Source organism: Oryctolagus cuniculus, chromosome 9 (assembly GCF_051225735.1).
Source record: "Oryctolagus cuniculus isolate XC-2025 breed Fujian yellow rabbit chromosome 9, ASM5122573v1, whole genome shotgun sequence".
NCBI classification, from domain to species: Eukaryota; Metazoa; Chordata; class Mammalia; order Lagomorpha; family Leporidae; genus Oryctolagus; species Oryctolagus cuniculus.
Window position 1 is genome coordinate 77,401,179 of NC_142875.1, and position 72,089 is coordinate 77,473,267.

Sequence of the window (72,089 nt, forward strand, 5' to 3'; positions counted from 1 at the left end):
TTCACAACACACACTTTCAAACATTATACCAATTAAAGAATGTCTCTGCATCTGCATCATTTGTTTTCTCAAATATTTATTTATATCTACTCTTCACCAGACACTGCACTGGGAACTATGGGTGGAAAAATTGAAAAGATGGAATTCTCACTCCACGGAGTTTACAGAAACCATTGGTCTGCTTTATGTCACTATAGTGTAGCTTACATTTCTTAAAGTCAAATAAATATAATCATACAGTGGATCCATTTCTGCTGCCATTATTTGACTTCTTCTATGATTTGGTGATTTTCATATTATTTGATACATTCATAGTTAATTTATTATTTTGCAGTTAGCAGTCTATTGCACAGATTGAACACAATTAATCAATTTAAGGGTATTTGGGTTATTTCCAGGTTTTTGACAATTATGAGCAAAGCCTCTATAAACATGTATACAGGTATGTGTGCTAATGTATACTTGGATTTCACTTGGATAATAACTAGGAGTAGGTTTGCTAGGTCATTTATTAGGGTGTGTTTAACACTATAAGAAGCTGCTAAACTGGCTCACAAAGAAGTTGTACCACTTTTCACTCCCAAGAAAAGTGTCTGAGGGTTCCAGTTGCTCCACATCCTAGCCATCACTTATTATGGTGAATATTTTAATTTTAGTCATTTCAGTATGTATTTGGTAGAGGATTGTGGGTTTTATTTATATTTACAAATTATTGATGATACCCAGCATCTTTTCCTGTGTTTATTTACCATCTGCTTTTTGGTGATGTGTCTATTCAAAACTTTTACTGATTTTTAAATTGGGTCATTTTCCTTTTTTTTAAAGATTTATTTTATTTATTTGAAAGAGTTACAGAGAGAGGTAGAGAAAGAGAGAGAGGTCTTCCATTTGCTGGTTCACTCTCCAGATGGCCACAACCGCCAGAACTGCGCCAATCCAAAGCCAGGAGCCAGGAGCTTCCTCCAGGTCTCACACGTGGGTGCAGGGGCCCAAGGACTTAGGCCATCTTCTATTGCTTTCCCAGGCCATAGCAGAGAGCTGGATCAGAAGAGGAGCTGCCTGGACTAGAACCAGCGCCCACATGGGATGTCGGTGCCTCAGGCCAGGGCTTCACCTGCTGCGCCACAGCATCGGCCCCTGGGTCATTTCCTTAATATTTCTTCTTTTCATCTCTTATTTTCTTATTATTTAAAAGTCAAAGATACATAGAGAGGAGAGATAGAGAGATCTTTTATCCACTGGTTCACTTCCCAAATGCCTGCAATGGCCCCGGCTAGGCCAGGCTGACACCAGGAACCAGGAACTCCATCCAGGTCTCCCATATGAACAAAAGGAGCCCAAACACTTGGGCCATTTTCTTCTGCTTCCCAGGCCACTAGCAGTGAGCTGGATCAGAAGCAAAGCAGCTGAGACATGAACTGGTGCCCATATGGGATGCTGATGCTGCAGGTAGTGGCTTTACAGACTACAACTCAACACGGGCCCTTGAATATAAATCCTTTTAAGGTTAGATGCTTTTGAAGCCATTTGTTCCATGGTGTGGCTTACCATTTCATTCTCTTAACGTATGTCTTGATGAACAGAAGCTTCAATGTTGGTAAAGCTGCATTTGTTGATTTTTAAAATTGTATGTATTATAATTTTGGTATCATTTTTGAAGAACCCCTATCTAATCTAGAAATTTTAATTTGAGAGTATTACATTTAGATTTCCGATCCATGTTCAGTTATTTTTTGTATGTGATGTGAGATATATCACAATTTACTTTTTTCAGGATATGCAGCTACATTTGTTGAAAGATATTCTTTCTTATAGTCTCTTCAACAAAAGGTGTTGGGAAACATGAATAGCCAAGTGCAAAAGAATAAAACTTAACACTTATATCACATCACATAAAGCAGTCCACTCAAAATGGATTAAAGACTTAGCATAAATTTGAATCTCTAAAATTTACCTCATGAAAACATAGAGTAAAACCTCTGTGACATTGGGTACAGATTTTTTGGATTTCCCCAAAAAGCATAGTCAACAAAAAGAAAAATAAATAAATGTAAGATATCATGAAAAATATTTTCTGTACAGCAAAGGAAACAATAGAGAAAACTCATGTTGAGAGAATATATTTGCAAACCATCCATCTCATAAGAGGTTACTATCCAAACTATAAAAGGAATTCAATAGCATGAAAACAAATAATTTAACTTAAAAAATTGGGCAAATATCTGAAAAGGTGCTTCTTGAAAGAAGACATACAAATGGCCTCAGATATCTGAAAAATATCCAACATCATTTATCAAGAGAGGAATGCAAATTAAAACAACGTGATATCACCTGACTCCCGTTAGAATTACTATGATCAACAAGACAATATCAACAATAGTTGGTAGGGATGTGGAGAAAAGGGAACCTGTACTCTGTGATGACAATGTAGTGGTACAGTTATTACGGAAAAGAGTTTAAACTAAAAATACAATTACCATATGATCAAACAACTTACAAACATAGATCCAAAGGAGTCAAAATGAGCATGTGGAGGAAATATCTGCACTCCATGCTCATTGCAAGAAATTGAAGCTAAGTGTCAGCAGTGGTGTATATACACAAGGGAATACTACATAGTTTTAAAAAGGAAGAAAATCCTGCAATTTGCAACAATATGAATGAACTTGGAGGATACAATGCTCTATGATATAAACCACGCACAAAAAGACAAATACTGAATTATTTCATTTTCATTGGAATCTAAAAACATCAAACAAAAATAAAGAGTAGAATGGTGGTTACTAGAGGCTGGAGGAGGGAATAGTGACCAGTGAAGGACAGATGCTGAACAGGTACAAAGTTCAATAGAGAAGACGAACAAGCTTGAATGATCTTTTCCACAGAATGGTGGCCATAATTAATAATAGTGCATGACATATTAAAATTAAAGAATAGATTTCTAAAGAACAGATGTTCTGTTCACCAAAAATGATAATTAAATAAGGTGGTAAATATTTTAGTTTATTTAATCACCCTACAATGTAAGCATATACCAAAATATCCCATTGTGTACCATAAATGTATGAAATTATTATTTATCCATTAAAAACAAAATAAAAATTTTAAAGAAAACTCTTCTTTCTCCATTGAGCTAACTTTGCACCTTTGCTGAAACCCAGTTATGCAAATATATACGCGCATTTATGAACTGTGTATCTAGTTCCTTTGACTTTTTTATGTAGATTTAGGCCTAACCCTGCTGTCTTAATTATTGTTGCTTTAACATGAGTCTTTAAATTAAGTTTTCTTTTTTTTAAACCTTCCTTGGAAACTCTAGTTTTTTGGCCCTTCATATGAATTCTAGAAACTGATTTTAAATTTTTATTTAAAAAGCCTCCAGAGCTTTGATGAGGCTTGCATTAAATCTAAAGGTGGGTTTTGGGAGAATTAACATTTTAATATTATTAAGTCTTTTGATCCAGAAGAAAACATGGTTATTTATTTAGATCTTCATTAGTTTCTCTCTGATATTTTGTGTTTTTCAGTTTATAGATCATTCACATCTTCTCCCCCAGATTTGCACTTAGTATTTTAAATGGACTGATGCTATTGTGAATGGTAGCTTTTGTTTCCATTTCCAATAGTTTATTACTAGTTTATGGAAATACAAATGATTTTTATACATTGCTAACCTCCTTTGCAACATTGCTGACCTCTTTTACTAGTTTACCAGGCAGCTTTTTGTTAATTCCATTGGCTTTTTGTATAGTTTATCAATTTGTCTCCAAATAGACAGCTTTGTGTTTTTTCCCCATTAAGATGCCTTTCATTCTATTTTTATTCTCCCCTTATTGTCCTGCTGAAACATCCCGCATAATTTTGAAAGGGTGGCAATTCTTTTTTTGTTCCTGAGCTTAAAGGAATGTTCCATCTTTTACCATTAAGTATGATATTACTTGTATATTTTCAGTTCAGTCCCTTTATAAAGGCCAGAAAGTTTATTTCTGTTTCAAGTTTGCTAAGAGAAATGGATGTTGGGTTTTTTCAAATGCTTTATCTGTGTCTATTGAGACAGCTATACTGTTTCCCTTTAGTTTAATGTGGTGAATTGTCATTGTTTTTGGATTAAGTCAACCTTGCATGCCTGGAATAAAATCTATTTGATTATAGAGTCTACTTATTTTTGCAGTCTTCTTGGATTTGACTTGTTAAAAATTTTGCAGAATGTTGAATCTATGTTCATAAGGGATATTGGTCTTTTTTTGTTATTCAATAATATCTTTATGTGGTTTTGGTATTAGAGTAGTGCTGACTTCATAGAATGTATTGGAAATTATTTCATTCTTTTCAATTTATTTTGAAGATATTCAATTCATATCATTTCTTCTTTAAATATTTGGTGAAACTTATCAGTTATCATGTGGGTCTGCAGCAGTTTTTTGTGTAGGTTAAGTGTCAACTAAAACTCTCTTCTAAGTTTTCAAATTCATTGACATAAATTTGTATATCAAATTCCCTTATTATGCTCTTAATATCTATAGAATATATAGTGATGTCATACCCTTTATGGCTGAGATTTGTAATTTGTGTCTTCTCTCTCTCTTTTTCCTGATTACTCTGAATATAGAGTAACCAATTTTATTGAGCCTTTAAAGCAATCAGCACTTACTTCCATTGATTTTTCTCTATGGTTTTTCTGTTTTTCATTCCATTGATTTTCTCCCCCTCCCCCACAATACTTATTATTTCCTTCCCTCTCCTTCTTTTCTTCTCATTTGTTCTTACTCTTTTTGTTCTTTAATAGGCAAAGTGAGGCCAGTAATCTGAGGCATTCATTCTTTTTCAATATACATATTCATACTAAGATTTCCTCATAAGTTCTGCTTTTGTAACACTCCAGAAAATCTGATATGTGTATTATGTTCAGTCAGTTAAAAATAGATTTTTTTATTTCTTCTTTGACCCATGGGATGTTTTGAAGAGCACTCTTTAATTTCTGAATATTTGAGGATTTCCAGGATTTTTTCTGTTTTGATTCTAACTTCATTCCACTATTGTTAAGATGTGTACTTTGTATTGCCTGAATTATATTAAATTTATTAACTTGTTTTCTGGACTAGCATGTGATTTACTTGGTAAATGTTGTGCATGTGCCTGAAGTTGAAAAAATATATATTCTGCTGTTATTATGTCAAGTGTTCAAAAATTAGATCAAATTGATTGATAATTCTGTTTAATTCTTCTCTGTCTTTGCTCACTTCCTGACTTATTCAATAATGGCTTTCTTCTCAATGTGTTATTATTTGTTAATGCTGTCCAGCACATTCTTTATTTCAGACATTATAGTTTATATTTGTAGACATCTTCTGTGGGTCTTTTTCTATATCTTCTGTATTGTTTAATTTCATTTTTAAACATATGGAATACTGTTAGAATAATTGTTTCATGTTTGCCTGGAGAAGGTAAAGACAACTTCCCTGAGACGTAAAATCTGCATAGGCATTGGTCATGTGAAGAAAGGGGGAGGGAAGGTAATGTACAGCTAAATAAATAAATAAATAAGTAGTCTCTAGGCAGAATGCACAGAATACGTAAAGGCCCTCAAGCTGAACCGGGCTGGAGTTTTCTAAATCACAGACATTAGAATGGGTGGAGCAAGAAGTGAGGAAAGCTGGCGCCACTGCTCACTAGGCTAATCCTCCGCCTGCGGCACCGGCACACCAGGTTCTAGTCCCGGTCGGGGTGCCGGATTCTGTCCCAGTTGCCCCTCTTCCAGGCCAGCTCTCTGCTGTGGCCCGGGAGTGCAGTGGAGGATGGCCCAAGTCCTTGGGCCCTGCACCCCATGGGAGACCAGGAGAAGTACCTGGCTCCTGCTATCAGATCAGCGCAGCGTGCCAGCCACGGCAGCCATTGGAGGGTGAACCAACGGCAAAGGAAGACCTTTCTCTCTGTCTCTCTCTCTCACTGTCCACTCTGCCTGTCAAAAAAAAAAAAAAAAGGTGAGGAAAGGAAGGAAAATGGAAGAGGCTCTGGCAAGGAGAGCAGCAGATAATGCAAAACTTCCCTGGCCACATGCCTTGGTCAGCACAGGCTGCTTTGTGGTACAAAAGTAAAATGATCCCCAAACCTTAATGTTTCACAACAAATGCTTCCTGCTCTTGTCACACATTCATGGGAGGACACCTGGGACTTTGTGCTGCATCTTCACTCAGGGACCAGGACTAAATGAACAACTCCTAACAGTAGCACAGCAGAGTTGATAGAAAAACCATGTAGCTTTCAAAACACTTCCTAGGAAGCCGCCTGTATCTCACATCCACTCACATTTCACTGAACAAAATAAGTTGCATGACTGAGCTTAATGTCACCAGGATGGAGAAGGACAGTGAATATTTAATAACAATAATACAATCTGCCACCTAGTGCTCAGGATTTTAACCTTTATCTGAAGAACAACAGGAAGCCAGCTTCAGAGGAATGTGAAAAAGGAGAGTGCCATCATGTTGCTTGATTCTTAAGATCAGGCTTTATTTTTAGAGAAGATAAAAAATCTACTAGAGTCAAAGTTGGAGAAAAAGATGGAAGATTGCATTAAATAGGATTCTTTAAGTAAAAACGTGTTAAATTTTTGATTAATGCAGTAAGTCAGATTTTTGTGAAATCTATGTCTAGCTATGTTTTCATCAGATTAATGCTAGTAATTGTCTGACATAATTATTTTAAAAGGGGTGGCAGGGGTCGACATTGTGGCGTAGTGGGTAAAGTCACTGCTTGTGACACTGGCACCCTATGTAGGCACCGGTTCAAGTCCCAGTTGCTCCATTTCTGATCCAGCTCCCTGCTAATTGCCTGAGAAAAGCAGTGGAAGGTGGCCCAAGTACTTGGGTCCCTGCACCCATGCAGGAGACTCTGAAGAAGGTCCTGATCCTGGCTTTGGTCTGGCCCAGCCCTAGCTATCGCAGCCATTTGGGGAGTAAACTAGCAGATGGAAAGTTTCTCTCTCTCTCTCTCTCCCTCTCTCTCTCTCTCTCTCTCTCATTCTTTCTCTTCCTCTCTCTATTACTCTGACTTTCAAATAAATAAAACAAATCTTCAAAAAAAAAGAGTGGTAATTATTTGTCTATCTAGCTTCTGATTCTTTAAAATTCTTTTTTAAGAATCTCATTATTTTGATAGTATCTTGAATACTATGTTCTGATCACTACCTTTAGAGACTCAGAGAATGATATAAAACTGAATTTTACACTGCAAATGCACTGCACAATATTTAATTTTTCATTGCAATATCGACAATGGTGAGTTTGAGAATATGAGTGTTTTTGTTCCTTTTACCTCAAGAGAAGAAACATATAAGCACCTGGAAAACATAAACCAACCCTGGAACACAGCTGGAGAGAATCCTTTGAAGCCAGAATTCTACCTTTTTCTAGGGTTTGAATGAACACCAGGCCTCAGGACAGGAGAATGCTACTAATAATGGGCCCAGGGTCTGTGGCAGTCAGACAAAAAGGAAATCCAAATCAGACACATACTTCCCTTCAAGGAAACAAGTCTTGCCTTCCAGAGAACATCTGTACGCCAGGTGCAGTCTGTATTCCAGCAGAGGAAATTGCCTTGGAAGTGGGAAGCATCCCACAAGCACCAGCTATGTCCAGTGTCATAGCATTCTGTTTATACCTCCACTGAAGTACCTGCCAGATGATTTAAATTATCTATGAGTGTGACTTGCTTCCTCAGAAATGATAAATTCCATAAGGACAAAGCAGTGTCCAATCTACCTCATACTCACCACCTACAACAGTGACTGGCAGATGCTCAACCAAACAGATGTAGAAAAAAGGGCCATTGATGCAGCCATCTAGTGTTCTGAATGGGCGTGGCAATGGCTCCAAAGGATTGAGTGCCTTTGAGTCCTTTCTGGGAACAACCAGAAAGAGCTCCAGACAGCTGCTTCATGGTGTGAAGGAGGCAGGGGGCCAAGGGGATGCTGGCAGGAGGCCTTGTCCAAACACCCACCTGAGACAAGCTCCTGCCAGAGAAATGGGCAGGGAATCCACAGGAGACACGCAGGGACAACAGCAATGGGGCATGCACCCAAACTGAGGGAAGTTGTGAACTTGAAAGAAAGGTATCATACTCTCCTTGCTTCTTGCTTGGTAGATGTTTCTTTCATAATTTGTGACTATTTTGCAAGAGCCCTGAGGTCTCCAGAAAGCTGAATTCCCTAGGTTTTTAGGTAGAAATTAGAACCACAAAAACTATGACTCTTTCTCAACTTCTCTCCAAATGATCCTGTGCACATTGGACTCAGGTCCTCACTGGCTGGCTCTGTACACTGGATCTTCAAAAAGGTCATGAAAGATACGTATTTGAAAAAACAATGCATGGATTAAAAATTGCATCAAGATAAATTTCACTTTTAATTTCATTTTCCACAAATATTTTGAAGTTCCCTCATCCGTATCAACTTTGATCCTTGTCCTGTGTGAGAGGTGACTATGAGTAAGATATGTGGGTTCTTCAAACAAGTTTGCAGGGAAAAATGCAATCAAAGGATGTTTATTCTGATGCGAAAAGTCTCTTGAAATTGATGAATAATTTTTTCATGGTACTTATTTTCCATGAGCTTTATGAAGATCTCTCATATGTCCACATATACGTATGGAGTGTCCCTTAGAATTAGGACAGATTTGGGGCTGGCGCTGTAGTGCAGTGGATTAAAGCCCCAGCCTGCAGCACCGGTATCCCATATGGGCACTGGTTCATGTCCTGGCTGCTCCTCTTCTGATCCAGCTCTCTGCTATGGCCTGGGAAAGCAGTAGAAGATGGCCCAAGTCCTTGGACCCCTGCACCTGCATGGGAGACCTAGAAGAAGCTCTTGGCTCCTGGCTTCAGATCAGCTCAGCTCTGGCTGTTTCGCTCATTTGGGGAGTGAACCAGGGGAATGGAAGACCTCTCTCTCTCTGGCTCTACCTGTCTCTGTAACTCTGTCTTTCAAATAAATAAAATAATTCTTAAAGAAAAAGAATAAGGACAGATTCATCCTCAATTTTTTATACCTTGTAAAATAATAAGACTGTATCCTGATTAATTCATATGCACAAATAATCAATATTAGCTTTATAGAAAAGTTATATTTTGTCTCTGTTTCATGAAAGCAAAAGAAGCTAATTAGTTATTTGTATCCTGGAAAAGGGAGACTTTGCTGGATTTTAGAATCTGACGAATGTGAACCTTTGAGAGCTTCACTTTCCCTGCAAATCTCCCAGGGGTTGTAACCACCCAGGACTCCTCCTTCCGATCTGCAGAATTCATTGACTTGAAGCCTATTCTGGACTCTGACTCAGTTCATCAGGCAAGTAATTATTTATATTAATAGGCTTTAGGTAAGCTGATTCTACAGGCAAATAAAAATGGTAAACCTGGGTCAAGCAGAGCTAAACAATCATTACATGGGCTCCTTAGAACCTTTAACATGCTAGTATGCAGGGCCAGCGCTGTGGTACAGTGGGTTAACACCCTGGCCTGGGGTGCTGGTATCCCATGTTGGCACTGGTTCAAGACCCAGCTGTTCCATTTCCAATCTAGCTCTGGCCCAAGGCCTTTGGCCCCTGAACTTGTGTGGGAGACCCAGAAGAAGCTCCTGGCTCTTAGCATCAGACAGCGCAGCTCTGGCCGTTGCGGCCAATTGTGGAGTGAACCATCAGATGGAAGACCTCTCTCTCTCTCTGGCTCTCCTCTGTGTAATTCTAACTTTCAAATAAAGAAATAAATCTTTTTAAAAACCATGCTAATATGCCCTGAAAAGTGGGTATAAAACACTTCATAACTTACGTGACCACAGGACCCTTTCCTTGCAGATAACTAACAGAAATAATGACCTCCCTGGGCCATTTTGGTATTTCCTGGAAAGCAGGAGTCAGGAACTCTGGGTCAGTCCAACTCTGACACTGGAAATGACCCAAGTTACTTAGAGCAGTGTCCAAGGAGACCTTAGGTCATCACTGTGAGTGACTTCATGTGAATCACTATTTCTCTCTGGCTCCCATGTTTTCTTTCTGAAACATGAAGAAGACACCCCTGGACAACATCTGAAGTCCTATCTGCTGTAGTTCCATGATACTCCATCATGTCCTTTGGCAGGAAGACATTCTCAAAACAGTTGTTTTTATTTTGTATTTTGAGTCAACAGACTAGAAAAGCAGGCTTCTGTTTTGTTAAGTGATTCTTCACTCCTTGCCTTTCCTCTCCAGGAAGTCAACATGGTGATTTGCTCCATGATGCTGATTGAATAAAAGTGCAAATCTGGGTCCTCACGGTTGGCTCTGTCCTATTATACCGACCTTCTTTCCAACCCTTTACTCCTTCTGCCCTCTCCCTATGCTATAGAAAACTGTCCATCCTTCTCTTTCTGAAATTCCTTTCCCTTCTCTTCTGCCTCTAGAAACTACCTCCTTATCCTTTCAAATGTTACATCATCTATGGATGTTACCCTAATCTTTCATGGTCTACACAAAGTGCACAGCACTTATCATTATCCCTGCCTGGAAAACGGCAGCAGTCAGCAGGCCTTTGATCAGTGTTTGCTGAATTGAGTTGAACACATATGTGGGTTTCTGGTTGCCTAGTTTGATGAGCAAAAGTCATCTTAATCCCAGAGGCTGGTTTTAATAACTGCTTTATAACTTAAGAGTAGTCCTTGGACAGCTATAGTTGAGTGCCTTGTGGTAATGAAGGGACAGCTACAAGGAGAATTTGTCACATTCTGGTCAGAAATTTGAATGCTGAACCAATTGGAAAAGAGTTGGAAGACAGCAGGAGTGAATTCATGAATTGCACAATAGTCTGAACACACTGGTGGCAGCGCCAGATCAATATCTGTTTTCATGGTGGTACTCATGGCTTTCGGAAACCGCTGGAGCCACCTTATTTCCTGCCTGTTTCCAAATGTTATGCTCTATTCTCATGGAGGCTATGAACTCCTGATAAACATGTGCCAAATCAGAGCCTGCAGCCACCCAAAGAATCCTAAAGCAAGGGAAAGGAGGAAATCAGATGGGGACTTTGCAATTGGAAAGAAAAGTGTCCCGGTTTGCACACGAAACTGGGGCCTCAGTCTCATCCCTGAGAGAGGGAATGAGTCCTATTTTCTCCAATGCAGAGAGAACCCATTTTGGTTGATAAATTTTGTTATCTTGTACTTTTTTTCCATCGAATATGTAGAAGTCAAATTGTGATTTTCTGGAAGGTTGTAAACATTTTACTATCAAAAAGAATCTTTACCTTGAGTCAGTTGAAGAAACCAAAGCATAATCCATAAAAGAAAAAAAGCAATAAATTGGGCTTTATGAAAACTAAAACCTCTTTTTCTGTAAAGGACAAATTTAATAGATAAAAAAGGCAAACTACACACCAGGAAGAAAATATTTTCTAATCACATATCTGACAATAAACATATCTAAAATATGGAAAGAACCCTCAAAACTCAATAAAAAGAAAGCAAACAAGCCAAAAAATGTAAAAATATTTGAACAGTTTTTCACTGAAGAAAATATATAGAATAAGTACATGGAAAGATGCTCAACATCAAGAGTCACCAGAGAAAAGCAAACTAAATCCACAGTGAAACTCCACTGCACTCTTAGTCAAATGGCTAAAGCAAAAAGGACTACAATGTCAAGTGCTAGTGAGGATATAGAGCAACTAGAACTCAGATATATTTTAGAAAGAATGCAAAATGTACAGCTATGTTGAAAAATAATGTGTCACAGCAGACTTATAGAATAACAGATGTCCTGAACAACACTCTGGCCTCAGAATCAGCCCTTAAGGCATTTGGATCCAGCTAATAAGCCCATGAGAGTATTTCAGGCATGGAAAGCCAAGACACTCTGGCAAACAAAACAAAACAAACAAACAAACAAAAAAAAACACAAGAAACCTATATGAAAGATCTCTGTGAGTGAGATCCCAGCGGAAAGAACGGGCCATCAAAGGAGGTACCTTTCTCTGAAGGGAAGAGGGAACTTCCACTTTGACTAGGACCCTGTCCAAATATGATTGGAGTTGGCGAACTCAAAAGGCTTCCATAGCCTTGGCAACTCATGACTAGAGCCTAGGGTGATTACTGATGCCATAAACAAGAGTGTCAATTGCTAAATCAACAACAGGAGTCACTGTGCACTTACTCCCCATGTAGGATCTCTGTCCTTAATATGTTGTACTATGTGAATTAAAGGTATAACTAGTACTCAAACTGTACTTTATACTTTGTGTTTCTGTGTGGGTGCAAACTGTTGAAATATTTATTTAGTATATAGTAAGTTGATCTTCTGTATATAAAGATAATTGAAAATGAATCTTGATGTGAATGGAATGGGAGAGGGAACGGGAGATGGGATGGTTGTGGGTGGGAGGGAGGTTATGGGGAGAAAAAGCTGCTATAATCCAAAAGTTGTACTTTGGAAATTTATATTTATTAAATAAAAGTTTAAAAAGTGTCAGTTTTTAATACATATACATGTACCAAATGATCCAGAAATCCATATAATAAAGAAAATAAAAACTTATGTTTACATAAATGGCAGAATGTGAATGTTTACAATCAGCTTATTCTCAGTTGTCAAGAACTAAAACCAACCCAAATTTCCAACTACAGGAAGGGGAATATTATATATAGAGAGATACTTCTGAGAAGTGATAATACACAAAATATTACACATGTACAACATAGGTGATTCTCACATGTATTTTGTTCAGTGAAGGAGTACGGATTCCAAAATGCTGCAAACTATATGATTCCCTTTGTGCCACATTCTGAAAAGGCAAGCCTACAGGGACAGAGACCAGATCACTTGTTGCCAGGACCTGGGAGGATAGTAAGTGAGGAGGGGATGATGACTAAGGGGCAGCAAAGGGAATTTTTAAAGATGATAAAACTATCATGATGGGTATGTGCTATATTCTATAATGGTATATCATAAAGGCTAAATTTTACTGTATGAAATTTTATAAAAATAAAATTTTAAACAATTTACTTATTTTTGTTTTATTTCAAAGGGAGAGAGAAAGAGATTTTTTATCTTTTGGTTCACTCCCAAATGACCTCAACATCTGAGTCTTAGCCAGGCCAGAGCCAGGAGTACAGAAATCAATCCAAGTCTCCCACATGTGTGGCAAGGACCCAAGTTATTTAAGCCATCATTTGCTGTTTCCCAGGGTGCACATTAGCAGGAATTTTAATTGGAAGTGCAGAAGCTGGGACTGGAACCTGGCAATCTGATGAGGGATGTTAGGAGTCCTACTGGTGTCTTAGCTGCTGAGCCAAATTTAAAAATATATTTTTAAAACACAAATACTTGTTTATTAAGCCTATGGAATTTTTGGAGGGTGATGAAGACTAATGCTTATTCAAATGAGTAAAAATTAAGAGAAATTTAAGAAATTAAGAAAATTAGGTTACATTAATTTGATGTAACTATAAGTGAAAATACACAACACAAAACTCAAAAAAACCTAGAAATTTTTTCATACTGTAATTAAAATAAACTCCATCACTTTTTACAGGTTTCCCATTATTTTTAATCCTAAAAGAACACACGATTTGCTGAGTATCATTTTCAATGGTTGATCAAAAAAGCCCTGTTTTCTTCCCTATGGGTTACAAGCACAATCCTCTCTTTAACCAGAATTCAAGATAAAATGTTTGAAGCTCTGTTTACTTGATCTTTTCACTGGATTTCCTTTCCTTGTGAAGATTTTTCAAATCAAAGAACAAGTCTAAAGTTTGTATCGTTTGAAAGGGCTGTTTTATTGGAATTTCACTGAAGTGCAGCTGTTGTACTTTCTTTGGAAGGAAAGTATTTCTTCACAGTAAAAGCTTATTGATCAGAGCCCCACATCTGCAACGATTTTATGAGAGGCAAACTCTTCTTGCTTTAAAACAAGTTTAAAATCAATTTATTCAAAGGGGGATCTACCTCTGAGCATTGAGGATAAATTAAAACCTTGACTTATTTTTCATTAGTGTCAGAATGTAATCAATGGAACGGAAATCCCTTCTTTAAAGCAACATGTCTTTCCCTGGTGAAATTTTCAGGATGAAACCGAAGCCATGGACAGGGAAGTTTTCTGATTAGCGAGCAATTCTGCTAATGGGCACACGCATCAGGAAAGCAATGCTTGCTCAGCGTCACCCACGACACCAAAGCTTTCCCAAAGTATTTCATCTCAGGCCTTGGGCACGTCCACTGAGCCAGCGTGATGTATATTCTCTGCTGTCTTAGGCCCCACTGGAGTTAGAACAGCATTTGCTTGTTAGCAAATATAACTTTCCTTCTAAGTACATCCATTGCTGTTCAGAGAGAAGCATTACTGCTCAGTCTAAGCAATGAATCAAATTATTCTATCAGGTAGGCTCACACATTTTAGAAAAACAGTTATCTTCTTCGGCCAGATTTCCATTTTTGTAGGTAGAACAAAGTAGAGAGTTTTGAGAGTAGTATTGATTTTTTTTTTTCAAATCACTTGGATACTTTTTGACTTTGGGCATTTAAAGTGGTTTCCAAAAGTCCTAATTTTCTTTTCATCTGTCTCATTGATATGATGTCCCTGGATAAGAGGTTAGGGTAGGAGGGCAAAAGGGGACAGTAATAGAGAGGTTTTCTCATACCTGGGAACTCCTGAAAGGACTTTCAGGATGTAGATGATTAAGTCACACTTCAAACAATGACCTGAACCAGCAACCCCAGATGGCAAACACTTCACCTACAGTTCTGCACATCACAATTGCATGTGTTTAATGAGCACTTATTGGCATGAGGCTCTGTAATACATTTCCTGCATATTTTTTAAGGATTTATTTATTTATTTGAAAGGCAGAGTCACAGAGAGACAGAGGCAGAGAGAGAGAGAGAGAGAGAGAGAGAGCTCTTCCATCTGCTGGTTCACTCTCCAAATGGTTGCAACAGCCAGAGCTGGGTTTGATCTGAAGCCAGGAGCCAGGATCTTCTTCCAGGTCTCCTATGGGTGCAGGAGCCCAAGAACTTGGGCCATCTTCCACTGCTTTCCCAGGCCATAGCAGGGAGCTGGATTAGAAGTGAAGCAGCTGGGACTCAAACTGGTGCCCATATGGGATGCCAGCACTGCAAACAGCAGCTTTACCCACTATGCCACAGCACCAGCCCTCCTGCATCTTCTGTACTTTTACAGATAATCTTAACAGCACACTTGTATTACATGTTTATTCTGGGGTAGGTACCCATAGTGATTTCTAGGTATTTTCTCATTTCATTCCCCCAACAACATGAGAAGTGGATGCTATGGTTATTCCTATTTACAAATGAGAAAAGTATGTTCTGCAAGATAGAATGATGTGCCCAGGGCCAAATATTAGTTTGTGCTGGTGATTGACAGTATGAGAATCCCAGAAGGCCAGAGCTGAGACTGAGAGCCACCATGCTACATTGTGTAAGGTGAACAACCTGAATAGAAAAAGGCTTAGACAGAAAGAGGAAGAGGAGGAGAAGGAAATATGGATTTTAATAAAGGCAAAAATATAAAGATGCCAAGTATAAAAACTGAAACACGACAAAGTCTTTTCTCATGTCCTGCTGAAACTTGGTTTCAGAAGACTGCGAGGATAACCATTACTCAGTCACCTTCTGTCAGCAGAAGTTTTTTCATCATTCTCTGAGCCCACCACATGCATGCATTAGGGATGATAGACACCCCCCCCTAGGCCACAGTGAGCAAGGCCAAGGAAATGTTCCACAGCCAACCCAAAAAAAAAAAAAAAAAAAAAAAACAATGGTTCCTTGACCTGGAGTTACTTACTTGGCAACTTCTAGTTGCTGTGGGGCTGCTCAGTGGTTACCTGTGGAAACCTCTCCAGCATACTCACAGCTGCACCATCAGGAGACAAACCTTGATGTGAAGGGAGGGTCCCTGTTCATTATCCCCAACCGGCAGTAGCTTTGAGACCTCTGAGTTCCACATCCTTCCCTTGGAGCTTCCCAGCAACCACATTTGGTGAGATCCTGCCCTGGAATCAGGAGGTGTAGACTCTTTAGCCTCATGGTATGCAGTGATTGAAGATAGAGCATGCATGCCAGCTCCAGATCCTCTTTGAGGGTAAATGCTAGCGAAAGCCAGCTGAGGCATGGACGTGCACACACATGAAGAGAGACGTGAGGAGCCTTGATGAGAGCCTAAGCGGTGGGGGCAAGGTACTCCCTTCCTGTAGCCACGTCACTGCAGTACAGGCTCATGGGCTGTTTTCTCCACACAAGCTATTCCCAGACTTTTAATCTCAGAGATTGGCAAACGGGCCAAATACATGTTGAGAGCTAATCTGGTATCAACTATTTATTTTGCCTAGTAGATACATTAAAACAATCTAATTCCTATCTATTACTTGCCTTATTATAATAAAAAGGATGTTTTAATATCAAAAAAGGACCTCTTACTACCAAATGTCACTAAGTAAAGGACACTCAGTGTAAGAGACAGTCATTCTCCTGTGTATGTAAACAATGTGTTTGTTTATTCTACTGTTGTCACAAATCAGTGCCACAACCCCAGCTTTAGCTTTATCCCACTACTCTAAACCACTCAATATTTCTAGTCTTTCAGGATCTGGGAGATTAAAGAGATTCCAATTGGACATCTCTATGGATAAACACAGGGTCCATTTCAAATGGAATAGGAACGTTGTGCAGTGTCCCAGTTCTCTGTAGCCCAAGAGCCTAAGAGAACTCAGAGTCCCTGTGCCCCAGATATCCTACATGCTGTGTGAACTTAGGATAATTTCCTCATCTGTAAAATAGAGTGAGTGACACTTACTTCAGAAGTAAGTGAGTTTAATGGAAGCATCTCACCGAGGTCTTGTTCCCTCTGAGCCTCCTCTCCTCTGCTCTAGGGGGTGAACCTGCCGGTGGGGACACATCTTCCTCTGGAGTCTCAAGACTGAAACCTGCTGGCTCTTCCTTGGTATCTGTGGCATGGACATAAAAGTGGACTGAGGAATAGAGGGCAGGGAGAAGCCAGTGGTGGGAACAAACATTTGGCAGCAGCTGGCTGTCTGGGTCAAACTGTGGGCCATCCTCCTGTTCCTGGCAGGTGGCCCTATGTCTGCACTGCTCTTAGCTGCAGTATTTAACTAGAATTTTCCACTTCAGCCTCCAAGGAGTGCATCCTCTAGGCACTTATGCATCCTTCCAGCTTTCCACTCACTCCCTCTACTAGCAGGCTCATCTCCAGAGTTCTTTCACCCACATATGGACCCTGCTGTTCCTCACCCCCTTATTTTTTCCTCTCCTCCCACCTGGTGAAGATTCCCTGGGGCCCTCATTAGAGTGGTTCTTGGCACTGCTCTCACCCTGTCCTTGCCTTTCTCTCCCATGTGGCCCTTTTTTCAGCAAAATCCTGAACAGCTTTAAAACCAACTCTGAGACAACTTTGAACCTTCCTCTGCACAATGAATGCATTTAGAAAGAAATGCCAAGCCTTGCTGATGGTCTTACTTGAAATCCACGGCCCCTAACCTCCATAGCCTTAGGACTTCTTAGAGACACCATTGCCGGACCCTGCTCCATCTCCTCCGTGAGTCTTAGACAAGCATCTCAGCATCTCACTCCCTCTCTGCAGGCATGCAAGCCTCCTACTCCCACCGTTTTCCCATCCTGACTCTCAGGTGAGGACCTCCCTTTCCGGGTCGTGAAGAGAGCAGAGGAAACCAGAAGGAGAAAACACACATCTCCACCACCTCATTTGCTTTTGTGAGCCAGTGGCCAGACACCTTGTCATCCCCCTGCTGAGCAAGAATTGCCCTTCAGCCAGTAGACAAGACTTAGGGAAACAATGAAAAGTTATAGGGGGCCAGTGCTGTGGCGAAGAGGGTTAATCCTCTGCCTGTGGCACTGGCATCCCGTATGGGCACTGGTTCTAGTCCCAGCTGCCCCTCTTCCAGTCCAGCTCTCTACTATGGCCTGGGAAAGCAGTAGAAGATGACCCAAGTCCTTGGGCCTCTGCACCCACGTGGGAGACCTGGAAGAAGCTCCTGGCTCCTGGCTTCGAATCGGCGCAGCTCCAGCCGTTGCAGCCATTTGGGGAGTGAACCAGCAGATGGAAGACCTTTCTCTCTGTCTCTCCCTCTCACTGTCTGTATCTCTAACTCTCAAATAAAATAAAGAAAATCTTCAAAAAAAGAAGTCATGGTTTCTGATTCCGTGGAGCTTATGAGCTGATGGGGTAACAGGCAAACCAATAAATAAGGTAGATATCGCCCATGCTTTCGGAGGAACAAGTCTCAAGTGCAGACAGAGCCCAAAGGAAGGTGCATCTGCTATGCCTGATGGAGGAGCAGGGCAGCCTCTGTGTTTGTGTTGACCTGGGGGTGAAGCAGCCATGCTGGAGAGAGGGATTACTGGGTGAGGAAAAGCAGAGGGGGGAAAGCTCTCCAACAGGAAAGCCTGATTATTACAATCACACAGCCCTAGACATTGGACCCATTAGCCATCAAGTGGCCAAAAACTTGTACCCCACCCCCAGAGAGTGCTAATCTGGAGAAAATGAAACTCAGTTGACTGCAAATATCACCTCATGGGATGTCCTTGCTTTCAAGTTGTTTATGATCAACGCAGATCCTGGCAATGGGCAGAGAATATTCCTGCAGATGGCAAACAATACCCAAGATATCAGAAGGAAGTGTAGACCACAAATGAGACTTGAATTTCAGTCTCTGCTCTGCCATTCACCTCCTGAAGCTCTGCATGGGTCATCTGCTCTCTGGACTTCAGCTGCCTTGTGCAAAGCAAGGGATTTGCATGATATTATGTCTAATGTCCTTGTGAACCCTAATGCTCTGGATGACCACCAAATCCATCAGATTCCTTTTAATGATGAAAATAGGAGGAGAACACTTAGAACTTTACACCAGGAGGTAGAGATTTGGGCTTTTAACCTGAGCAGTAGCTGGCTGTCCTGGATGGTGTGCAGTTCTGCTGGGTGTCCTGGCAATGTGTTTGAAATCCTTATCCTAAGGTGCGCCTCCTTTTCAGAAACACTTCGGATGTACTCTTTGAAAGTCTTACAAGACCTTTTAATTGAAGGCAGGCAGATTTATACACTTTCCATTTATGAGGAGATTATAGAAAAGAGTGTGTGTTATGTGGATGGTTTCTGGTACCCTCATCAATGTTTGGCTTCAAGGCTGAGTCAATACCACTTTGTCTCCCCCATGACTGCTTTGAAACTCTCATTGCCAGGAACAATAGCCCATCTTTAGTAATTACCCTTTATTCCCTTTGAAAAATGCCTTGGGTCACATTTAGGATGAAAACTCAGTCAGTGCTACCCTTGATGCCAATTTCTAGTCTTCCCATTACACTTGCTCATGTTAATGACTTTCTGTTGGTGCTCTTGGGCTATTCACCTGTTCTGAGGACTGTGGCCTTACACTCACAAATGTATTTCTTGCTTGACTGTCAGAAAACTGGACCTGATTGGGTTTGTTTCTACATAAAATGTAGCAACTGGGATTTTGCTCCAATTCTCAGCAAAAATCTGTATCCTCAAGATTTTGTAGGGGATAAACTTAACTATAGCTGAGACTGAGAATGGTTTGTCTTTTCCCTCCTGAAGTCACCACACTGCAGAGTTAAAAGCTCATCATCCTTAATGAATGACCCACTAGACCAAGAAAGAATCCATAGCAATAACTTGTATAATTGTGTATTAATTGTGTGCCAGATATATTGTTTATATATAATAACCCATTTAGCTCTTATAAATATAAAATAAATATTATTTTTGTCACTCTATTTTACAAATGAGGCTCAACCAGATTAAGTATACATATGTACTTCAAACAGTCCATGGGATAATGTAATATGGTGCAAAATATTTTGAAATCCATGCATAATTTTTATAATATGCATTTTTCATGAACTTTTGAAGGATCTTCATATAGTTGGTAAATGGCAGGGCTGATAGTTCCAGAGCTCACGCTGAAGAAAAAAACAGGCTCTTCTGTCTATCAGGTTACTTCTGGGTGTGTGATTTTCTATATTTGCCTTTTACAATGCTCAACACACTTTCATTATTCATTCAATTTCTATATTCTACTAGAATGAGGACAGCACCCAGGTACTTCTTTTACTACTGTAGCCTTATAACTAGCACCATGCCTCGCATAGACTAAGTGTTCTGTAAGTATTTGTTGATTGGAACTGAAAATGATTTCTTTGCCAAATTCTCAGGACTGAGCAAATACATGAAAAATAGCTGCTAGGTTCAGAGTTGAACAACTGAATTGGGCTGTGCCAGGAATTCTCTCAAAGTGGCTGCTTGGTGGTTAGTATGGCTGTGTTCTTCTCCATTATACTCAGAAACTACTTAAAAATTCCCAGAGGCCTGATAATTTCCCCCTATCATTCCCCACTTTCATTTCTTTGCACTTTGAAAACCATGAAAATTCTCCTACAATACACAGCCTCCACAGGGGACTCAGAGGCACTGGTGGAAATAGGGATGGTTACCTTTGCCCTCCCACTGTACCAGCTTCCTCCTCCCACCAGGGTCAGCACCACCTCAAGGGTCAGATTTAATTAGTCCTCCAACTTTATTGTCAAACTGCCACGGTGCAGACACACATTCCTGAGGGACCAGAAAAGCAAAGAAGCAGAATTCCTGGGAGTCAACTTGACTCTCTAGGTGTCTGAGGACAGTAAGCAAGTAGCCACCCAGGTGTCACAACCCCACTGCTAAGATACACCCTCTTCTTGGAATTAGCTGACCCCATTTCTACTGCAACCTGAACAGGGTTTAAGTGACATTGAAGCTAGACAGTATTGTGGTTATGAATGTGTATGCACACATACACACACAATGTGTGTGTATTTATAGGGGGCAAAAATATATTGAAAGAAATGAGAAAGGATTCTGTCCACTAAACCAAATTTACTGTCTCACAACTAAAATCCATTGGTAACCTCAAAGGCCAACTGTGAGCTAAATATTGCCTCAGAAAATTGCCAACAGAGCCATCTCAGTATGGTATCATTATCTTCATGACAGCAACAATAGCTAAGAATCAAGTTTAGAGTGGTAAGAACATCTTCCAAGATCAAAGTATAGCTCCCATTACTCGGACACCTGCTATGTGCCAGTCTTAATGCTAAGCACCTTAAAAATATTGTTTTATTTTAACAGGTAGTTTTTATACATGGCTTTTTTTTTACAGATGAGAAAACTGAGGTTCAGAGTAGGTAGCTAAGTTGTCCTGAGCTGCACAGCTAGTGAGAGGTTTTGGTGCTATTTCCTCCAACAACCAAAATCACAACCTATAGGTCATGGCTTCCTCACTTATCAAAGAGAAGAATAACATCAGCCTTGTTTATTTCAACAGCACCAAAGGAGACAAGTTATGTGAAAATGCATTGAATGGGACCAGTACTATGGCATAGCCAGTTAAGCCACAGCCTGTAACTCTGGTATTCCATAGGGGTTTGAGACGCAGCTGCTCCACTTCTGGTCCAGCTCCCTGCTGATATGCCTGGAAATGGAGCGGAGGATGGCTCAAGTGCTTGGGGCCCTGCACCCATGTGGAAGACCCAGAAGAAACTCCTGGCTCCTGGCTTTGGTTTGGCCCAGCTCCAACCATTACAGCCATTTGGGAAAAAAAAACAACAGATGGAAGATACCTCTCTCTCTCTCTCTGTTTCTCCCTCTCTCTCTGTAACTCTGCCTTTCAAATAAAATAAATAACTCTTTAAAAAATGCACTGAAAAGCACCAACTGGATGATTTTAAGATGATATACTAGGGAAATGTTTGGGAGAAATGTCTCACATTGATTGCCTATGCCCTGAGAGGTAATACATAAAAAGCACTTAATATGCATTGGATGAATGAATAAATATGTCATACTAAATGAACTTTTAGATGTGGTCATGAGGTGCCCCTTCCCAGAATAAAATCAAACTGCCTTAAAATTGCTTTTCCTTAAGCCCCTGGGAAATGTGGTGTCTCTACCTAGCCCATGAGAAAACCTCACCACCCACAGATGAAAATTTAAGATGCTATCTTTCTGGTTCCCTGGGAAGAGGTGGGTGCTTGCTCAAGTGGAAATATGCAAAGGTAAGAAGATCAAATATTTCATGTGCCAGGAACCAAAATAGAATAACACCACTAACAGTTTTTAAAATGAAGCTTTAATTGTGGCTTATAGTTTCACTTTTGATTGGAACGTGTTTGTGACTCACGCATACACTTTTCCATATATGAGGGCACTTCAAAAAGTTTGTGAAAAACAGAATGAAAAAATAAGTTTATTTTGATGCTGAAAAATTGAAATCCTTGCATAGGGAGGGGTCTTCAGAGAATTCATAGAAAATACATATTATGAAAACAGTATGCATGGATTTCAAAAATTTTTGCACCAAAATTAACATAATTTTTCAGTCTATTTTCCAAGAGCTTTTTGAAGCTCCCCCATTTATTCTCATAGATGGATAGATAAATAAAATGACAGATGATAATAATAAGCATTTGCATGTATAGTTTTAAATATCAGTCAGGACAACTGTGGATTTTAAGATTTAAGGAATCTTACAAACTAGATACATGAGGGACTATGGGAGCAGTGAGTCAAAGTGGCTGAGTGTTGTGTTCCTTGAGGGGCCACCTGCTCTCTGACTGGCTGGAGTCTGGCAGGGAGGGAGCACTGCAGGTGGCCACAGCTGGAGCAGCCTCTGGGATGTACCACTGCTGTCAGCCAAGAGTGATGGGAACTCGGCCCTTGCTGGCAGCCAATTCAATCCACACCAACATTTAGCAAGTGAAGCCAGGAGTGGAAATCTGCCAGATTAAATGAAGTGGTGCTCTGTGTGTGCTGTTCCCTTTGAATGCCAGTACAATAATCACAGTTTCACATCTTTTACTGCCTTGTCATTAATCTGGTTTGACAGCAGTGCGAGGAGAAATATGCAGTCAACTCCCTATGAAGGAAGCATTTCTGTGGGTAACTGAAACCTGAAGATAATTTTCCAGACTGCTTTGGGGTTGAGGCATAGAGCTGGGAAAAGATCCACACTTCCTTGACCTCAAGGGAGACCCAACAGTTAGATGTGAAAGAAGAATTCTCTAATCCATGTGTGGACAATTGGTAGTTAACTGTACCCATGCTTTGCCAAGGGGCTTATGTTATCATCTATGACCAAAAGCTGTGATAGTTTATAAACATCCATGAAGAACAAGAAGAAAACCCTTCAGTGGGGTTCTGTGTGTGCTTCCCTTATAAAAGCAAATGAATGATATGTCAAAGTGAGGTCTTATGAATCATTTACAAGCTTTTGCAAGTGTCAATGCTGTTACAGCCCTATGGAGGACAAGTGTCAGTATTTGGAAGTAATTGAGGATATTTTTATGCTTGTAACCCTTGCTGTTCCCAATTGTGTTCACAATTAACAGTTTACATCAAAACAGATGAATACATAAAACAACTGGGAGGTGATTAGTTTAGAAGCATGACGTAGAAGCAGCCTCAGATTCATGCACACACTAATTGCTTTCCACTGGTGCCACACAGAAAAAGGACCTGCAGTTTGGAACAATTATTACTGGAGTGCCTGGTACTATTATATACAAGAACTTATATACTATAAAGTAATACACAAATGTAAGTGGTTATTTTTAGTAATAATAGACTCTATCCCAAACATTCCTGCCCTCCTGGGTCTCTCTCCTCTCTCTTTGATTGCATAGCCATTATCTTGCAGCAAGAATGCCTCTACACGGGTACCCCAAGATAATATGAACGGAGCTGTTCTGCCCACCACTTTTCTCACTCTGGCTTTTAACCATTCAGTAGGATTCACTGCTCTCCATAGGTACATAGGATACAGAAGCTTTTCTATGATAGCTCAGAAATCCTCCTGCCCCACAGTGGGCCCTCCCAAACCTCCCATCTCCTCAGTTCTGCTCAACGGACATCTTAATTGTGATGGCTTTTAGGAAGTGGACCCTTAGTTCACCACATCCTTACTCACAGGAGCGAAGACTGTAGGCACAGCAAAGACCTTGCATTCTTCTGCACATTTGACCTGTAGCAGAGTTCAGTTGCTTGTTCTGATGCACTTAGAATGGAACAAAAGTGACAAGACAATGGCTCCTGCCAGGTGTTAGACAAAGGTTCTTGACTTGACTTTACTGCTTGTGTGTGAGGCTAAGTTGTCACCTGACCCTAGTCCCTAACTTTTCATCCAGCATTGTGGTTCCCTGGTGGTTGACATTGGGCAAGTTACTTGCTCTTTCAGAATCTCCTAATTTTGTAATATGAAAATGATGAACAGTACTTGGCTTGAAGATCTTTTTAAATGATCAGACAGCACCTGACATCTACTAAGTACTCAACAAATACCAACAGTGATAGCCCTACCTGTGGCTATCTCAGATGTGCATGTGTCCATTTTCCTGGACTGCTGAGCTGGGGGCTCTAAGAGTATTCTAGGACCAGATGGATGCAAGTTGGATAAAGAAGTTTACTAACTTTAGCTTTTGGTGTTTAAGTAAAACTCAAATTCCCTTGAATCAATACTGAGTTGCCACCTTTAAGAAAAATGAAGAGCACAGTTATAACAGTTTCCATGTGTGCATGTGTAAAAGCTTTCATTCTGAGGCATCAAGGAAACATGTCAGTGTCTCTTTCAATGGACTAGGAATGTTTGTGAAAGCCCTGAGTGAGTGCCCCTTCCCATCTTCCACTGTCATTCCCAAAGTCATCCCTAGACTTTCAGAGAGCCTCTTTCCCAGATAAATTCAGCCAGAGGCCTCTTCTGAGCAAAACCAATTGACAGCCTGATGATTACAAGCGTTTGTCTAACTTGGCAAAGCATCCCAAGCTATTTATAGTACCACTTATTTTTGACTAAATATAATTTCTCATTTTTATATCCTTGAAGAGATGAGGATAAGCCTTATTACAAATAAATAAGTGAAACATAGAGGAAACGTGAAAAGTAAAGAAAGAAAAGCAAATCATTCTCAAGTACTAGAATCTGGCAAAGGGAAAGAAGGTCTAAATACATCCCAAAGGTGGTGGCATTTTTTTTTGCATTTTTTCTGGCTATTTTCCCCCTATTTCCCAGATGCTTTAGTAGAGGTCTGATGCAGCATTTATTCCAAGCCGCTACCCAACAGTTAGCAAGAACACTTAAAAAAATTAATATAAAGAGAGTATGCCACCAGAGAAAAGTTGTGGGGTTCTTGTCTTCCCACAAGAAAGAATTCAGGCATGAGACAGAAGGCAAAGTAACAAGGTTTTATTGGGGACAAGGCATCCGTCAGAATGGAAGGGAAAGAGAGAGAGTGCCCAGTTACTCAGATTGGGGGAAAGCGGCCGGCGCCGCGGCTCACTAGGCTAATCCTCCGCCTAGCGGCGCCGGCACACCGGGTTCTAGTCCCGGTCGGGGCGCCGGATTCTGTCCCGGTTGCCCCTCTTCCAGGCCAGCCCTCTGCTGTGGCCCGGGAGTGCGGTGGAGGATGGCCCGGGTGCTTGGGCCCTGCACCCCATGGGAGACCAGGAAAAGCACCTGGCTCCTGGCTCCTGCCATCGGATCAGCACGGTGCGCCGGCCGCAGCGCGCCGGCCGCAGCGGCCATTGGAGGGTGAACCAACGGCAAAGGAAGACCTTTCTCTCTGTCTCTCTCTCTCACTGTCCACTCTGCCTGTCAAAAAATTAAAAAAAATAAATAAATAAATAAAAAAAAAGATTGGGGGAAAGCAAGATTACACAGTTGAATGGAGAGAATACACCTGGTGTGCCAGGCAGGCGGCTCAGCCGAGAGCAGGGAGCTGAGCATGAAGTCTTTCTTTAAACTCCCAATTTTTACGGGAGTCTCTCTTTACCCCCTCCCCCTTCTCCTCCAGGACAAAGCCTTTGCTGAGTATAATAAGAAAAATTCCTTCCCAAGTTTACTACTGGTGTTATCAGACCAGAAGAGTCTTGCTGGTGCCCAAGGGTGCTTGCCTTGGAGGAAGAATGTAAAGTTTTATTGTTCAGTGTTGTCAGGCCAGGTATCCCATTTGGTGCTGAGGTATGCATTCCATAGGTACAGTTCCAAGAAGACAAAAAAGCTTCCCTCACTCCCCTGTTCCCCTGACCCCCATCCTCCCTTCCAGCTCATCATCAGTTTTCACAGAGACATAATTTTAATCCACCCTATAGTCACATTCTTAATTTGCCACTAATCATAATATTCAGCAAGTAAAAGTAGGAAGACCACAGTTCCACAGCAGTATAAACAAGGGCTAAAAATGACAGCCATTTCCCCAAATGACCATTTTATTCTTATATATCTTTTATATAAAGAATACTGTTAACTAATGTCTGAGTTTAAATTTAATCTGATTGTGTGTGCATGTGTGTGTGTGTGTGTGTGTGTGTGTCTTCAGCTGACATTCAGAAACCTTAGGAAAAAACTGTTAGCCTCCCCAATAGCATTCTCCCTTGCCCTTTCTCCCTCTATCCCTAGGTTAGAGTCCAGTTACCTGAGCAGAGGGGGTCTCATTCCTTCTCTCATCACTGGAGAAGAGACCTCCTCAGCCCTAAACAGACCTTGACTGTAGACGACTATCCGGGCTGGAGTGACCCATCTCCAGAATGATGTCCATGCCCCTGTAGATGCTGCTGGTCCCCAGACTCTAGCTGATTAAACTTGTGATTTGATCTCTGTTGGATTGCTCAAGGTCCAAAAGGACTCCCTGACTTAAGAGCCCTCTCCTGGATTCCAGCTATCTACAGAACTCTGAGTGTCACTGGTCCAGCCCAGAGCCAGCTCTAGAGTTACTCTGCCTGCCATGGCAAAGTGATTGGCAGGACCACTGACTGGCAATCAGAGTCCATGGCTCTTGGGCAGTGGCAACAGTCTAAAAAGCTAACCTTGTGGTGCCATGCCATGCTCTGAGGGCACTGCTGTTTTATAATAGTTACCTGGTTTTCAGGACTTTGCTCTGTTGAGAATCCTCTTTTGCATGGCAGAAGTTAAATGTTACCTCCAACGTTCTCTTTGCAATCTTCTGTGACATTTCTTGAATGTTTTCTATCCATGCATGTAGTGTAAATTGGGCTGACCAATTTAAAGAATTCAGGTAGACAAAAAGAACATTAATATAAAAGTATCTATCCCTTCCCTGTTACATTTCTAGCCACACTCCTACCCCATTTCACATGCTCTCCATTTTTTCCCCAAAATACTCCCTAAATATTTCAAGAGAGCCTCTTTCCCAAATAATCTTAGCCAAAGGCTGGCACACATTTATATTTATGAAAAATCCTGTAAACCATGCCTACCATGTCCCTGACCAAACAGTGGCATCCCTTCTTCTTCTAGACAGGATTGACCCTTTATAAAAGGAGGGGATCTTATCACTGACTCCAAGGATATAAAGTAAAATCCAGAAGGAAGACAAGTAAATGTTCACCGAGTATTCATCATCCCTGGGAATTTTGGCAATGAACACGTATTTGATTTGATTTAAATGAATTGCATGGATCCAACAAATGAAGGACAAAGAGTATCTCTGGTTTGCAAGGTCTTGATGTGGAGTGGGACTGAGTGCTCTGCCTTCAGTCTGTGTCTACCTGGGTTTTAGCTGTTCACTAAACAAATTGAGAAACATCAACTATATCCAGAGATACATGAGGGTGCCAGCAGCTATGTTCAACTCATGAAAAAGAAGAGTCATTTGAAATACAAAGCTCATTTTCATGAGCAAAGCCAAGGGCACAGACACAAAGCTGCAGAGCCAGCTGGGAGAGTCGTGGCAGTGGCTGCTCTTTGCAGGGCCCTGTTTGCTAATAGACCAGCTATGCCTGTGACAGGGGCGCTCCCGCTGGCTGTCAGATCATTTTCAGAAACAGTAATTCATGTCAAACTAATAGCTCAGTATATAATTAGGCAAATTTATCCATGTCCCTGTGATCTGTCTCCTGCCTTTCTGTGCTTGGTTTCCTCTGAAAACAAATAATCCCAAAGAGTTATGACTCTCCAGAGTGGCAAGTGGGGGTGTATGCTTGCGTGCCAAAAGGTCTGTTATCAAGTGGTCAAAATGCAGTCTTTCCATGGTGCAGGTATGTGGGTCGAGACTGGTTATTCTCCTGGGAGGTAGAATCTTTGGTGCTTACCAGAAAAGGCTGAGAAGCAAAACACATTCTTCTCTCCACCACAAATTTGCTGATTGTGCTATTTCTGGGTTTCCTGTGTTAGATCAGAGTATACCTTTCAACTGTCTTCAAAGCCCCTTGGAAAGCTGGTAAATAAGGGAAATCAGTCCACGAACATTTTTAAAGTATTTGGGAAGCCATAAAAGCTGCTTCAGCTCAAATAGCTTGAAAGTAGCCCTGTGTTTTTCTCCTTTGCTTTCTGTCAGCCAGTTTTGCAGCTCAAGAAGGGAGACAGTATCGTCCGTTTGCACTGATTCATTAGGCACGAACCCAGAGGCAATTGGGAGAAAGTTGAGTGGCCTAGCTCTACCGGGCTTGATTCACTTAATTCTCCATGTCTTTGAGCTCACTGGGGAGGTCCTCCTGCCAGAAAACTGATACAAAAGGCCACCCTTTGCACTTTTCTCATCTTCCGGGGAAGCTGAGGAATCGGCCAGCTGCTGCCTGGATTATTGCTCCCAGGGAAGTAGTGTTCCTGCACAAATTATGCGCACCCTTCAAATTCCAGCTCCTCCCCTGGGACTTTACACACCCTGGCAGCAAGTATGGGACACCCTCCAACCCAAGCTGCCAGTTGTGAGAAGATGCAATCACTACAAGCGGTTGCAGGTAGAGCTTTGCAGAAATAAGGATCAGAATCTCTATTAAAAAGCAAATATCTATTGACTGTTTACTCTGTTGTAGCAAAATCACACTTAATGCTCAGAGAATTCCTAGAGGTAAGTATTTTCATATTCTGGTTTTCCAGATATAATAACAGATTCATGACAAAGTTCAATTACTGTGTAGCTGTGTGAGGTGTCAGTGGGATTCAAACCCTGGTCTACTGTGTAGGGAACCCCTGCTACCACGTTGCTATACATTCACAAACTCTCAGTTCTTGCTCACCACCGGAGCAGGCTGCCTCTTCTAACTGTAGAAAGGTTTTTGTATTGAGCTTTTGTTTACTGCTATGAGTGTATAAAATATTAGTAACTTTTTGTTTCACTAATCCGTAGTCCTATCACTTACCCAGATTATTAGCAACTTTAAATCCTTCCTGGTAAAGGCAAAGGGCTCTGGATGTGGTTGACTGTAATTCTGATGAATTATGCTCTCTTGATGTCTCTCTCTCTCTCAGATATATATATACATACACATATATATAATAAAAATGAATTTTAAAAATATATTTGGCAGCTCAGCTTCTTGATCCACAAAATTCAATAATCAGAACTACTATCAGTTATTAGTATTTGTTTTGTAGAATCTGGTCAATATGCCATCAATTTCATGAAGCTTAAATTTTCTACATTTCAATTGGCCATCAGACTATATCAGAAACTCCTGCTATTGAAGTCAAGCTTGACCAAACACAGCAAATACAAAATTTGATAAAGCTGTTTATATTCACTGAACTCTAATGTGTCCAAGTGGTATTTCCTATATATTTAGGTGCTCTCATTTTCCAGGGAATTCTGAAGCTGGATAGACTAGGAATACATTAAAAGAAGCAGTAACATCAACCTCTTGAATTGTGTGTTTCCCAGGGCTATTTACAGGCTGCAAAATGATGAGGGTTCCCATACTTTCACCTCTTCTCCACTATCAGCAAAAGGACTGATGGCAGAAGAAAATTCACAAGAAGGGAAATGGCTAAATCAGTGGTTCACCAAATGTGAATGGGACCCTACTCTACAATTTGCTAGAAACAGGTTCCACATGCGCCCCCAACCCCGAATCAAACCTGAATGAATCAGAATCTCTGGGTTGGGTCCAGGAATATAATTTTAACAAGCTCTGAGGTGATTCTTAAGTCCTCTAAAATTGGTGAACTATTGAGGAACAGTCACTAAGCTCTGTACTAAGTCTTTAAATTAATTAGTCAATCACAAACTTAATAAAAGACTGGAGACATTGGTATTGCCAAATTATATCAATGCTTAAGATCTTTCTGTGTATTTAAATAATGACTTAGTTTCATAAATATACATGCTTAACTTTTTTTAAAAAAGATTTGTTTATATTTGAAAATCAGGGTTTTACACGGGGGGCGGGGGGAGAGAGACAGAGACAGAGAGAGAGAGAGAGAGAGAGAGAAATAGAGAGGTCTGCTGTATGCTGGTTCATTCCCCAGATGGCTGCAATGGTAGGGCTGGGCCAGGCTGAAGCCAGGAGGCTGGAACTCTAACTGGATCCCCCATGTGTTTGGCAGGAGCCCAAACACTTGGCCCATCTTTTGATGCTTTCTCAGGTGCGTTAGCAGGGAGCTGGATCAGTAATTAAGAAACTGAGACTTAAACTGTACTCATATGAGATGCCAGCATTGAAGGTGGTGACTTAATCCACTGAGCCACAATGCTGGCCTCTGATACATATTTAACATTTAAACTATTAAGTGAGAATATTTAGAAAAAAGTGGAGAAACATCTGTGTTCATGGATTGGAACATAGGGTTCAACATAACGAAGAAGTCAATAGTTCCCAAATTGATCTATAGGATTTATGAAAATCCTAACAACATTTCATGGAAATTCTTTGAAGATAACAATGAGCTTCTTTCTTTCAACTTCTATTTAATAAATATAAATTTCCAAAGTACAACTTTTGGATTATAGCAGCTTTTCCCCCATAACCTCCCTCCCACCAGCAACCATCCCATCTCCCACTCCCTCTCCCATCCCATTCTTCATCAGATTCATTTTCAATTATCTTTATACATGGAAGATCAACTCAGTATATACTAAGTAAAGATTTCAACAGACTGCACCCACACAGACACACAAACTATAGAGTACTGTTGGAGTAGTAGTTTTACCGTTAATTCGCATAGTACAACACATTAAGGACAGAGATCCTACATGGGGAGTAAGTGCACAGTGACACACATTGTTGATAATGAGCTATTTCTAAGAATTGAATGGAAAGGTAAAAGACGTAGCACAGCTAAGTAAGTTTGATAAAGAATAATAAAATTAGAGGAATTATAATACCTGATATAAATGTTCCCTATGCAACTACAGTAATCCCAATAGCAGATATTGCAGCTGGAAAGACATATAGATCACTAGGGTAGAATAGAGTCCATAAATAGATCCCTACAAACACAATTACTTTTGTAACAAAGGTGCACGAAATTCAATTTAAAAAAAATAGCCTTTTTAGCCACTGGTATTAGAGCAATTGGACATTGATAATAATAATAACAGCAACCTAAACCTCATGCAATCTCCTCATTATCCTTCACTTTTCTACATAAAAATTTTCATTACATCAAATATCATACTTATTTTTTAACTGTGAGTTTCCTAATAGTAGAATGTAAATCCAGTGAAGATCTCATTTTGTTTACTGTTGCATCTTTATAATCTAAAAGTATGATTAGCATTTAGTATACATTCATGAAATATTTATTGAATAAATAACAAAATGAGTGAATGCAGGAGATGAAAAGGGAAAGTCATAAGTTGTATTATCTCAGTACCAAGAAATAATTAGTGAGATAATTTGATGTACATCATTACAGATGTCTGTGTGCATATATTAATATAAATACATGAATAACAGGAAGAAAATAGAAAGATTAAAATAATCTACAATAATAGAATCATGACATGATTAAAACTATATTTAGAAATCCATATTTACTTTGATTTTAACAGTATTTTAAAAAAATAAAACTGAATGCAAATAAAATTTTTCTTACCATAAGGGATAAATATTTACAAGAGTTGTATAAAGTTAAAAATAGTTTTGGATAATTTGATGTTGGGATTATTATACTCACATTTTTATAATTCCCTCTCCATTTTGGAAAATTTCAGTTGACTCCTTCTTAGGAATGATGAAGATGTTTATACTATTACAATTCTTTCAATTTTCTTTCTTGCCTAACTTTCTGAGGTTTGCTTTGTCCAGGTTTATAACACAGAATTTCCATTTGGTAGCACTGACTCCCAGCATTATCCAAGTTCAATTGTCAGAGAGAAAGGGAGGGGGGCAATGTTGTGGTACAGCAGGTTAAACTGCTGCTCACGATACCAGTGTCACATATCAGAGAGCTGGTTCAGATCTCAACTCCACTTCCAACCCAGCTCCCTGCCCAGCTCCCTACTAATGTGCCTGTGGAAGCAGCAGAGAATGACCCAAGTGACTTTTGGGTCCCTCCCACTCACATGAAAGGCCCTGGAGGAGTTCCTGGCTCACTACTTCAATCTGGCCCAGCCCCGGCTACTGCAGTCATTGGAGCATGAACTGGCTGATGAAAGATTCTCTTTCTCTCTCTCACTTGCTCACTCGCTCCCTTTCAAATCAATCAGTCTTTTAAGAAAATGAAAAAGTAGTGGCTGAAAAATTTTCCAAAGACATTCAATGAAGTCCAAGGAAGAAATATAAAACATACCAAGGCACATTATAATCAAATTGATGAAAAGCAATTATTAAAAAAAAAAAAACCTACCCACAGGCCAACATTGTAGCACAGTGAGCTACAGCCTAAAACCAGCACTCCATATTGGAGCACCTGTTAGGATTCAGACTGCTCTGGTTCAGATCCAACGCTCTGCTTTAAATGTACCTGGGAAGGCAGTGGAAGACACGCCTAGTATTTGGGCCCCTGCTACCCAAATAGGGGATTCATATTGGTTTCCAGGCTCCTGGCTTCACCCCCAACCAGTGGCAACAGTTGCATTTAGAGAGTGAACCAGTGGATGGAACTTCCGTGTTTGTGTGTGGGTATGTGTGTGTCTATGTATGTCTCCTCTCTCCTCTGTTTTTCTCTGTCTCACTCTGTCTTTGAAATAAATAATTAATTAATTAAATAAATCTTTTTAAAAAAGCATCCTATCCAGCTAAGCATAATATTCTTATATTATGGATTGCACGTTCTTTCTCTAAGAACTCTTGAGGTGTTTTCCCATTTGGAATTGATTTTTTTCCCAAAGAAATCTTTTGCTTAAGGAATACAAGCTTTATGCATTTTATAAAGTACAACTTTAGGAATATGGCGATTCTTCCCACTATACCTACCCTCCCACCCACACTTCCACACCTCCCCCTCATCTGTCTCCCATTCCCAGTACCATTCTTCACTAAGATCTATTTTCAATTAACTTTATACAAAGAAGACCAACTTTATACTAAGCAAAGAGTTCAATAATTTGCATAAAAAATAAACTATTCCTCAACAGTCAAGACAAGGGCTGCTCAAAGTCATTGCATCTCTAAATTAATTTCACCTTTTTTTTTTGAGAAACCTAATTAACTTTAAAGAAGCACCCAAGAATGATACATCTTTTGCAAGCACATAGACATAACTATAACTTCTGAGACATAAGAATATCCTTCACTTAATACATTAAAAGAAAATAAGTCCTTGAGAACAAGTTTTTTCTTTAATTAAGGAAGCACCTAAGAAAACAAGCAATGGAGTTGGACACTTAGGCATACCCAAAACTTATGAGGCATAGGAATATCCCCCACTAAAATGAGAAAAGTCTTTGAGAAGAAGTTTTACTGTTAACTCTCATACTACAACTCTTTGAGAACAAAGGTTCTGCAAGGGAAGTTAGTGCACAGTGACTCTTGATGTTAATTTGACAATTAACACTCTTATGTATGACATCAGTGATCACCCAAGACTCTTGACATGAGCTGCCTAGGCTATGGAAGCCTTTGAATCTATAAATTCTGTCAATATTTAGACAAGGCCATTAGGAAAGTGGAAGTTCTCTCCTCCCTTCAGAGAAAACTACCTCCTTCTTTGATGATCACTTCTTTTCACTGGGGTCTCACCCACAGAGGTCGTTCATGTTGGACATTTTTTGCCACAGTATCTTGGCTATCCCATGCCTGAAATGACCTCATGGGCTTTTCAGCCAGACCAGAATGCCTTATAGACTGATTCTGAGGTCAGAGCTACTTAAAATGATTGTCATTCTATGAGTCTGCTGTATGGACTGCTTCCCATGTTGGAGAATTCGCTTCTTTTAAATTCTATCTATTATTACTACCAGACACTTAATCCTATTTATATGATCATTTTAACACTTAATTCTATCTATATGATCACTCTTTCTATGAAGCAGTACCACCTTAGTTCCTAAACCTGAAAAAGATACAACAGAGAAAGAAAACTGCAGACCAATTTCCCTGAGAAACATAAACACAAAAATCCTCATCAAAATTCTAGCCTATCAAATCCAACAACACATCAGAAAGATCATTCACCCAGACCAAGTGGGATTTATCCTTGGTATGCAGGGATGGTTCAACATTTGCAAATCAATCAATGTGAGACATCACATTAACAAACCATATGATTATCTCAATAGATGCAGAGAAAGCATTTGATAAAATACAACACCCTGGCATTGATTACTGCTATGGACAAGTACAAGATGAGCCTGAATTTCTCCCTTGTGCTTAATTTAGGTTTCTCTGCCTGATTGTCTGAAGAATTATTTCCTTAGTCTTAGTCAGGATATTATGTGCTATTTTTAATTCAGTTTTAACTTTTAACTTTCAGATTTATTGCCTTTCAATATTCAAATCAATGTTTTCATCTTAGGGAGGATTTCCTGAATTACAGTTCTCAATATTTTTCCTGTTCTTATTCATGAGCTTTGAACTACAAAGATACTAATTATTTTTTTTTTTTGACAGGCAGAGTGGACAGTGAGAGAGAGAGAGAGAGACAGAGAGAAAGGTCTTCCTTTTGCCGTTGGTTCACCCTCCAATGGCCGCTGTGGCCAGTGCGCTGCGGCCGGTGCACCGCGCTGCCAATGGCAGGAGCCAGGTACTTATCCTGGTCTCCCATGGGCCATCCTCCACTGCACTCCCAGGCCACAGCAGAGAGCTGGCCTGGAAGAGGGGCAACCGGGACAGAATCTGGTGCCCCGACCGGGACTAGAACCTGGTGTGCTGAAACCGCAAGGCAGAGGATTAGCCTAGTGAGCCGCGGCGCTGGCCACTAATTATTCTTACATTTAGTGATCTTTGTCTTTTAGAGCTAGCATTTTCTCTTTCCCTGTGCTCATCTCTTCATATTTTTCCCTACAGTATCGTGATTATCTCAAGGCAGTCATATCTTCATCTCTGTGTATTCTGTGCCTTTCATTTTCTAATTATATTTATAATGATATTGTTTTTGGAAATTTTTTTCTTTTTTCTTGCTTTATAATTTTGATTTTGAGCTCTTATTTTATTGTATTCATGTATCAGTAAATTTTCATATAGTGCAGAATACTAACAGAACTATTGTTGTTGTATTTTCTACCAGACTGGACTCATCTCCTTTTTTATCTTTTTGTCCTTTCTGTGTTATTTTCCTGTGTGTTACCTTTCAATTTGGTAATGCTTAATGTGTGCATACGTTGTGCATGCTTTATTTTGCTCTGATGCAGAGTAATATAAATTATCTTTGATGCCTTTTCTGACTTTTCTGAACCACAATTTATGAATTCTGCCTTTTATCATTTCATCTCTGGGTTTGGTGTTTGGGAGAGCCTGGCTGAAGCCAAGCATAGTCTTTGAAAGATATTGGCACTGCTGTCTTTTGGAACTCCGTTAAATACCCTTTACTGGAGCTCAGTCCACTCATTCAGGTGTCCATCCCACTTCGGAGGACTTCAATGAACTTGAGCTTTATTCATCCAAGACACAATCTTCAAATGGTCTAAAAACAACTCTGTAATATGCCAAATACTCTGAAGCAAAACTGAGTTATTCAGAAAGAAAACTACCTGCTGGAAATACATGGAGAGTTAATACAAGAGTAGTTTTACAAATAATTGCACTGAAGGCTGAACACTCGTGAACCAGAAAGATACAGCAGAAGACAAAAATAAATAGAAATTAGGGTGAGGTCTCAAATTAAATAAAAGGTCTGCAATAATAAAATTTATATAGAGAGGGAGAGGATATCCCCATAGCCATTTGGGAAGGCTGCTAAGTGGAGAGAATGTAGAATATGTAGAAAAGAAATGAGGCACGGCATATTGACGCCTAGAGATCAGGAAATGCATGGGAAAGTGAGGGTGAGAGTCCTTGAAAACTGCAGTCATCATTTCAGTTGTTGTCAAAGATTTGAGTGAATATGAATAAAATCATCTTTTAAAGTAAATGGGAAAACATGGCAAATTTGGGGCAAAATGTCCAAGGCTGACAATGCTAAGCTATTCCTTTTATCCAGAGTTGTCAACTCCATCACAAGTAATGCTTTTCTTATTTCCAAGCAAAATGAAAGAACCTTTAAGAAATGCTGTTGGAAATTTGAATTCAACTAGAGATTGACTAATTTCACTGGCAGCCACAAAAGCAGCAGCGGAATTGAAGCAGACTTATTTATTCAGCTGGTGATTCAACCGATTTCTTTTGCTGTATTATGACAAATATAAAGATTTTGACACATTTGTAAATGAAAAAAAGAAGAGCTCATTTCACAGAAAAAAAGAGAATTTTTTTAAAAAGATTTATTTTGAAAGTCAGAGTCACACAGAGAGAGGGAGAGAGAAAGAGGGAGAGAGAATCTTCTGCCTGCTGGCTCACTCTCTAAATAGCCAGGCTGAAAGCAGGAGTCAGGAGCTTCATCTGGGTCTCTGACATGGGTATCAGGGGTCCAAACACCTGGATCGTTTTCTGTTGTTTTCCCAGGCCATTAGCAGGCAGCTGGTTCAGAAGTGGAGCAGTTGGGATAAGAAACAGTGCCCATGTGGAATGATGGTATCCCGCCAGCCCTGAGAAAATTTTTTTATTTGGGAAACCATTCTTGCTAGATAAATGGTTTTGACCATGGGAGAGGCAACTCCAAGTGTTTAGATAAGAATCTTGAGACCCAGGGCATCAAATCCTCTGGGTGAAAAATAGGCTGGCCAAATTTCCTGCATTCTTGGTAGAACTCTGAAGAATATAGCACTCTCAAACCACAGATGCAGTGGATTATTTTTAAAGAAATGTAAGAGTATGATCTATTTCTCTGGATGTATTGGATTGTGTGGTATGTTTTAGAATCTTTCCTGGCTTCTTTTTGTTGGTAATAAAAACAGTTGATGGTTAGTTGCTATGTGTTCTTCAGCCTAAAATATGAATCCCAAGAGAAAAGCAGAGCCTTGTTTTGACCTTTATCCTGGAGATATTTAAACTCCTTTTTAATGGGCCATCCTTCTTGTTCTACTTAATGGTGGTAGAACAAGTTCCTGCTCATTACATCTTTAATTTATATTTATGATTGTTAGGGGCACTAATGATGCTCCAGTGAGCATTAAATGTTTGTTTGTTTTCTGAGCAAGGCTATTTGTGCTATGGATAACAGTTCATCCATCTCTGTGTGAAATAATTCATAAGATTTTTTTTTAATTCTTTGATAAAAGACTGCAGTTTGCATGGATAAGTAGGGATGCAAATTTGGAGATTCTTCTTTAATTTTACTACACCCTTTTCTTCTCTTTACCTTGAAGTAAAATGATCAAAGTGTCAGAGGTTGATCTTTCAGAAAGTACAGCTTTACATCTATTCTTTAGATTTCTCTTCATGAATAAAAAGGTTTAAAGTAGATTCTATGTAAAAACACATAAGTTAGACAATGTGTTTTTGTAAGATGCTGGTATAGTACATAATCTACTATCATTATCATTAGCATATGATTATGTTTCATTCCTGAAAACTAAGTCAGTTTTTGCTTAGAAATGATAGTTGAGAACATCAATGTAGATTGAAAACACTAAGATACTGGGGCCGGCGCTGTGGCACAGCGGGTTAAAGCCCTGGCCGGAAGCGCTGGCATCCCATATGGACGCTGGTTCTAGTCTTGGCTGCTCCTCTTCTGATCCAGCTCTAGGCTATGTCCTGAGAAAGCAGAAGATGGCCTGAGTCCTTGGGCCCCTGCACCCACGTGGGAGACCCAGAGGAAGCTGTTTCCGGCTTCAGATCTCGCAGCTCCAGCAGTTGCAGCCATCTGGGGAGTGAGCCAGTGGATGGAAGACCTCTCTCTCTGTCTCTACCTCTCTCTGTAACTCTATCTTTCAAATAAATAAAATAAATCTTAAAAAAAGAAAACACTGAGATGTTAATTAACTGAAAGCCACATATCAGGGTATGTTGAATGAGTTTTTAGTTCAGTGTGCATTCCCTGTGTTCCTTAGCAGTCAAAAATTATTATTATTTGTCCAAATTTTTATCAACAAAAAATTATTTGTGAACTGTAAAGCACTAAAAACATATAAGATATCATTGTGATTAAAATTGTCTATCTTTTTTTAGTCATTTATACTTTTCTCGTTGCTCTGGTAATTTTAATTTTCCACATAAATATTGCTATTTGCCTGAGAAATAGTATTGCTAATTTCTTGCCCAGACCATAAAGTAACCATTACAAATTAAAAGAGTTGTAAATTAGGCACCACGGCTCACTGGGCTAATCCTCCGCCTGCAGTGCTGGCACCCCAGGTTCTAGTCCCGGTTGGGGCGCCGGATTCTGTCCCGGTTGCTCCTCTTCCAGCCCAGCTCTCTGCTGTGGCCGGGGAGTGCAGTGGAGGATGGCCCAAGTGCTTGGGCCCTGCACCAGCACGGGAGACCAAGAGGAAGCACCTGGCTCCTGGCTTCGGATCGGTGGAGCGCGCCGGCCATAGCAGCCATCTGGGGAGTGAACCAACAGAAGGAAGACCTTTCTCTCTGTCTCTCTCTCACTGTCTAACTCTGCCTATCAAAAAGAGAGAGAGAGAGAGAGAGAGAGGTCAATTAGTACAGTCATTATGGACAACAATGTGGAGGTTCTTTAAAAAATTAAAAATTGTACTATTATATAATCTAGCAATCCCACTTCTGGGTATATCTTCAAAGGAAATGAAATAAATGTCAAAGAGATACCTACACCCCCATATTCATGGAAGCATTGTTCACACTAGCAACTATGTGGAAGCAGTCTCAGCATCATCAACAGATGAACTGGTAAAGGAAATGTGGTCTATTTATGCAGTAGAATACTATTCAACCCTTAAAAAAGAAATCCTGCCATTTGCAGCAATATGGATGAACTCGATGAACATCACATTAAGTGAAATAAGCCAGGAACAAAAAGAAATCCTGTATGACCTCAAATGCATATGGAAACTAAAAGTGTCAAGTTAGCAGAAGGGGAGAGTACAACGGTGGTTACCAAAGACTACGAGGGTGGAGAGGAAAAGAAGTGGAGTTTATCAAAGAATTCAAAATTCCAGTGGCAAGGAATACTTAGGAATACAAGAATGCAAGGAATACAAGAGGCTTATTGACAGTATGGTGATTTAGTTAATAATACATCGTATACTTAAAACTTGCAAAGACAGTATATTTTAAATGTTCTCACCACAAAAAAAAGTTAAGAATATTACATAATACAAATGTTGGTCAGCTTGATTTAGTTATTGTATAATTTAAATATCAAAATATCATGTTGGAGCAGGTAGCCTAGTTGTTAAGGTGCTAATTAAGATGCTCAAGTCCCACATTGTGGTGCCCAAGTTTGATTCTCAGCTCCAGCTCCTGATTCTGGCTTCCTGCCAAAGCAGATCTGGGATGGTAGAAGTGATGATTCAAGTAGTTGGGTCCTCGCAACCATAAGAGAAACCTGGATTGTGTTCCCAGCTCCCAGCATCAGCTTTGACCCAGAGTTGTAGGCATTTGGGGAGTAAATCAGCAGGTAGAAGTTTCTCTCTTTCTCTCTCTCTCCCTTCCCTCTCACTCCTTCTTTGTCTCTGCCTCTCAACTAAATAAATGAAAAAAATTATCTTGAACATGATAAATATATACATTTGTCAACTAAATAAGAAATATATATATATGTACACACACACACACATATATAGATTGCTAAAGGAGATGTTTTAATCAAAATAGTAGGAAGTGCACACACTGGTGGTCTTGGGAGTTTACAAGATAGAATGACAAACCAGTTTTGCTCCTGAGAAACACAAGAAGTTAAAATTAGCCCAAAGTCTTCTTGAAGTCTAATCTTCCTCCTTATTCCTTATTTACTGTCAGTTGATGACATTACCCTGGTCTCAGGATAAAAACTACATCCACTTTGTGTCAGGAACTATTCTAATCACTTTGCACATAATAGCTAGTGTAATTTATAAAATAGTACACAATGGGGTAGGTACTAGTATCATCTTCATGTGTAGTAGAGCGTGGCAGAGCTGGGACTGACATCCAGGCAGTCTGATGGCAGTAGGGTTTGAAACACTATTCTGGTATTTAAAGTCCTCCCTCACCACCATCTGTACCAAATTCTGCCCTTTTATTCCTTCCTTTCCATTTGTATTGATCACATCAGCTCTCACCAAAGCCATTATGGGAGCTCCTTAACTGATGAGAGGCTGAATATATAAATAAACAACAGCCAGACCACATGGGAAAAAAGAACTTTGACCCACACTCTGCAGCAGCCAACCTAGCCAGCCTAGGAAGCCAGCCAGCCATCAGTGAATCAGACTTACGGGAAGTCAGGCCACTATCTTCACCAATGAGTTCAGGAAGCCAACCAATAATCCTGTGACAATCCATCTCAAATGGCCACGATTAATGACTGACAGCTTCCCTAAGGTTTGTCCCTGCTTCCAACTTATGATTGACCAGAGAAAACCAAATATTCCCCCTAACCAACCCTGTGGGATTCCTGGCATCTGGTTAGCCACCCACAGGTTCTCCAGCGTGATCTCGATGAGGGCAGGCCCGAACCTTCTTCTTCTTCCTCTCTATTGCCTTTCTATCCCTCTGGTTTTCTTTCAGTCTTTGCAAGCAGGTCCCTCACAAGTGGTGGTAGTTGGCTCCTTGCTATAGCAAGCTCTGAATAAATAACCATAACTTATCCCCAGAAGTTCCCTCTGGCCTCCACTGTTGTTCCCATACCTTTCCCTCTGCAGCATGGAGAATATTATATTTTTAACTTCTATTTAATAAATATAAATTTCCAAAGTACAGCTTATGGGTTACAGTGGCTACCCCCCCATAACTTCCCTCCCACCCGCAACTCTCCCATCTCCCACTCCCTCTTGCATTCCATTCATATCAAGATTCATTTTCAATTATCTTTATATGCAGAAGGTCAATTTAGTATATATTAAGTAAAGATTTCAACAGTTTGCACCCACACAGAAACACAAAGTGTAAAGTACTATTTGAGTAATAGTTATAGTATTAATTCACATTGCACAACACATTAAGGACAGAGATCCTACATGGGGAGTAAGTGCACAGTGACTCCTGTTGTTGACTTAACAATTGACACTCTTGTTTATGACATCAGTAATCACCCTAGGTTCTTATCATGAGCTGCTAAGGTTATGGAAGCCTTTTGAGTTTGCCAACTCCAATCTTATTTAGACAAGGTCATAGTCAAAGTGGAAGTTCTCTCCTCCCTTCAGAAAAAGGTACCTCCTTCTTTGATGGCCCATTCTTCCCACTGGGAATCTCACTTGCAGAGATCTTTCATATAGGTTTTGTTTTTTTTTTTTTTTTTTTTGCCAAGATCTGTATGCCTTAAGGGCTGATTCTGAGGCCAGAGTGCTGTTTACGGCATCTGCCATTTATGAGTCTGCTATGTATCCTACTGCCCATGTTGGATCATTCTCTCCTTTTTAATTCTATCAGTTAGTATTAGCAGACACTTGTCTTGTTTATGTGATCCGTTTAACTCTTAATCCTATCATTATGATAAATTATGAACTGAAACTGATCATTTGGCTAGTGAGATGGCATTGGTACATGCCATCTTGATGGGATTGTATTGGAATCCCCTGGCACGTTTCTAACTCTACTGTTTGGGGCAAGTCTGATTGAGCATGTCCCAAATTGTACATCTCCTCCCTCTCTTATTCCCACTTTTCAGTTAAATTTAAAGACCTAAAAATAATTGTGCATTAATTAAAGAGTTCAATCAATAGTATTAAGTAGAACAAAAAAAAAATACTAAAAGGGATAAAGTATTAAGTTGTTCATCAACAGTCAGGACAAGGGCTGATCAAGTCACTGTTTCTCATAGTGTCCATTTCACTTCTACAGGTTTCCTTTTTGGTGCTCAGTTAGTTGTCACCAATCAGGGAGAACATATGGTATTTGTCCCATTGGGACTGGTTTATTTCACTTAGCATGATGTGTTCCAGATTCCTCCATTTTGTTGCAAATGACTGGGTTTCATTGATTTTGCCTGTTGTATAGTATTCTATAGAGTACATATCCCATAATTTCTTTATCCAGTCTACTGTTGATGGGCATTTAGGTGGATTCCAGGTCTTAGCTATTGTGAATTGAGCTGCAATAAACATTAAGGTGCAGACAGCTTTTTTATTTGCCAATTTAATTTCCTTTTGGTAAATTCCAAGGCGTGGGATGGCTGGATTTTATGGTAGAGTTATATTCAGGTTTCTGAGGAATCTCCAAAATGACTTCCATGGTGGCTTTACCAGTTAGCATTCCCACCAACAGTGGGTTAGTGTCCCTATTTCCCCACATCCTCTCCAGCATCTATTGTTGGTAGATTTCTGTATGTGAGCCATTCTAACTGGGGTGAGGTAAAACCTCATTGTGGTTTTGATTTGCATTTCCCTGATTTCTAGTGATCCTGAACATTTTTTATGTGTCTATTGGCCATTTGTATTTCCTCTTGAGGATAACAACACAACGTATCAAAACTTATGGGATACAGCAAAAGCAGTGTTAAGAGGAAAATTTATAGCAATAGATGCCTACATCAAGAAATTGGAAAGGCACCAAATAAATGAGCTTTCAATGCATCTCAAGATCTAGAAAAACTGCAGCAAACCAGACCCAAAACTAGTAGGAGAAGAGAAATAATTAAAATCAGAGAAGAAATCAACAGGATTGAATCCAAAAAAAAATTACAAAAGATCAGCCAAACAAAGAGCTGGTTTTTGAAAAAATAAACAAAATTGACACACCATTGGCCCAACTAACTAAAAAAAGAAGAGAAAAGACCCAAATCAATAAAATCAGAGATGAAAAAGGAAATGTAACAACAGACACCACAGAAATAAAAAGAATCATCAGAAATTACTACAAGGACTTGTATGCCAGCAAACAGGGAAATCTATCAGAAATGGATAGATTCCTGGACACATGCAACCTACCTAAACTGAGCCATGAAGACATAGAAAACCTAAATAGACCCATAACTGAGACAGAAATTGAAACAGTAGTGAAGAAAAAAAAAAAGAAACAGTAGTAAAGGCCCTCCCAACAAAGAAAAGCCCAGGACCAGATGGATTCACTGCTGAATTCTACCAGACATTTAAAGAAGAATTAACTCCAATTATTCTCAAACTATTCAGAACAATCAAAAGAGAGGGAACCCTCCCAAATTCTTTCTATGAAGCCAGCATCACCTTAATCCCTAAGCTGGGGAAAGATGCAGCACTGAAAGAAAATTACAGACCAATATCCCTGATGAACATAGATGCAAAAATCCTCAATAAAATTCTGGTCAACAGAATGCAACAACACATCAGAAAGATCATCCACCCAGACCAAGTGGGATTTATCCCTGGTATGCAGGGATGGTTCAATGTTCACAAATCAATCAATGTGATACACCACATTAACAGACTGCAGAAGAAAAACCATATGATTATCTCAATAGATGCAGAAAAAGCATTCAATAAAATATAACACCCTTTCATGATGGAAACTCTAAGCAAATTGGGTATAGAAGGAACATTCTTCAATACAATCAAAGCAATTTATGAAAAAACCACAGCCAGCATCCTATTGAATGGGGAAAAGTTGGAAGCATTTCCACTGAGATCTGGTACCAGACAGGGATGCCCACTCTCACCACTGCTATTCAATATAGTTCTGGAAGTTCTAGCCAGAGCCATTAGGCAAGAAAAAGAAATTAAAGGGATACAAATTAGGAAGGAAGAAATCAAACTAACCCTCTTTGCAGATGATATGATTCTTTACTTAGGGGATCCAAAGAACTCTACTAAGAGACTATTGGAACTCATAGAAGAGTTTGGCAAAGTAGCAGGATATAAAATCAATGCACAAAAATCAACAGCCTTTGATACACAGGCAATGCCATGGTTGAGAAAGAACTGATAAGATCAATCCCATTCACAGTAGCTACAAAAACAATCAAATACCTTGGAATAAATTTAACCAAGGACATTAAATATCTCTACGATGAGAATTACAAAACCTTAAAGAAAGAAATAGAAGAGGATACCAAAAAATGGAAAAATCTTCCATGCTCATGGATTGGAAGAATCAACATAATCAAAATGTCCATTCTCCCAAAGGCAATTTATAGATTCAATGTGATACCAATCAAAATACCAAAGACCTTCTTCTCAGATCTGGAAAAAATGATGCTGAAATTCATATGGAGACACAGGAGACCTCGGATAGCTAAAGCAATCTTGTACAACAAAAACAAAGCCAGAGGCATCACAATACCAGATTTCAGGACATACTACAGGGCAGTTGTAATCAAAACAGCATGGTACTGGTACAGAAACAGATGGATAGACCAATGGAACAGAATAGAAACACCAGAAATCAACCCAAACATCTAAGCCAACTTATATTCGATCAAGGATCTAAAACCAATCCCTGGAGCAAGGACAGTCTATTCAATAAATGGTGCTGGGAAAACTGATTTCCACGTGCAGAAGCATGAAGCAAGACCCCTACTTTACAGCTTACACAAAAATCCACTCAACATGGATTAAAGATCTAAATCTACGACCCGACACCTGACACCCTCAAATAATTAGAGAACATTGGAGAAACCCTGCAAGATATAGGCACAGGCAAAGACTTCTTGGAAAAGACCCGTGAAGCACAGGCAGTCAAAGCCAAAATTAACAATTGGGATTGCATCAAATTGAGACGTTTCTGTACTGCAAAAGAAACAGTCAGTAAAATATAGAGGCAACTGACAGAATGGGAAAAAATATTTGCAAACTATGCAACAGATAAAGGATTAATAACCAGAATCTACAAAGAGATCAAGAAACTCCACAACAACAAAACAAACAACCCACTTAAGAGATGGGCCAAGGACCTCAATAGACATTTTTCAAAAGAGCATAGAGAACATTCTAACACACAGACTGCTGCTTGAAAAATGAAAGCCCAGAAATCTCCAGGGAGATCATGGATGAGAAATAACAAGGTTTTTACAGAGTTCAGAAAGCTGAGTAGGGGCCTGGAAGGACCACCCAAGTGGAGAGAATGATGTGTTGAGAGTCAAAAGAACTTCTGAATCTTTAATCCCTCCAACTTCTTCCTCTTGAGGAAGGAAACCTGGACTAGCAGGTAGAAATAATCCATTTTCCACATTTGCAGACAGCTACCTGATTACTGAATTGTTACAATATTGTATTGTCATAGGGCAGCAACATGGTAATTGAAGGGTTTTAGTGAACTCAAGCATCACTTGAGTTCCTGTAGTACAGCTAGAGCAGTCCATACTTACACCAACAGGGAGAACAGTATCTGACTCCTGAATAGAGATTATAGAACCAACCTGCAACTATGGAATAAGAAACCTGCTAACTTGAGAAAGGTGTGCTCTACTTAATTTCAGTGCGTTTGTAAGTCTCAACAGCCAAGAAACAACAATGTACCTGCATATACAGAAAGCAAAACCCATTGGAAATTATATTGAGAGGACAATGAAGAATGTAAACTAACTGGATTTTGCAATAGCATTTCCCACATTAACAATAACTTCAATGTTGATTTCCAGAATTGAAAAAGCCCTCGGTACAAACAGCTGAAAGGCTTTGAATTCCATACAGCACCTTAGCATCCTAGGGCAATTACAAACTTCAACTCCGACAGGTAATTTTTAAAGGAATGAGAAATATTTTTATCTTAACTTTCTTCTATTAACTGTCAGGAAATCATAAATCGGGAGGCTAAATGAATACATTGCTAAATAAGTACTTTCAGCCTAGAATGATGGCTGGGTTTGATTTTACAAGGCTATAGTGCCTGAGAACAGACTGCTTAGCACCCAGTCTTGTGTTCAGGTGTATGTCACAGCCAGATTCCACTGCACAGATCAGTATAGAGAAATGCTCAGAAAATGTTCGCTGAATTACAGACTGGTAGATGAATGAATGAGTGAATCAGAATGGAGCCAGGATATACAAGCTTGAACCAACTGTATCTGCATTCTGTCACTCTAGACAATCCTACAATCCTGGAGCTTCCTTGTCTCAACATTTCAAGTACCTTCATGGCAGGTGGTAGTTACCCTCCTCTCAAGTCCTTCCAGTTCTACACTGTTTCATGCCTTCTAGGAATAAAAAGGACATTTAATATTTGAACATGCATTCGTTCCAGACACCGAACTAATCCCCTTCTATGCATTTACTGATTTAATCCACAAAAATCCAATAAGTAGGTGCTGTTATTATACTTATATTACAGACGAGAAAATCAAACCTCAGAAAGGCTAATTAATTATTCAAGGTCCCACATCCTTGGTGGCAGGGCCAGGATTCAGACACACCCTGTCTGCAGAAGTCTGGGAGCATCAAGGTGATGCTGTATTGCTCCCCCCACCTCTTCCCTGTACCATTGCCAGGGCTTGCAAACCATTCTCCACTCTGCTGCCAAAATACACATTTTAAACCTGTGTCTGACCATGAACCACCCTCCAATGTCTCAGAATACACTTCAAGCTCCTTTTTGAGGCCTTCAAGATAAAACAAACCTACTCACCTCCCTACTTTCCTAACTTACCTCCTGACAAGCCCCGTTTCTCCAGTTTCCACCACAGTTTGCTGGGAATTATTGTATTCTTTTCTCCAAGGTGCAACTTCCTTCCAGAAGCCTTCTTTACTGTCCTGCTTATGTCAGGCATGGGTAAATACTCTTTTCCTCTTTCCCAATCTTTATCACTGTGTTTTTTATACTTAATCAAAAGCGTTCATGGACATCTTTTCATTTGTTTATCATTTATAGCCCTCATGTATTTTCCTGCTGGATTATGGATTTTTTACTTTGTATTTGTAAAAATTTATATTTGGTAGAGACATTAAGCCTTTGAGTATAGAGATAACATTTTTATTTTATGTTATAATCAAGGCTTAATGGCTCCACCAAATAGAAAGTTCAACAAATAAAAAGTAAGAATAAAATTATGAATGACTAATTGACAAAAACTGTATAAAGGTGAAATGGTCATATTTCCATTCCATTATCATTTATAGCCATTTTCTATATTCCCACTAAACTAGAGTATTTGTGCTTTTTCTTATTAAACTTCTTATTTGATGGTATTAAGCCTTTTTACTGCAATGTAAATTTAAAGTATGTTATCTCAACAACTAAAAAAACTAAGAAAAAACAGTTGAAGGAAGGAGGTTGGGGGGGAGGGATAGAAAAAGGAATATCATTATGTTCTTAGACTTGTATTTATAAATCAAATTGAATTTGTTAAAAATTAATTAAAATTAAAATTAAAGTGAAAAATGAAAACATGCTATCTCAAAAAAATAAAATAAATAATACATGTTAATTAAAATTAAAAATTATTTTCATGTAATTCTACTGTTCAACCAACTAGTGATTGATTGGATTGGTGTTCCCAGTTCTAGATTGGATTAGTGTTCCCAGTTCTATTTCCTGTAATTTTTTTTCATTTTTCTATAATTTTTTAACTTTTATTTAATGAATATAAATTTCCAAAGTACAGTTTATGGATTACAATGGCTTTTTCCCCCCTATAACTTCCCTCCTACCTGCAACCCTCCCATCTCCCGCTCCCTCTCCCCTTCCATTCACATCAAGATTGATTTTCAATTCTCTTTATGTACAGAAGATCAATTTAGCATATATTAAGTAAAGCCTTCAACAGTATTTTACACTTGTGTTACTTTCCTTTAACTAACTACCTCCTTTGTTGTGTAGCTTTGAGATGCCTCCCGTAGAAGCAGTATCTATAGCCCAGTGCCATTGACTTGCGGCTTGGCTGTGTGACTGGTCAGAGGACTATGCCCACTGAGATAATGCCCCTCTCCACTGTATTTCAAGGCAATCTTGCATGGGAGCCCTGCAACTGTGATTGATTTTCTTACTCTTACTCAGTATTGATAGTGAACCCATCCATGAACCAAGCTCAATGATGGTCACTGGGGAACTCCACATGGTCAAAGTTATGAGCTGAGAAGAAAGATGAACTACAGTAGAGTCACAGCAAGGGCCACAGTCAACCCCACAAGGACTCTGACATTGGGATGGCCCTTGTGAGCCTTCACCCTGGGGAAAGAAGCCCTTTATACACTGCATCCACCAGTCCTTGAACGCAGACTTCTCCAGGGAAAGCTGTTTGCAGCTGTGGACAATTCCCATATGGGCTGACACCCGAGAATTAACAACAATGGGCACAGGTAACCATAGCTTTGAAGAATAAGCCCTTCTGGGCCTGCGCCATGGCTCACTTGGTTAATCCTCCACCTGCGGCACCAGCATCCATATGGGTGCTGGTTTTAGTCCCGGTTGCTCCTCTTCCAGGCCAGCTCTCTGCTGTGGCCCAGGAAGGCAGAGGAGGATGGCTCAAGTACTTGGGCCCCTGCACCCACATGGGAGACCAGGAGGAAGCATCTGGCTCCTGGCTTCGGATCGGCATAGCTCCAGCCATAGCAGCCATTTGGGGGGTGAACCAACAGAAGGAAGACCTTTCTCTCCGTCTCTCTCTCACTGTCTAACTCTATCTGTCAAATAAAAAAAAAAGAATAAGCCTTTCATTCTCATGTGAGATCTGGACAGGGCAGCACAGTAGTTACTACACTAGTGTTTTTCAAGTTATAGTCCCTGGACTAGTAGCTTTACCTGGGAACCTGGCATAAATGTTCATTCTCAGGCTATACTCAGACCCAGTAAGTCAGATACTCTAGGGAGTGGGATCTGGTAAAGTCCTAACAAGTTAACCAGGGGACTCTGACGCACACCAGAATCTGAGAACAACAGTCCTACACTAATGCTGGCAGGGTGCTCTGATAGAACACAAAGATTTGCTGACTGATTACTTAACATTGAAGTAGCAGCTGCCCTACTTACTTCCCATGAAGAGAACATGAGACCAGGTGCCACAGCTGTCACCCTCATAGCCATGAACACACTCTTTTACATTGCTGTGTGGCATCCAGAGGTGGCAATGGAGTTGCTCCAGCATCCCTCCAGGTTGCAGTCTGAAGACAGAGTAAGCAAAGTGAATAATCCATTTCTCCCACAGGAATATAATTGCTATTTGTCTGAGTGACTACTTCTACCTACCTCCTGGACATCCCTTGAATCAGACTGTTTCTCTGCATGCTTTTTGTCAGAGCCTCCATGCACTGCCTGTCCTCACTGATCTGTCTTTCAAAGGCTGACAGCTCGGAGGGCACACTCCTCAGCTGCTAATGAGTCCTCTACCCCTTTAAACTCCAGGTTATCTGTCAATATTCAGGGCAGGCCAGAAGGTCTGTCTATATACATACTTGGAAAAATTAAGTAGCATAGTTATTTCTTTTACATTACTTAAAATCAGCCAGAGTGCAGAGCAATGAGAGTCTATCCTCATCTTATCTGCTTATTCCTGTGGACTTCTGGGGCTCAGTTTCTAGTCAGATTTTCTGTAGAGCTTCCTTTCAGGTCTCTACATAAAGAGTTAATAGGATAAGCGTTTATTTCAGTTAGTGTTAAGTAGGAAAAACATTCAAGACTGAACTCCCTTTTTTATTCTATAGGTTAGTATTTTCAGACACTAGTCTTGTTTATGTGATCCCTTTGACTCTTAGTCCTATCATTAAAAAAAATGATCTAAATGAAAGATCTCCACGAGTGAGATCCCAATGGAAAGAACAGGTCATCAAAGAAGGAGGTACCTTTCTCTGAAGGGAGGAGAGAACTTCCAATTTGACTATGACCTTGTCTAAATATGATCAGAGTCGGTGAACTCAAAAGGCTTGGCAACTCATGACAAGAGCCTAGGGTGATTATTGATGCCATAAACAAGAGTGTCAATTTGTTAAGTCAACAACAGGAGTCACTGTGCACTTACTCCTCATGTAGGATCTCTGTTCTTAATGTGCTATACATTGTGATTTAATGCTATAACTAGTACTCAAACAGTATTTTTCACTTTGTGTTTCTATGTGGGTGCAAACTGTTGAAATCTTTACTTAATATATACTAAGCTGATATTCTGTATATAAAGAGAATTGAAAAGGAATCTTGATGTGAATGGAAGGGGAGAGAGAGCGGGAAAGGGGAGGATTACGGGTGGGAGGGAAGTTATGGGGGGGTGGAAGCCATTGTAATCCATAAGCTGTACTTTGGAAATTTATATTCATTAAATAAAAGTTAAAAAAAAGATTGAATTCAAGGGGAGTCCACGATGTCAGAATAGGGAGTGACATACTATGCTGGGCTAAGGTTAAACAGTGAAAAGTGTAGGAAGTGCACTCTCAGGGGAGAATTGGAGAGAAAACTGCACTGGAAGTCCTGTGGGAGAAGAAGAAATGGCATGGACCTGTGTGAAGGGTGTAAACTCGCAGCACGAGTGCAAATAAAGCTGCAGTGCCCAGGAGCCAGAGCAGGCAGCAGTGTGGAGATGGAGGTGAGACTGGCTGCAGCACCCTGTGGTGATAGAGCTGGTGGGAGAGCGTGACATGGGTCCAGTCTGGGGCCCTGAGGGCTGGCAGTTGCTCGCACTTGCCCGCAGACCCAGTAGAAGAGGAGGGAGACATTTGCTTTCCATAAACTTTTCCAAAGCAGTGCCCACTGCCCAAGTGTGAGAGGGCGGACACCATTTTGGGCTAGGATGGCATCAACAGAAGCTTTTGTGTGCACACGCAGCAACTGACTGAGATGGGATGCCTAATCGGCAGTGCCAGAGGCAGTGTCGGACAGGCAGCAACTTAGGCCAGTGGTTCTTGTGTGCATTGTGATCCAGAGATTCTAATGGAGGGAATGATCTGTAGTCCTCACTGATTAAGAGCCTGGCTGGGAGGTGGCTGGATAGCCATGTGGAACAGTGAGGCTCCCAAAGCCTCCTATGGTCAAAACACCTAAGCGGAGCTGTCTTAGGGAACATCTGCCTCTCTGTTGATTGGACAAGTTGGCAGAGCTGAGGAAAACCTCTGGACCCAGTGACTCTGGGAGACTTGTGTGCTGAGACCCTGGAGACTCGGTGGTTACATGAGAAGATGCAGGTGTAGCTGGGTATTGAGATCTATGACATCCAACTTGGGTGTTAACCTGAGTATTCACCCCACCCTGGAGCATTGACTAGAGCTGCCTGGCCACATCTACCACACACTTCTTGGAATTCACTAAAAGTGCAGACATTCCACTAAGCCACAGAGGTGTATCTCAAAGATAAAAGCCATAGGAAGAAAAAATCAACTCCACAAATGCAGAAAATAATCAAATAAATTCAAGAAACAAAAATAAGGAAGACACCATGACCCCTTCCCCCAAAAGGAACACAACAATATTGCAACATTAGAATGCAATGATGAACACTGAGAAAATGCCAGCTATGGAATTTAAAAAATTAATCATAGGATTACTCAAAAGCAATCAGAAGCAAATTAAGAACTAAAAAAAATTATCCATGACATAAATGAAAAATTTCCCATAAAACTGAGATTTTAAAGAGAAATCAAAGTGAAATAGAAATAAAGAATTCAATAAATCAAATAAAAATGTGGTGGAAAGCCTTAACAGGAAATTTAATAATGCAGAAGAAAGGATATCTGAAATAGAAGACAAATCTTTGGAAATCTTACAGTCAGACCAAAACAAACAAACAAACAAAAAAAGAGAATAAAGAACTTTCAAACAATGTTGGAGATCTGTAGGACACTATCAAATGACCCAACATATGGATCTTAGGAGTTCCTGAAGGAGTGGAAGAGAATGGATTAGAAGGTGGTTTCAGTGAAACAATTATAGAAAACTTCCCTAATTTGGAGAAAGAAAGGATGTCCAAGTACAAGTACAGGAAGCACACAGAACTCCTAATAGATATGACCAGAAAAGATCTTCATCATGACACATCAAAGTCAAACTTTCTACAGTAAAACATAAAGAAAAGATTTTAAAATGTGCATGAGAGAAATGCCAGATTACTTTCAGAGGATCTCCAATTAGACTCACAGCTGACTTCTCATCAGCAACCCTACAGGCTGGAAGGGAATGGTTAGATACAGTCCAAGTCTCAAAAGAAAAATACTGTCAACTCAGAATACCATACCCTACTTTTTTCTAAAAGGAGGAGAGAACTTCCATTTTGCTTATGGCCTTGTCTAAATACCAACAGTGTTTGTGGACTCAAAAGATTTCCACAGCCTAGGCAGCTCATGTCAAGAATCTTGGGTGGTCACTAGCGTCATACATAAGAGTGTCAATTGTTAAATTAACAACAGAAATCACTGTGCACTAACTCCCCATGCAGTACATCTACCCTCAATAAGAGTTAACTGTAAAACTTGTTCTCAAAGAGTTTTTTTTTGTGTGCACATGTATGCAAATTGTTGAAATCTTTAATTAGTATAGAATTGGTCTTTTGTGTACAAAGTTAATTGAAAATGAATCTTAATGTAGAATGGGACTAGGAAGGGGAGAAGGAGGAAGAGGAAGGCTGGCAGTGTAGGTGGGATGATGGGTAGGGTGAGAATAACTATATTCCTACAGTTGTACTTATCAAATTTGTATTCCTTAAAAATTAATTAATTAAAAGCTAAATAATATTAAAATAATTTTTTAAAAAAATACTGTACCCTGCAAAGCTCTTATTTATGAATGAGGGTGAAATAAAGACCTTCCATAACAAACAGAAATTGAAAGAATTTGTGGCCACTCATCAGGGTTACAAAATATGTTTAAAGATATGCTACACACAGAAACACAGAAAGATAGCCATCATTATGACAGAGATAATGAGAAGGCAGAAACTTCCTCAATAGAAGTACAAAAGAAATCCAAAGTAAACAATACAAATATTTATGGAAAAATGACATGGCAAGTCACTGCTTATCAATAGTCACCTTGAATGTAAATGACCTCAACTCTCTAGTTAAAAGACAGACTGGCTGAATGGATTAAAAAACAAGACCAAAAATGCCTATGAGAGCATTTCAGGCATAGAAAGTCAAGACACGGGGGCAGAAAATGTTCTACATGAAGGATCTCTGTGAGTGAGACCTCAGTGGAAAGAAGAGGCCATCAAAGAAGGATGAACTTCTACTTTGCTTATGGCGTTGTCTAAATACTAATGGAGTTTGTGGACTCAAAAGGCTTCCATAGCCTTGGCAGCTCATGTCAAGAGCCTTGGGTGATCACTGACGTCATACATAAGAGTGTTATTTGTTAAATTAACAACAGGAGTCACTGTGCACTTACTCCCCATGCAGGACCTCTGTCCTTAATGAGTTGTACAATGAGAATTAATTGTAAAACTTGTTCTCAAGCAGTTTTTTATATTTTCTGTGTGTGCCTTCAAATTGTTGAAATTTTTATTTAGTATACAGTTGGTCTTCTGTGTATGAAGTTAATTGAAAATCAATCTTTTTTTTTTATTTATTTATTTGACAGATAGAGTTACAGACAAAGAGAGAGAGACAGAGAAAAAGGTCTTCCTTCTGTTGGTTTACTCCCCAAATGGCCACAACAGCTGGAACTACACCAATCCGAAGCCAGGAGTCAGGTGCTTCTTCCTGGTCTCCCATGCAGGTGTAGGGGCCCAAGCACTTGGACCATCCTCCTTTGCCTTCCCAGGCCACAGCAGAGAGCTGGACTGGAAGAGGAGCAACCGGGACTAGAACTGGTGCCCATATGGGATGCCGGTGCCACAGGTGGAGGATTAACCTAGTGCGCCATGGCACTGGCCCCAAAAATGAGTCTTAATGTAGAATGGAATTGGGAATGGGAGAGGAAGCAGGAAGGAGGAAGAGGGCTGGGAGCAGGAGTGGGAGGGCGGGAATGGTAGGAAGAATCACTATATTCCTAAAGTTGTACTTATGAAATTTGTACTCATTAAATAAAAGATGTCTTTGAAAAAATAAAAAGGCACATCATTTGCTGCTTACAAGAAACACATCTCACCATCCACTGTATGCCAGGCCATAAAGGAAGTCTCAGCAAATTCAAAAAAATCATAATCATACCATGCATCTTCTTGACCACAATGGAATAAAGCTGGAAATCAACAACTCAAGAATCTCTAGATTATACACAACCACATGGAGACTGAATAACATGGTCCTGAACGAACAGTGGGTCATAGAGAAATCAAAAGAGAAATCAGAAATTTCTGGAAACAAATGAAGATGACAACACATCTTATCAAAACTTATGGGATACAGGGCCGGTGCCGTGGCTCACTTGGCTAATCCTCTGCCTGCGGCATCAGCACCCTGGGTTCTAGTCCCAGTTGGGGCACCAGGAACTAGTCCCAGTTGTTCCTCTTCCAGTCCAGCTCTCTGCTGTGGCCCGGGAGGGCAGTGGAGCATGGCCCAAGTGCTTGGGTCCCTGCACCCACATGGGAGACCGGGAGGAAGTACCCAGCTCCTGGCTTCAGATCGGTGCAGCGCCGGCCGTGGCTGCCACTAGGGGAGTGAACCAACAGAAGGAAGACCTTTCTCTCTGACTTTCTCTCTGTCTCTCTCTCACTGTCTAACTCTGCCTGACCAAAATAAAAAAAAAAATTATGGGATATAGCAAAAGCAGTGTTAAGAGGAAAGTTGATAGCAGTTGGTGCCTACATGAAGAAATTGGAAAGACATCAAATACATGAGTTATCAATGCATGTCAAGGACCTAAAAAAATCAAAGTAAACCCAAAAGTAGTAGGAGAAAAGAAATAATTAAAATTAGAGAAGAAATGAAAAAAAATTGAAACAAAAAAATACAAAAGATTCGTGAAATGAAGAGCTCTTTTTTTTTGGAAAAACAAACATAATTGATACACCATTGGCACAACTAACCAAAAAAAAAGGGAAAAGACCCAAATAAATAAAATTGGAGATGAAAAAGGAAACGTAACAACAGATACCACAGAAATAAGAAGAATTATCAGAAATGAATATAAAGAGCTGTATGCCAACAAATCGGGAAACCTGGAAGAAATGGATAGATTCCTAGAAACATACAATCTACCAAAATTGAGTCATGAAGACATAGAAAACCTAAACAGACCAATAACCAAGAGAGAAACTGATTCACTAATAAAGACCTTCCCAACAAAGAAAACCCTAAGACCAGATGGTTTTACTGCTGAATTCTACCAGACATTTAAAGAACTAATTCCAATTCTTCTCAAGCTATTCAAAATAATTGAAAGGGAGGAAATCATCCCAAAATCCTTTTATGAAACCTGCATCATCTTAATACCTAAACTTGAAAAAGGTGCATCAGAGAAAGATAACTATAGATGAACTATGTTCATCCAATATCCCTGGATGAACATAGATGCAAAAATCCTCTACACAATATTAACTTATTGAGTCCAACAACACATCAGAAAGGTCATTCACCTGGACCAAGTAGGATTTATCCCTGGTATGCAGGGATGGTTCAACATTTGCAAATCAATAAATGTGGTACATCACATTAACAAACTGCAGAACAAAAACCATATGGTTATGTCAATAGACGCAAAGAAAGCATTTGATAAAATACAACATCCTTTCATGATGACAACCTTAAGAAAATTATTTATAGAAGGAACATTCCTCATCACAATCAAGGCAATACATGGCAAACCCATGGCAGCCTCCTACTGAATTGTGAAATCTGGAAGCTTTCCCTCTAAGCTCTAGAACCAGGCAAGAATGCTCACTCTCACCATTGCTATTTAATATAGTCCTGCAAGTTTTAGCCAGAGCCATTAAACAAGAAAAAGGAATCACAGGAATCAGCCTAAGGGCTTAAGCCTTAAGAGGCATTCAGATCTGGCTGAAGAGCCCATGAGAGTATTACAGGCATGGAAAGCCAAGACACTCTGGCAAAACAAAAAAAAAGACCTAAATAAAAGATCTCTGCAAGTGAGATCCCAGTGGAAAGAACGGGCCATCAAAGAAGGAGGTACCTTTCTCTGAAGGGAGGAGAGAACTTCCACTTTGACCATGGCCTTGTCTAAATATGATCAGAGTCGGTGAATTCAGGGGGCTTCCATAGCCTTGGAAGCTCATGACAAGAGCCTAGGGTGATTACTGATGCCATAAATAAGAGTGTCAATTTGTTAAGTCAACAACAGGAGTCACTGTGCACTTACTCCTCATGTAGGATCTCTGTCCTTAATGTGTTGTTCAATGTGAATTAATGCTATAACTAGTACTCAAACAGTATTTTACACTTTGTTTCTGTGTGGGTGCAAACTGTTGAAATCTTTATTTAGTATATAGTAAGTTGATCTCTTCTGTATATAAAGAGAATTGAAAATGAATTTTGATGTGAATGTAATGGGAGAGGGAGCAGGAGATGGGAGGGTTGCAGATGGGAGGGAAGTTATGGGGGGGAAGCCATTGTAATTCATAAGCCGTACTTTGAAAATTTATATTAAATAAAAGTTAAAAAATAAAAATAAAAATAACTATCGATCAATTTTTAATTAAATTAAAAAATTGGAAAGGAGGAAATCAAACTATCCCTATTTGCAGATGACGTGATCCTCTATATAGGGGAACCAAAAGACTCTACTGAGAGATTATTGGAACTCATAAAAGAGTTTGGTAAAGTGGTAAGATATAAAATCAACACACAAAAATCAATAATATACTGAAAATAGATCATTATAAAAATTAAGAGTGGGAATCCAGTGGGGGAGGGGAAGCATTGGAGCCTAGGTAGGAAAGAGTATGGAGGAGGAAGCGCCATTAAGTTTCTAAAGCTGTTTATATGAAATATATGAAACTTGTATAACTTAAATAAAAAAAAGAAGTGAAACAACAACAACAAAAAAAGATTGATCGCAAAAGTGAGGGATCACTTTGTGATGTAGACACATTCTCTAACCAAAGACTTAAATTGACCACTTTTTTTTTCTTAAGACTTGGAATATATCTTGCCATTCTCTTTTAGCCTGTAGAGTTTCTGACTAGAAGTCTGCTGAGAGTCAAATTGGAGATCCTCTGAAAGTAATCTGGCTTTTCTCTCATGCACATTTTAGAATCTTTTCCTTATCTTTTACTGTGGGGAGTTTGACTACAATGTGTCATGGTGAAGATCATTTCTGTTCATGCCTGTTAGGAGTTCTATGTCCTTCCTGTACTTGGACTACCCTTTCTTTCTCCACATTAGGGAATTTTCTGTAAATATTTCTCTAAAAGGGGCTTCTATTCCATTCTCTCTTTCCACGCCTTCAGGAACTGCTAAGACTCATATGTTGAGTTGTTTGATAGTAGTCCATAAATCGCCAGCTCTGTTTTTTAGATTTCTAATTTCTTCTTCTTCTTTTTTTTTTTTTTTTGATCTAACTATAAAATTCCAGAGATTTGTCTTCTAACTTGGTTATTCTTTCTTCTGCCTCACTAAGTCTGTTGTTAAGGCTTTCCACTGCAGTTTTTATTTGTTCTATTGAACTCTTCATTTCTAATACTTATTTTGCTTTCTCTTTAAAATCTCAATTTCATGGGAAAAATTTTCATTAGAGTCATGTATGGATTTCTTTAATTCATGGATTTGCTTCTGATTATTTCTAAGTAATCCTACATCAATTTATTGAATTCCATTTCTGGCATTTCTTCAATCTCTTCATCTTCACATTCTAGTATTGAAGTGTTATTGTGTTCCTTTGGAGGTGTCATGTTGCCTTCCTTATTCTAGTTTCTTGAATTGCTATGCTTATTTTTAGGCATTTGTGGAAGTACTTGTGTTTTTCCCCCTGTAATGGCTTTTATCTTTTGACTATGTCCCTGTGGATTAGAGGAGTCTCTACTTATTTAGTGAGTATCCAGAGGTGTGTGGTGGGTGTAGCTAGGGAGCTCTGTTCAGTGCTCCAGGGTGAGAAGAGTGTCCAGGGTAACATCCAAGTTGTGTGTGATAAATCTCTCTTTTTTTTTAATCAGAGGGGAGGTTTGCTCAACTCTATTGGTATAGTCTCATGCACACCTCCTCTCCTCCAATGAGACCAATGCCTGGGTGCTAGCCTTAATGGGTACAATATTCATCCACACTGCCATAAGAACTACACAAAGAATCTGTGCAGTCCTCCGTGAGAGCACAGATCCTGCAGCAAGGACCCTCACCAGGTAATCAGAAAGCTCCAAACATGTGGAGCTGCCCACAGTGACTGCCCAAAGACCCAGCCACACTCTGCACTCTCCCATGAAGCCAGTGTTTTCACAGTCCCAGCACACAAAATTCCCACAGTCATGAGCATTCATCCCCCATCAGTTCTCCCAGCCAGACTCAGGCTTCTCTTCTGGGCTGGTTGCTGTGTGTGCAGACACAAGCTGCTGCACCTGTTACATATGTCCAAAATGGTGCCCACCCTCTCTCAGCTAGTTATAGGATGCTGGTGCCAGGTAATCAGGGAGAGAGTAATGTGCCCCCTTCTTTTTTTATTCTAGGTTGGCAGGTACTCTGTCCCCCACAGGGCTCTAAGCCAGACTCATGCCAGGCTCTTCCCTCAGCTTTATCACCCACAGCCTGGTCTGCTACAGTCTGGTCTCTCACTCTCCAAAGCTTGTGCTGAAGCTTTCAGCTTCTGGGATCCTGAGCTGTACATGTCCACACCCTCCCCATAGATCCAGTGTCCCTCTAATTTCCGTGGTGTTCCTCCCTAACCCATCCCTGATATTGTACTCTTTCCACTTTTTTTAGGTATCTTCCCCTAGACTAGAGCAGTAAGCTCCCTCCCTATTTCACCATCTTGGGATCTCCTTGCAGTGTTTTTGAGCTTTGCTTGTTTCATGCAGTAATACTTAGAATTATGCTTTTCATGAGAACCATGCATTTATTTACTTCTCATATACTATTTTATTCTGGCAGTCATCTACTGTGGTAGTGTTTTATTTCTTCCCATTTTGAAGATAACTGAAGTAAAAGCAGAGTTACTCTACCCCAAATCACACAGAATTAGCAGCAATAGGACTGGTACCTGAGGCTGGCTGAATTGTATTCATGCCACCTTGGTAGGAAAGTGTAGAAAACAAATGGCCTAACACGTGTGCAAAAGGAGTCCCAGAAAGAGTTTCCAGTTTTCCTCAGAAATACTGCATATTTCTATTTAGAATTATAATTACTGTGGATGATGGTGGTATGCCAAATCAGTTTTTAAGTTAATTGATCTTATAATTCATACATATTCTTGGAAAGATTTTTCTGCCTTGTATAATGATTTTCATGCAAAATATCAAAGAATGATGAAGCAATTGAGATGAAAGACTTGAAAAGGTACAGCAATCTAACAAAAATGAAGATCTGACTCCTCTTCTTCCCTGAAGAAAATCTACTAATCAAGAGGTTATGAGTTGTACCTACACAGCATCCAAACAGCTTTGAAAAATAGTGATGCCTGGGTTTCATTTCCTGAGATACTGACGCAAATGGTTTGATGAGGCCTGGGCACGGAATTTTTAAAAGTCTTGAGCCACCTCCACGGAATTACTTGAAATGTTTTTAGCTGCAGGTTCCAGAGTCTCATCTGGTTATAGTGATCCAAAAGCTGAGAATCAAAGAGTCTTTATTTTTCACAAGTTCCCTAGGTGGGTGCTTCTCAAACTTTGCTGTGCACATAGATCACCTTATTCAGCTACCGTGGCTATGGCATGGTGAGTTATTCTGGAATTCCTTTTCAAAATTTTATTTTTTTACTTTAATTATTTGAGAAGGAGAGAGAGAGACAGACCAAGATAAATCTCCTACTCATTGGTTTACCTTCAAGAACTTGCCACAGCTGGAATGAGCCAGGCTGAAGCCAGGAGCTTGGAACTCAATTTAGGTCTCCCACCTGGCTGTCAGGGATCCAAACACTTGAGCCATCACCTGTTGCCCCCCACTACATGTGTTAGCAGAAAGCAGGAATTGGGAGTAGAGCCATGATTCAAACCCAGGCAAACCAATACAGGATGACTGGTATCTCAGGCAGCATCTTAACTTTTTTTAAAGAAGATTTATTTATTCATTTGAAAAGCAGAGTTAGAGAGAGGCAGGCAGAGGTAGAGAGAGAAAAAGAGATCTTCTATCTGTTGGTTCACTCCCCAAATGGCCACAATGCCTGGAACTGAGCCACTCTGAAGCCAGAAGCCAGTAGCTTCTTCCAGGTCTCCAATGCTGGTGTAAGGGCTCAAGCACTTGGACCATCTTCTACTGCTTTCCCAGGCCATGGCAGAGAGCTGGATCAGAAGTGAAGCACCCATATGGGGTGCCGGCACTGAAGGCAGTGGCTTTACTAACTACACCACAGTGCGGGCACCAGCATGTTAACTTTTAAGCAAAACATCATTCCCAGGATTCTATATTTCTAATACAGTCCTAGGTTATGTCTAGGCTACTGCTCTGAGAACAATGCTTTGAATGTCAAAATCCCAAATGGTTCCAAAGCAAATAAGTTTTTGGATCCTCTCACGTACTAAGAGATACACAAATTGCTTAACCAGCCATTTAGAGCCATATGAAACATGTCCTGACATCCTCATCTTCAAATCCTGCCCCTTCCTGACTTACACAAATTACTTGCCATCAATCCACCTACTATATATGCTCCTGATAAACACACGCACACACACACACACACAGGATGCAAAGATATGAGCTTAGACTCCACCTATCATCTGCCCCCTTCTCTCTCATAGCACCTTGTGCTTACCTAATGTTATCACTAACTCTATTTTATTGAAATTGCCTCCATTGAGTATCTCATGCTGCCACTGAGTATCAGTTCTGCAAGAATGGGGGAGGGAGGGATTCTGAAGCATTCATCCTAGTCCCATCAATGCATAGCATAGTAGCCAATCAATAAATATTTATTAAGTGATGTACTGAACACAAACCTTATTCTAAATATCAAAGAAAATCACCATCTTTTGAAGGTCCTTTTCCCCTACTCCAATGCATAAAATTATTTCTGTCAAGCAAGTGTTTATAAAGGAGCAGCAGTCATCAGTACTCCAAGCTACTCCAGCCTAATTAGTACCACACATTTTTGTGAATCCTCTTAATGGTCTTTTTCTCCCAAATTGCTCTTACAGCCAATAATTTTCTCCAAGGACATAAGCCAACACTTGGAAGGCCCCTGTTGTCATTATTAACTACAGCAGCACTTTCTCACATTGCTAAAGAGAATAGAAACAGGTACTGACATGTGAGCAAGTGAGTGCCTTCACAGGCTGTGGCTGCAGGGAATTAATGGGGAGCATTGATCAGCACGTACCCTTTACAGTCTACCCTTCAAGGTTACATGAAAACCACCTTAATGGGGGCAGGCAAGGGCAGAGACAGCAGCTCTGCTGGCAGTGGCTTCATCCATCTCTTTCATAACCAACAAATAGAAACTGATGAGGGAGCCTGACCAGGAAGGCCAGAGCTGCTCATACTCTCCCTGCTGCCGGCAATGCCTCCCCCCACCTTGCTCCAAACACATCCTCTTAGACGTTTACTTTGGAAAGCAAATATTGACATTTGCTGCCATTGATTTTTCCATTAAATTTTTTGCTCTTGATACACATTCTTTGTTAATTACTTTTTTTCATCTTCCATCTAGTCTGAAAACGGGGAGCAAATCTTGCACAGTAGAAGCTCACTTTAATTCCAAACCTCCCTCCTTCTGAAGCAGGGTTTTCCAGGGTATGAATGAATGTTTTGTTTGTTTGTTTGTTTGTTTGTTTGTTTTGACAGGCAGAGTGGATAGTGAGAGAGAGAGAGAGAAAGATCTTCCTTTTGCTGTTGGTTCACCCTCCAATGGCCGCCATGGCTGGCGCGCTGTGGCTGGCGCACCGCGCTGATCCGAAGCCAGGAGCCATGTCCTTCTCCTGGTCTCCCATGGGGTGCAAGGCCCAAGCACTTGGTCCATCCTCCACTGCACTCCCGGGCCACAGCAGAGAGCTGGCCTGGAAGAGGGGCAACCGGGACAGAATCCGGCGCCCCGACCGGGACTAGAACCCGGTGTGCCGGCGCCTCTAGGTGGAGGATTAGCCTATTGAGCCATGGCGCCGGCCGGTATGAATGTTTGAGTACCCCAAAATTCCTGTACTGAAATCCTAACCTCCAAGATGGTGGTATTAAGAGGTGGGGCTTTTGTGGAGATTAGGTTATGAGGCAGAGCCCTCATGAATGAGATTAGTGCCCTTGGGACAAAGACCTGAAGGAGCTGGCATGCCCCTTCCACCATGTGAGGACCCAGTGAAACAGTGCCTCTCTGAAGCAGGAAAGAGGCCTTCATCAGACATTAAATCTGCGAGTACCTTGATCTCAAACTTCCCACCTTCAGAACCGTTCAGAAATGAATTTCTGTCATTTAGAAGCTACCGGTCTATGGCATTTTGTTTGCAGCAGTTGAATGGACTGACAGTATTCTGACATCTGGAAGCACTTGGTGTTTCAAATCTCTCCTAGGTGAGCTCAGGGCTGCACGAGGCCAGAAAGTCTGTGTGATTCACAAAGGCATTCACTCTGGAGACTGTGCATCCCTTGAGTGTTGCCCAGCTAAGTGACCTGGAGTATCTTCCCAAGGCCCAAACCCAAGCTTTGTTCACTCTCTACCCATGTAGTCCATTCAAGTAGAATTCATCATTGAAGGACAAATGGGGTTTGGGTGTTGTGTTCTGATTCTGATTTCCAAGCCCACAGCTCCCAGCACATGGGCTTGGCCTACCCCATGTGGAGCAGAGAATTTTATTAATCACACAGTAATGTTTTTCAGACTTTCAGAAGCCTCACATGTGTGCATTATGTTTGGCCTTTAAAAATGCCAGTGAGTTACAAGATGATTTCTTCTGTTACTCAGCAGCAGTGCATCAGACAGACAAATGCCAAACCTTCTTAGGGGCTGTGAATGCATGTTGCCTCCCAGTGCCTACCTACCAGGATCCCCACAGCCCACCTGGGTCCTTTCTCCAGGTGCCTCTGAGTGTACTTCAGTGACTCTCATCCCTAGCCACACATTAGAATCCTCAGGGAGGAGCTTTCAAAACATAATTCCCTCCCAGGAAAGTTGACTTAATTGGTCTCAGATGGAGCCTAGACAATAGTGTTTTGAAAGCTCCCCAGGGGAACCCAAGGTTGAGAAACATTGAACACAACCTTTTCTGGAGCAGGGAACTTTCTCTTAATTAATTCCCCAGCTATCAGCTTCACTTAGACTCTATCACTCCCTTCTTTTCTTCCTCACCAGAATCTAAAATTTTTCAATTTAATATATTTACTTTCTTAAGGGAGCTACCCAGTTTCTGAATCTTGTTCCTAAGCTTGGTGAGTCTCTCAAAGGCTCACCTCTAAAATGAGAGAATCACAGCTGACCCCCAAATTGGCAGCTGAACATGGCAGACACTCACTTTCCCAGGGTCCCTTGCAGTCAGGCGTGGCCAGGTGACCAAGGTCCACCAGTCAGACCTGCCCTCCTAGTTGTTGCCTTGAGAACCATCAAGACAAAGGAGGAAAAGCTCTGGGGATGTTCCAGGGACAGTGGTGCTGGACATCCAGTCCTGGTGGTGGTGGACTACAAGTGATGTATGGTGGATGCACAGCACTGGCCTCCCTTAGCGGTTTCCAGGATGTGACTTTGACTTTTATTCTTGGCTGCAGAGCCTCAAACCTGCTTCTTTCATGGATTCCATCAGCTCACAGCATCCATAGGACAAATTCTTTTCCCTCTTAAGTCAGCCACAGTCTGTGTCTCTGTTTGTTACTAGAATTGATTTGTTCATTGCCTCTGATGTCCTTTCATAAGGAATGTCACAAACTCTTCGAAAGGAAAAGCCCCCTCCTATAGAGTAAGAGGTGTATGCACTTGCCCTTTGATACCAATCCAGAGACCACGTTTGAAACTTTCTGTTTTCATCTATTTCCCCTCACCCCAGTCCTAGGAAAAGACAATCTGGCTAACTGACCTTTCATTTCTAACATCAACCCACAGCAGGACTCAGGTTCAGCCTCCTCCAGAGCAGCCTCTGCTTCTGCACCCTCCCCTGAGCTGCCCCTGGTATTTATCACAAGGAGTCTGAGTCATCAAAATGGCAGCCCCATTTGGCAGGCTTTGCATTCTGATGGACTTCAGCAGCTGTAGTAGACCTCCCTTTTCTAAGACTGTGAGTGGGATTTCCTAAAAGTCTTCACTCTCTTTAGGAGAAAGAGAAGACAAACTTCTGACTGCCCTGAGGGCACAATACAGCCCGTGGCAGCAGTAATAGTGAGGAAGAGCCTAGGACGGAGGATTGCAAAACCTTCCCACAAACATCTTCAATGATGGTTGGATGGTAAAAGGCATCGAATAAAGCTTCAAAGTAAAACTCTCCTGAGGAAGTGGTCTTTTACCATCAACAGAAATGAATCTATGCTCACCTCCCACCAAATCACCTTCATCCCAGAGACAGAGTGAATCACCAGTTTGCAGCTCAATTATCTGACACATACCCCAAAATTCAACACATAATATTGACCTCACTTAAACAAGCTAAAAGTGAAACATTTTAGGATTGAGCTCCAAACTCCTAGTATTTTCTGTCACAGATTTCTTTAGGAGTAATGGTGATGGTGAAAGCTGGGAGAAAATTCACCCGGGTGACAGAAGGCCTCAATCTTTCTGCAATCCCTACGCATGCAGTCGTTGGAGGCATTTGCAACTCCTGTTATTCTAGAAAATCATATTTTTGTTGGAGGATTTGGTTTTTGGCTGATGGCCTGATAGACAAATGACCTTGACTCTAGAAATTTATCTCACAGAGAGAAATGAAATATTGGTGTTCACAGATTAAATTAGACTCTGTGTCCCTTAAGGGCAAAAAGTTGTTGCTTTAATATTCGTATCCTAGGCATTTGGTCCAATCCTTGGCCCATAGAAGATATTGAACTCGTGCTTGTGTATTAAATAATGAGTCAATGTATGTATGTTTGGATGGGTGGGAGGTGGATGGATAAACAAAACAGAAGGAATAAAGCACTAAGAGAAGGAATGAGGGAAGAAGACAGATTCTCACATGAATGTAATTAGTACAATAAAACTAAAAAGGCCCCTATGGACTTTGATATGATAGTTTCAAAGATCAAGCTCATAACTTTCCATTTCAAGGACTTCTCAATTTTTGGTGTATTAGAAAGATTACCTAGAGGCCTAGAGACAAAATAGCTAATAACCTCAAATCTGTCTCTATCTTACATTATATTATCTTATATTATGCCATTCATTTCACCTCCCAGCACTTCTGCTTTCATACTCACAAGACAACTGAGATAAATTCGCTGAAGCCTTAGAATTCTTCTAACATTAATGCCCCAAGATTATAACAACTATCGCAATTGTGAATTGAAAGTGAAAACTTTCAGAAAGTACATTGCTAAAAAGTAAAATCATTATTTGAATTGTTCATTATATATTTTAGTGGTCTTTTGCATAGGCCTATTTGTTTTTTAAAAAGAGAAGTTACTTTTGAAAGATAATCATTACTGTTAGTCATCTAGAAAAGAAAGCAGAACTAATAATGTCAACTGTAAGGAGAGGAAAATCTTTTCAGTAATCTATAGTAAAACAACTAAATATTCACATAGAAAAGAGTTTTAAACTTTATCTCATGTAATTTTCAATATAGGTCCATAGATCCTTTGATACTCTCCCTTAAAAAGATACAAATTGCTTCCTTGAACTCAAGTTCACCTTGAATGTGGACTGGATTTGAAGACTTACTTCTGGAGGATTAAATAAAGCAGAAATGATTGTGGGTAGCTTGAGTTTCCCTTTAGCTATAAGATACCTTGGTCTCCTCTTCATTTGTTCTTGCTTAGAACATTTGTTCTGGAGGAAGGCAGAGGCCAAGTTGTGAGGATGCAAACAAGTACTATAAGGTGAGAAACTAAGGCCTCCTGCCAACAGCCATGTGAGTGAGCCATCCGGAAGGTGGCTCCTCCAGCCCTCATCTGGCTTTGATGATGGGAGTCATGACAACAGTTTGCACCCTCATCAGAACCTGAGGCAGAACCATCCAAGCTAAGCCCAGATTCTTGCCTCTTGGAAACTGTGCAAGATAATAAACATTTATTGTTTTAACTGCCAAATTTTTTAGTAATTTGTTATGCAGCAATAAGTAACTAATACAAGGGATCTTCATAATATTCACAAAAATGCACATGATTTTTCAATTCCATTTTCTGTGAATTTTTAATGTGTGCATTGAAAGGCAGAGATAGAAAGAAACTTTTATCTGTTGATTCACTTCCCCAAATGACTGCAATAGCCAGAGCTGGGCCAGGTTGAAGCCAGGAGTCAGGAACTCCATCCAGCTCTCCCACATGGGTGACAGGGACCCAAGTATGTAGTCCATCTTTTGCTATCTTCCTGATTAACAGGAAGCTGGTTTAGAAGTAGAGATGCCAGGACTCAAATGGGTACTTTTATATGGATATAGGATGTTGGCATTGTAAGCAGTGGCTTAATCTATTATGCCACAATGCCTGCCTCTGTATGAACTTTTTAAAGTGCCCTTATTGACCTCAAAGCAAACATCAAAGTTAAAGAAAAATGAATCATAGCCCTAAACATAAAAGTTCAAATATAAAGCTTCTAGCAGAAAGCAAAGGAGAAAATATTTTTGATCTTGAAGTAAGCAAAAATTTATTAATCAGAATATAGAAAGCACAAACTATAAAAAATAAATTGGACTTTATCAGTATTAATAACACATACTCCTCAATGGATACAATTAAAAACAAAAGACAAGCCACAGAATAGGAGAAACGTAACACCCTACACACGCACACACACACACACACACACACAAGCTCACACACACAAGGTTTGAGGACTTGCACCCAGAATAAATAAAGAAGTTAATAATAAGACAATTCAATTTTTAAAATGCCCAGGAGATTTGAATGGAAATTTCACAAAAGAAGATTCATAAATGACTAACAAGCACAGAGATTCTCAATATTAACAGTGATGAGGAAAATAGAAACTAAACTCTCAGTAAGAGAATTCTCTTACACCTATTAGACACGCTAAATGAAAAAGAGTGATGATATCAATTATTGCCAAAATGTGGATAACTGGAACCCCATGAACAATGGTATAAATATAAAATGTAAAACCACTTTAAGTCTACTAAAGAAGGAAACATATATCTACCTTATGACCCAGTCTTTGGGTGTTTACCCAAGAGAAGTGAAAGCAAATGTCCATATCAAGACTTGTGTATGAGTGTTCAAGAGTGCTCATAAGAGCAAAAATCTGTGAAAAAGCCAAATATATATACCAATATATGAATAGAAAAACAAAATAAGGTCAAGTCATACAATGGCAAAACAATGCATTCTTCTTACATGTAAGAACACAAGCAGATTTTAGAATTGTTAGGTTGAATGAAAGAAGTTAGAGAAAAAGAGATGCACAAGTTAGAGCAAAAGAGATTGCCCATTGTCAGGAGTGGAAGGAGGAAGCTTTAGAGAGTTACAAAATTGTTCTGTACTTTGATTTTGACAGTAGTTTGACAGAAGTTGATAGTTATGACTGTCAAGACCCATCAAATCTACACTTTAATGACTGCAATACATTGCATATAATACAATCATGTAATCATACAATATATTGTATAATAATAATATATTGTACATAATATAATTGTATGTAAATAATACTTCAGTAAATTTGATTTATTTCTATCTCTTTGCATTTCAGTAGTGATAAACTGATGCTATTGATCTGTAATGTCATAGCCTAGAACAGTGCCTGCTACTTTCCACCTTTCTGCATTTCGGGTGTGATAAACTGATGCTATAGATTTGTAATAATGTTATAGCCTAAAACAGTGCCTGCTACATGGGAACCCAAGTGACTGGCAAGTGACCTTAATGTCCACCTCAGGAAGATAGAGGGCAACAATGTGTAATCCGTTTTATTAAATATTTGGTTATATGTAGATAATTACCCACATATTTCTAATGGTGGATTATTTAATAGATAATAATGCCATCCTACTTCGTTAACATCTAGCAGTTCTGTGTGGCATGTTCAGAGCCTGACTGACCATTGACTACTGTAAGTGAACATCTTCAGTGTCAGTTCCTAGAAGTGCCCCTTTTCTTTACATGTTTACATCAAGCCTCTCCACGGCTTAAGTTATCTCCTGGAAATGTAAAATATATTGAAAAGTCTGTTGACTTTGTTTTTGATTTTCTCTTCTTCAGAAATTTTGATCTGTATAAAACGTTATGGTTCTGAGTTTTTCTTTCATGGCTACCTATGAAATTACCCTAAAGTCAAGAGCTTGGTGGGGGAGGGGGGTATTTGGTATAGTGTTTGGGATACCCACATCGTTGATATCAGAGTGCCTGGGTTCAAATTCTGGCTCTGCTTCCTATTCCAACTTCCTGCTAATGTGTACCTTGGGAGGCAGTCAGTGATCATTCAAGTACTTGGGCTCCTGACACCCACATGATGGACCCAGACTAAGATCCTGGCTCCTGGCTTGGTTTTGCCCAACCTGGTCTGTTGCAGGCATTTAGGGGAGTGAACCAGTGAATGGAACATCTCTGCTTCTCTCTCTCTCTCTCTCTCTCTTCCTCTCTCTCATAAAATATTATTTAAAAAACAAGAGCATTTCTGCTTTTAACAGATAGCCTTTTCATTACTTAAGACCAATTTTTTTTACCTGTGGGTACCATGTTTTTTTAGATTTATTTATTTATTTACTTGAAAGAGAAGCAGAGGCAGAGAGAGAGAGAGAGAGAGAGAGAGAATCTTCTATTCACTGGCTCACTCCCTAAATGGCTACAACAGCAGGAGCTAGGCAGATCCGAAATCAGGAGCCGGGAGCTTCTTCTGGGTATCCCAAGCAGGTGCAGGTGTGCAAGCAATTGAGCCATCTTCCACTGGTTTCCCAGGCCATAGCAGAAAGATAGACCATGCTGGCACCGCGGCTCAACAGGCTAATCCTCCGCCTAGCGGCGCCGGCACACCGGGTTCTAGTCCCGGTCGGGGAGCCGGATTCTTTCCTGGTTGCCCCTCTTCCAGGCCAGCTCTCTGCTGTGGCCTGGGAGTGCAGTGGAGGATGGCCCAGGTGCTTGGGCCCTGCACCCCATGGGAGACCAGGGTAAGTACCTGGCTCCTGGCTTCGGATCAGCTCGGTGCGCCAGCCGCAGTGCGCTGGCCGCGGTGGCCATTGGAGGGTGAACCAATGGCAAAAGGAAGACCTTTCTGTCTCTCTCTCTCACTATCCACTCTGCCTGTCAAAAAAAAAAAAAAAAGAGATAGACCGGAAGTGGAGCAGCCAGGACTTGAACTGGCACCCATATGGGATTCTGGCACTGCAAATGGTGGCTTTACCCACTATGCCACAGCATTGGTCCTGGGAAGTATGTTTTAAAATAACTTAAATAACAAACTGTATGTCTTAAAAAACAATAGCTTTCATTTTCTTTCTTTTTAAAAATAATTTTCTAAACATGTATGTGTATACTTCTCAATTAATTTCACTAGTTACTATTTAAGACTTAACAAGATTAGGAAAACTACAAATCTTCCCAAGCCTCTGTTTCTTTTATACAATGGGAATAATAATAGTGGCTATCTTTGGAGAGTTGTTGAGAGATTTTAATAAATTATCTCATTTAATCCTCCTAACACAGTCCTGACACAGACAACAGACCACAACGTGATGCATTTGTTTAAGACAAAGGTCACAAAATAATCCTAACTACCACTGATTTAGTGGCCACTGTGTGCCAGACATTCTATGAATCAAATTCTACTTCATCTCAAAACACTTCTGCTTGGTGGATGTTAGCTTTACTTTCTCAGTGGGGAAACTTAGAATCAAAAGGGCTAAGAACTTGCATAAGTTCATAAGTTTACACAGTGAGTGAGAAAATGACTGAGCTGCAGATAGAAGTCAAAGTTTCTGGCTTTGAAATGTATCCATTCTTTCCATAGCCTGCCTTCCCAAATAAAATCTTGACCACCATCAAGAAACACTTTGTTTAGTTAGTCTGCATATTCTTTGGTCACACAAATGAACTGTTTGCTTCGAGCTTTTTGAAAGTCATGAAAACAGTATAATTTATATCACTCCCTCCCACACCTACACACACACACACACACACACACACACCCCTCCATGTACTACCACTTTAATAGTGGGCCCATAAGGAAACTTCTGACCTAGAGGCATTCAAATCTCTCTGCACGCATACAAACTCACTACCAGGTAATGGAGTCAGGAAAGGCAAACTCAGACCTCATGCAGCACCACTGGCTTCTCTTGGTGTAGTTGGAGTCTTATGGTGATAGAGTGAAGCCACAGAAGAGGTTCACTGTAAGTTAGTGTAGACCACAGTAGCTGCTGCAGTACCAGGAATGCATCCCAAGGCCTCACACCAGGAGCAGGCATGCAACCTGAAAGGGAATTGATTATTTTCACTATTCCACATGTTACTTTTGTATTCTCTAACACATATTATTTCTGACTATGACTAGGAACTGGAAACATGGTTTATGAGAAGCATGAATCTGAAGTCAGATTGATCTCTCAGAAGGTTTGGAATGTTTTTTTAAAATTTTAAATACAATAGTCAGTTGTCTCTGAGCAACTGCTTTTAGCATTTCAAGTTCTCTAAAGAGGAAGAAATTTTGTGTTTTAGAATGCTGTCAAAAAAATCAATGGTAATCCAAACCAAGCTCCTCTGACCATCTGGTCTCTCAGAAACCCATCACAGAGGACAAGATGCCTGAGACAGTGTCATTAAAAGCTTTGAAAAACAGGCAGCCAGTTAATATACTGATGAGATGAAAATTTTAAGTTATGCATTAACTCCAAGGAATACACATGCTGAATATTAAATAGATGGTGCTTCTGGTGTGCTCAAATACAAACCTGATGAATGAGGCAACAATTTTGAGAAACTATAGACAGTTTCCTTGGCTCTGAGCAGCTACTGGGGTTGGTGCTTTGATTCATAAATAAAATGGGTATAAAACAAAGAAGTTGGAGGAAGCCCAGTCAAACTATGCATAAGCCATGGCATCCTAGCACTGTATCATTTAGAAATCAAGATTGGGGTCTTTAATTATAAATCATCTATGACATGAATAGTCATAATAATAACTTTCCAGAAAAATGGGCAGTGGAATACAAGTAACCTAAAACAGATCTCCCACCTTCCCTGAAGGAAGCCATCAGAAAACACTGGCCAAGGAAAGAGCAGGTTTATCTTTGCTGAGTACTTGGCCTACAGTGGCAGCATAAACATAGCTCTGGGATGCTGCTTGAGACTGAGTGTGTGTATCTCCACTCCAAATTCATATATGTTGAAACCTGATCCCCACTGTGATGGAATTTGGAAGTGGGCCTTTGGAAGGTGATAATGTCATGAAAGTTGAGCCTTAATGAATGAACCTAATAGTCCCCTTATAGAGAAGACCCCAGAGAGCTCCCTCACTCTGTCTGTCAAGTGAGGGCACAGCAACACGCCAGCCACCTATGACCAGGAAGAAGCCTTCACTAGACAGGAATCTAATGGCACCTTGATCTTGGGCTTCCCAACCTCTAGAACGTTCTATGGTGCTCTGCTGTGGCAGCCTGGACTAAGACAAGAAGTTAATTCCACAGTGTAGTATGCTGTTGGACAGAAAACACATTAGAGAAGAAATGATGTTATAAGTTTGTACAATTCAAAGAAATGGGCTATGCTCATCTCAGCCCTCATGCCTCAGTTGCCTCATTCATCTCTTGAAAATTATTGAAGCCTTCAGATGTGGTCTCACTC